This window comes from Amblyomma maculatum, chromosome 4 (assembly GCF_055883805.1).
Source record: "Amblyomma maculatum isolate TAMU_Amacu chromosome 4, ASM5588380v1, whole genome shotgun sequence".
Lineage (NCBI taxonomy): Eukaryota > Metazoa > Arthropoda > Arachnida > Ixodida > Ixodidae > Amblyomma > Amblyomma maculatum.
Window position 1 is genome coordinate 59419876 of NC_139347.1, and position 72089 is coordinate 59491964.

The 72089-nt window shown below is 43.1% G+C and overlaps 4 protein-coding genes across 4 annotated transcripts in view; all 4 read left to right on the forward strand.

Moving 5' to 3' along the window:
* LOC146191176 (alpha-galactosidase A-like) overlaps positions 1–3095 on the forward strand; it is a 10970-nt gene extending 7875 nt beyond the window's left edge. Inside the window, exons 5-7 of the mRNA XM_084599889.1 lie at positions 63–224; positions 349–546; positions 1614–3095. Coding sequence (XP_084456015.1) covers positions 63–224; positions 349–546; positions 1614–1889 — 636 coding nt within the window. The 3' untranslated portion in view covers positions 1890–3095. The remainder of the gene's footprint in view (positions 1–62; positions 225–348; positions 547–1613) is intronic.
* A 19042-nt stretch (positions 3096–22137) lies between these two features.
* On the forward strand, positions 22138–31372 carry LOC146191177 (alpha-galactosidase A-like). The gene is made up of 7 exons (XM_084599890.1): positions 22138–22374; positions 27070–27241; positions 27333–27507; positions 28264–28358; positions 28895–29056; positions 29193–29390; positions 31068–31372. The coding sequence occupies exons 1-7, from the start codon at positions 22178–22180 to the stop codon at positions 31347–31349; spliced, it is 1281 nt and encodes a 426-aa protein (XP_084456016.1). The 5' UTR covers positions 22138–22177; the 3' UTR covers positions 31350–31372.
* Positions 31373–31761: 389 nt separating this feature from the next.
* Positions 31762–53926, forward strand: LOC146191178 (alpha-N-acetylgalactosaminidase-like). The gene is made up of 7 exons (XM_084599891.1): positions 31762–32108; positions 35612–35786; positions 38041–38215; positions 38916–39010; positions 40649–40810; positions 41632–41829; positions 53253–53926. Exons 1-7 carry the CDS (start codon positions 31915–31917, stop codon positions 53532–53534), a joined length of 1281 nt encoding a protein of 426 aa, XP_084456017.1. The 5' UTR covers positions 31762–31914; the 3' UTR covers positions 53535–53926.
* A 7050-nt stretch (positions 53927–60976) lies between these two features.
* LOC146191179 (alpha-N-acetylgalactosaminidase-like) overlaps positions 60977–72089 on the forward strand; it is a 26103-nt gene continuing 14990 nt past the window's right edge. Inside the window, exons 1-4 of the mRNA XM_084601654.1 lie at positions 60977–61369; positions 62826–63000; positions 63903–64077; positions 69607–69701. Of these exons, the coding sequence (XP_084457780.1) occupies positions 61170–61369; positions 62826–63000; positions 63903–64077; positions 69607–69701 (645 nt within the window). The 5' untranslated portion in view covers positions 60977–61169. The remainder of the gene's footprint in view (positions 61370–62825; positions 63001–63902; positions 64078–69606; positions 69702–72089) is intronic.

Genomic DNA, 72089 nt, shown 5'->3' on the forward strand with positions numbered 1-72089 from the left:
GAAAAACTGCTGCGCCGCATCACGATTCTTCAATGCGCACTGTCTAATTCCCTCGGTTTCAGCCCAACTACAAAAACATATCCAAGAATTGCAATCTGTGGAGAAACTATTTTGACATCAACTACACCTGGGATCAAATTTCCAGTATAGTTAACTTCGAAGCAAGCGTGCAAGACCCTGTGACCGCTGTGACCGGACCAGGTGCATGGAATGACCCTGACATGGTATGCCAATTCCCTACAGAGCCATTATCGTTTTCGACATCGCCAACATGCAAAATATAACATGCTTACTTTACTTTTACATGAAATAAGCTCTAACGTTGCTCGTTTCGTCCTTGTTTTTCAGCTGGTTATTGGAAACTATGGCTTGACAATCGAGCAGCAGCGCGCACACTTGGCCTACTGGGCAATCATGGCAGCGCCGCTGATTATGTCGAACGACCTCAGAAACATTCCTGCCGAGTCAAAGGAGCTACTTCTAAACAAGTACATTATCGCCGTTGATCAAGACCCACTCGGACTGATGGGAAGACGCATATACAAGGTAACTATTCAGACGCAATTGTGGGTTATACAGGATTGAACTTTATTAACTTCGGTTTCACTGACATCAGAACGAGCAGTCACCACCATCAGCCTATAACTATATAGGCCACTGCAGAAAACTTGAAGAACACTTAGGTTCACCTGAGGAGTGCGACGTAACGGCGTTAAAGTGTCCGTACGATGGTTTGGGGTTCCGAAAGCGCACCTTTTCAAGGTCTTCGACACACTTGCCGCCATATCATACTCCTTTTTTGCTCAGTAGAACCAGCGTGACCCTGTGGCGTTGGGGTAGCGTATTCGGCTCAAGAACTGCTCCTGAACCGTTCGTACAGCGTACTTCGTTGCTGTAATTTTTGTCCACGCTAAGGTGTACTGCCTGTTTATACCGTTTGCATATACAGTCTAGGGACAAAAGTTTGCGGTGAGTTCGTGGGAAAGTATATGTATGTGTGACTGGGCAAACACAGTGAATTAAATGTGCTTAGTTACGAGGGGACATGCACGCCAAATTCAGAGAAAAAGTATCACAGGAAAAACTAGCGAAAAAACAAAGAAATTATTGTTTTTCCACGAATTCGCACAACGCAAATTTTGTCCCTGACTGTACACTGTAATGGTCTACTGTGATAAAGTTCTGCCTATATTAATTTACCCGTTTGCTGGATGTGGTAAGCTGCACTCAAGGGCACTCGGAATGAGCTCCGTAGGCTACATTTAAAGCAAAGCTGACACAATGAAACTGAAATTTACTTGGCCTGCTGAGAGGAATGCAGGCGTGTCTTGCTTCCCGGGTTTGGAAACGTTTCTTTGTTAAACCAAACGGTAGGGCTCTTTTTGTGAAACATAATGTTCCATCGAATGCTGCAGCTTCAATCTGAGCGCAACAAGAATGTATTTTTCGACTAAGCACTAAATCGGGCAAAAAATATTGAAATAAACCACGATTTCAGGGCTTTCTATAGAATTTTTTTGTGTTTTCTCCGTGATGCCACGATTGGTACCACACGCTGCGCAAATGCGGTTTATAGACGCTGTGTCAACGGGTGCATTTTTATGTTCCTTCAGGCGAAGAACCTGGACGTGTGGGCTCGCTGGGTGACTCCTCAGCTTTCAAACGGAAAGAAGTCACTGGCTGTGTTGGTGCACAGCACGAAGGTTCTGGGCGGTCCTGTCGCGGCGTCCATCAGCCTGCTCAGCCTCGGTCTTGACAGTCCCGCGGGCTATGTGCTTACTGATCTCATTCGCAACAATACCGTCATTGGAAAGGTTTATCCTGGTGACAGTATCAATGCGACGGTGGACCCCCTGGACGTTTGCTTTTTCAAGGCAACCGTCCTTTAGTGAAGCCCAGGGAGGAGCGTTATAGAGCAGCTGTTCGTCCCATAGTTTCAGTTTCTGACCTTGTTTTGAATACAAAACACATGACGCTATACTGCTGGTTATTTTCTCTTTGCGAAGAGTTGAAGACGCCAGAGAAAAATATTTACATACATACGACAGTTTCGGTCTGGTGAGGAGTGACTGCAAACGCGAGGTTCATTTTCATTTCTCGTTATTTTATGTATGTTAATTTTCGTGTGTTTTGTTGGCATATCTTACGGCATATGGCGCTTGGGAAATGTTCAATGCCATAATCAATAAGTACTACAAAATCTGGTGGTAGTTTTGCTTTCTGATGTTTCTTCATTACCCCAGGTAACATTAGAAAAAAAAACTGTTGTCAGCTCCTGTTGTTCGGTACTAGAGCGAGTACTTTGCTTCTACAGTTTGTTGCTGTCTAGTAATTTTGGTAAATGCAAGAACAGAATGAAAAGAAACGAAACGCTTATGCATCAAACAATTACGAGCAGCGTGACACAACCATCTTCGTGCAAGATAATGACATTTTGTTTTGCAACCAAGTTCAGGTTCCTTTTTGTAAATTCTGTCAGTAGACAATAGGCTGTCTTTGCACGTGGGGAAGGTAGCCGCGGCTTTATGTTCAAAAAGCAGATGGCGTATTTTTTCCATTATGAGCGCCCTTTAATTTCTGAAAAAGAGATTGAAAAAACAACAACAAAGTTGTGGTTTAGGTCGGCTTAACCATAGTTGAATTGGAAAAGCAACGGCGGAAGCTTCTTTTGCCTGCTAATTTAGTCCCCTATTACACCCTATCAGTGTAAGGCGCTACATTATTGGGTAAACTTAAGCTCACCCTTTAAGGGTGTGACGCGAGAGCGTAAGCTACCAGCCCACATATAAAGTCACGTTTCAATTAAGCCGGATGGGCGTGCCTGTATGCCGTAGGGGTAATGAGAATGCAAACAGTTCTGGCAGGCTGATTCTGATATCACCCTTCATATCCATATGAAAGCAGCGACCCGAGTTGGCAGCTTCTGCCCGTGGCATAGAGGTAACGTGAATTCAAATGTCATGGCAAGCTGATTTCTTTCTTTTTTTTTTTTTTTATGAGGAGATCGTAGCTACGCCTCTTCACGGCGTAGCTGCGACCACCCGATGTCTCGCTTTGGTTGTCGTAGTATTGCTTTTGCAATAAAAAAGTTTACATGTGGATCCAAGCATCCCTCCTTTGCGAGGAAGGCTGCAAGCATGCTTGCTCACTCGTCGTTAGTCGGGAGCCGTTGTAGTCTCGCGATAGTGAGGCGTCTGTAGTGCAATCTCGAGGTTCTCGTGTTGCTGTCTTTCGAAACTACAGGACAGTTGGCAGAAATAGAACGCCAAAAGCTGGCCGAAAGCGACGCCGATAACTATCAGTGTGTTGTCCCACGTGTATCTGGAATCGGTGGCCATTAGACAGAGCCCGGCAGGTTTCGCTGGCGTCGCGGGCGTGATTTACCTTGTTTGGTGTCAGCTGTTCGGCAGCCGTAACTAACGAAAGTCGGAATGAGTTTAAATAGGGCTGCCAAAGCTTGAACTTCAAGCGAACTGTAATCGCGTTTTCTTTTCATCTTTTTCACAGTTGCGACAGCGATCTTTAAAATGGGAGTAGTTGGTATCACGCGCGTCTGTCCGTCTTCTTTTCGTCTTGTGTCTTTTTGCGCTCTACCTTTATAATATGTACCAATACCAACTTGCCCAATTGTCTATCCTTCTTCAATGCAGACCTAGTGTCAATATCTTCTTCAATATTTACAGCTCACCAAGGCAGCGTAAGGCCAGATTTAGGATCCTGCTTCGGAAAGCAGAGCAAGTCTACGGGGAACATCCGTTCGTGATTATGAGCGATTGTATTGTAAGACACCCTGCATGGCGATACTGTGCGCATTGCCTGAAAAGGTGGCAGTCGTGGGAGGATATACAAGGCCTAGGCACCTGTCGGAAACGAATTGGAAACAGTGTTAATTTAGGTGCATCCCCCGACCTTACACTATCTAGCCACGTTCTCAGCCCACGGTGGAGCAGCTCGTACCTCAACTTCGGTAGCGCTCACTAAATAATCACGCTTAAACTAGGGGTGGTCCAGGCCTCAAGCGTCGTGCAAAGCCAGCGATAGTAGAATGGAATAAATTCTGTGATAACAGGATAGGCGAAAAGAAAAGCAAAATAACCAACCTCGACACGTGGATTGCACTAGAGACCGGCGTCTGGGTAACGATTAATTATCACGCTGGGGCTACCGCTCTGGAGTTAATGGATAGTCGTCTTCTCCGCATGTGGCAGGCAAAGGAACTAATGGAACGGAGACTTAGGGGCAGCGGTGGAATCGTCACCTAAGGCGTAAGTTACGTCGGTATAATAAGGTCGTTAAATATTACGCTTTCAAGCTATGCGAGTAAAACTGGGGTAATCGATGCGAACACATGGAGAATGATATGAGCATGCCCAAGACCTGGGGACTTCATCAGCTCCTGGAACCCGCGAGCTCGAATGCTCAAGCAGGCACTAATCTCAAGAAAATTAGAAGCTCATTTCCAAGAGATGACGAGAACTCCTTTCGGCAGTTACAAGACTTATACGTTGGAGATACAAACTGGAGATCTCTACCATATTACTTAGGGGACCCCAATGATGAGCTTGATGCCCCTATGAGTGAGGCAGAATTGAGAGTAGAAAGGCTTAGAACCAAATACGGCGCCGGGCCCAAACGGTGCCACTAACCAAATACTACATGACGAACCGGTAACCACACGAACTCAGCGGATGGAGGGGTGTTGGAAGAAAGAGAAAATACTTCATCAATGAAAAATAGCTGACATTATTCTCATGCCCAAGCCTGGTAAGCCGCTTCAGATAGATAATTTACGGCCACAACTCGAAGTGAAAATGCAAGTTGTTCGCCCGTACAAGGAGCGATTACATCTATTTACAGGCGAACGCTGGTAAATGCTAATGATGCGTCAATTTCAGCATGCGAATGTTGCCACTGCGCCGGATTTTTTTTTTCTCGGCGTCCGCGAAAGCTGACTTCTCTATATTATTGATTGCATAAATGATTGCGCAAGTTTTTCACGCGTTTCGTTTTTCTCATGGGTTCCCATCCGCCGAGAGTCCGTGCATTCGCTCGCATGCAGAGTTCGCTTGCACATCCGCACCGGTTGCACGACTGCGATTCCTCTGTTATGTTTTATTCAAGGCGATCTCTAGTCATTATTAAACTATGTATGTGAACCTACACAAAAAAAAAAATTAATTTGAAGTCATCATAAACTATAAATGTTGTTTTCTGAATTTTCTTTTATTTGATACTACGAATCCCATCAGGGATTGTAACAGGAAGGGCTGTGAGTATACGTACACTAAAGTTTAAAAGGATACATAATATTACATGGTGTAGAGTGTTATATACAAGCTTACAACAATCGAAAAAAAAAAAGGGTATGTCACATATATTGATTACATGATTACATATGATAACAACTAGTACAAAAGGAATACGGCAAGAAAAATTTCAGTCGCAGTCAGTGACGGAATCAGTATTAATTCTAATTAACAGTCAAGCCACAATCAAGGTTCAAAATACAAAATAGAAGAAAATCGACTATAATGAACTCACAACTTGAATCATGCAGAAACAGGCGAGAAAAAATAACATAAGAAAACAAGGAAGTATGAAAGTAAGGAACCAATTATTACTGCGTTGCGTATAGTTCATCTGAATAAAGGGAACTAAACTTAGGTAAGGACGAGCTGTTAGTAATTTTAGATTTTAGATTGTTCCATTCTCGTGTTGCACTTGGAAAAAGTGAGTATTTGGAGATATCAGCAATAAATGAAAATTCGCCTAATGTACACGTAAGGTAATAACGGGTTATTCTGTTCGAGGACATCGGCATGTACCTTATAATAGGCAGTTTTAGTTGATTGTGTATTACCTGGTATATGATTTTAAGTCTTGCAAGACATGCTCTGTTTTCCAAGGTTAGAAGTTCTACGCGTTTGAGAAATTCTGTTGGCGAGTCTGTAATGGAGTGTCTATTATACATAAATCTTAGTGCCTTTCTTTGTACCGCCTTCAGTTTTTTGATGAACTGTTTAGTAAACTGGAATCAAACGGCATTAGCTTACTCTAGTACCGGCCTGATAAGTGTGAAGTAGCATTCGAAACAAAAATGTGAAAAAAAAAAGATGTCAACTACAAAATAGCGAGCAAGAAAGGCTGGTAGAGCTGATGTGTCGAGTTTGGTAAAACAGTTAAAACAAAGCACTGTACAGCAAGTTGACGTCAGCCACACTCTAGCTGCCATAATTGTAATCAGAATCATCAGCCTGGCTTAGTCAGCCTCTGCAGCAACAGCTGAGGAGTTGCTGTCTTCCTCTCCAGCAGGTGTACACTTGGCAGGCCGTCTCGCACGGAGTTTACTCGGCTTCTGTTGAGCTGAATGAATAATAATAATAATAATAATAATAAAAAACAGGTCGCAGGGTTGTGTCACACAGTTTAAGCTCGCACGCGAAGAGCTTGGTGTCAGCGACCACAGCGCTGCTTCACGGCAGCGAGCTCTGTCCTGGCGCCGCCGAGGTGGCTTGGTTACTTTTTGACAAAAGCAGTAAGTATTACATGTCTGCAAATGTAAGATTACGTAACATAAATTACGTGTTTTATTTATTTTTTAGGAACAAAATCTTTCTGCGAAATTGAAGGCCGTAAATATCGAACGTGAGCCTACTTTTGCAACGTTTGTCGTCAGCTATGCAGAACAAAATATCGAACGCCGAAATTGGCATTTAATGGTCATTGCTTATTGCATTATTATAAAAAATTATCGTGGCGCATGATATTTCCGTCAAAATTTTGTCAAACTCCTCAAAATTATCATATATACGCAAAGGCCGTCTGTATCTGATGCATAAGGAATGCAAGAGAGACCATCTTAAAACTGTGAATGCTAGAAAGGCTATTCAACGAGATGTCGGATGTATATTTCTGGCGCTCGATATTCCGAATCACGCTGCCGACTTAGAAAATTCAAACGGTGTAGTCACCTTTGATATCGTGCAGTAAGTTTCGGAATGAAATATATTGCCCGTTTAAATAAACAATAACAAAGGAAATTTTAGTTAGTGACTTATTATTACGCTAGGTAACGTAAGTAAATGATATCCGCCGTGCTGTACAACCCGCCAGTATGGAGTGAAAAGTTGAATATCCAAGAATTTTACGATGCCATTCTGTAAACATTAAAACAATCTCTCCGTACGAGGCCCTTCTGTGAGCCATAAAAAAAAAAAGAAAAAGAAAGTGGTGTCTAGAATCGAAAAACTTTTCCAATGTACCCAATTCGAACATAGCATTGAAGAAGGGACATCACTCAGATGAATGCGTACTTGTTTCCACTTCTTTTGTATTATTGATTAATAAAAGTGCTCCGAGCATACGTTTCATTGTGCGCGACTTGAGCGCGCATTATTCAGCAATAGAGACGGCCTGTGCGGACCTGTGGGCCTGATATTGAAAGGCAGCACTAAAACCTATATCCACAAAGGACAGCTATTGGTAGAGGTCAGCCACCGGAATTTTCATTAGGATGCGCTATTTATAGACTGCAAAGATAATGATTCTCTGAAGTAAAATGATAGGGATCCGCTATTCGCCTTTCCTTTCAAATGCGCTACTTGGGGAACATGGGAGGACACTTGTGACGTCTGTCATTGACAGACGTCACAAGTGCTAATTTACAGCTTTTTAATCACGTATCGATGGGATGTTGTTTATGTGGAGATGAAATCATATATAGTGAAAGTGTATTGATGCATCCACGTGATCGTTTTTTCATTGCCCATTATCCCGAATCTGCACTTCTATCATATCTATCTCGGTTTCGCAGAGCGCGACCGATGTATCCTTACACATATTTCTTTGTCCTCAATATTTTTCTTCCAAGCAATAACTATTTTGTCAGACAAGGTTGCACTTTCGTTTGCACTGGCACTAAATTTCAAGATTGGGTGGCGTTAACTCAGTTATTGTTATATTCTAGTAGTTTTGTATTGACACCTCTTCCTGATTGTTGAATGTATTGTCTTTCGCACTACATTTTGATCTCCTATATGATGTCGTTCTCGAATGGATTGAATCGTTGACAGTGGGAAATTTCACACTCGTCCTACCTTCTATGCTTTTCGTTCTCGTTAACTTACATGCTTAAATGTTTCTGGAGGCCCTAAACACAAATAAATGCCCACAGCACTGGACATAGCTAGGCTAGAACCGTATTCGTAAACCGATTCTTCAAAGGACCAACTTCGGAAAGTTTTATTGCGTACCGTCATAGTCCTCTTCCGGTGAAAGATCCGTCGCACGTGGGCGTTTTTGACAGCGTGTGTACCTGAGCACTCAAAATGTCGACCCACCCACCCACGGGACGCCCACGCAGTGAAGGTACAAAAAAAAAAAAAAAAAAAAAAAAAGACAGCGAAATTAAGTTGAAAGGCGCAATGGGAAGGCGAACCAGTGTAAAAATGTGCTGCCAATACTTTTAACGCACATTTATTGCATCACATCGCTGATTTATGTGTGCATTATTTTTGTTTCTTTAACTTAATTTGCAGATACTGCGGGACGATGCTCGGGCCAGAGTAGAAAGGGCTCCGTGTAAAGCATGTGTGAAAATACAAGCAAATAACGTAAGCAGTGAATACGAAGTAAGCTGCACAGTTCGGGAAAATGAAGTTGCGCAAAATGAGTAAATGATCTATGTAGGAAATTACTGAATATTAAGAAGAAAAAGAATCTTCTGAAGCTGTAAAAGTTCAATTTCATCGCAGGCAGTAATATGATTCAAGTAGCAATCAACATGACACTGTAGTTCGCTGACAAAACCATTCGACCTATCTTAGAAATGCTTCGTGGTAAATGATTCTATTCGGAGAGTGTGCGTGGAGAGCAACTATACAAAAATACATTGTGTGAGCGACGACTATGATTAATAAATGTTTATGACTCTATCACTGAGACGTCAGCATACTTTGAGAAGGTAAATTAATTTTCCCAGAAATGCATTGCTGCAGCGATTTAATGGAATGCTTTCTCTGTAAGCTGAAACCCGTTTTGTACTCTTTTCAGTTTCATCAAAATGAAAGAAATATTTAGACGTGCGTGTTTGCCGACAATAAACGCAACTTCCTTTCTATGCTAAACCGCTCTTGCAAGGAGAAACCATTTCGTGCATAATATATGTATAATAGGAGTCCCATCCGTCAGAGGTATCTTTTACATGCACGGTAGATTTTGCGTATGAATTTAAGGTAGAACAATTGTGGTAATTGGTAGATTTCTAAACAACCTTTTGAAAGGCTGTAAATATTGACATACGCTCTAACCAAGTAAGCTTTTTGGTTACCGTACCGCATTGGTACTTCTACTTGTTAACTTCTTAGTGAAGGACATTTATGGAGTGAGGAAGTCAAACCGCTGAATGTTAATTGGTACTACGCATCAGTACCATTTTTCATCATTCTGCGCCGCCCCAAAGCCATTTTCCCATTCATATGCACGAATACTGTTTTGCAGAAGGATTTCATAATTATCATAAGATCATGAAGAAATCTCGATAAGAAATGATGAATTCCGATTTGCTGAAGACTGGTACTGCTTCATTCAACAGGAAATGAAGCTCGAGCAGATGTGCTGGTATGTACAAAATTGTCAAATCATAACGCAGCTGCTTTCATGGGAGCAGTGCGGTTGTGCCGATACGGTTTTCATTATTATCAGTAACGTCCTCAGGGCCCAGGTCGGGGGCAACGGAGGGGTTGGTTGGTTCACAGGAAAGGAAAAGGGCAGTATATGTGCTACCTTTTCTGGTGACCCCTGAACCACACTGGAAGGGAAGGAAGAAAGGGGGCAGTGAAAGTGGAAAGAAAGAACGAGGAGCCGTAGTGAAGGGCTACATAATAATTTCGACCACTTGGGGATCTTTAACGGGCACTGACATCGCACAACACATGGACGCCCATCCGTTTCACCTCCATCGAAACGCAGCCGCCGGTGGTCGGGATCGAACCCGGGTGAGGAGGTGTTACGCAGACCAAAATGGTATCTGGTAAGAATATAACGGATTGTAATGCTGAAATCACGGCTACCAGTGTAACGAGAGACACACCCGTTTGCGTTGGTTGTATACCGTAGTATATTCATTGTGAACTTCTTTCTTTTGACAGAAAGCGCGGGACGCCATTGTACTGTCCTTTGCAGCGCCGCATTGTACCGACCACTCTGCATGCATGCCATTTCAATTTTAAATTGTGTATACTGTGACATCACTACACGTTGACCAATCAGCGTGGCACAGTGTTACGCCAATGCTGCAATACCAAGACACGTGCTATTAAAAAAAAATTGCTGCAGTTGGGTGTCATAGCTTGGACTTATTTCCTCATTACCGTCTACACAGCAGCACAGCGTGCATAAATAAAATTCGCTGGAGACAAAGCTCTCTTAAGTGCGGTAAGGCGAAAGCCTTTCTGCGAATCTTCCTACTCAATTGACGCTTTTTCACTCATTCGCTTTTTTTTTTTTCTGTTTTTACTCTATTTTCATCTTTTTTTTGCTCTTTTTTTCTACTTTTTCCAACTTTTTTTCTCTTTTGCTTGCTTTTTCCCTTCTTTACAGTTTTCCTTATTTGCTCTTGACTGACTGTTTTCGAGGTTTTGACGTAACCACACGACCTAAAATTACAGCTTTGCAACGTTTCCGCACGTTTTTTTTTTTGCACAATTTTGACACATTCTGCAGAATTTCGACGTCCGTGGCTTTTTTTTTTTTTTTTTATTATTATTATTATTATTATTATTATTATTATTATTATTATTATAATAATTATTATTATTATTATTATTATTATTATTTATTATTAAGTTTTTGAGTTCACAATACTAATGCCTAAAATGTCAAAGCCGTGTTTCAAACGGGGCATTTAACACTATCACTCTAATACGCGAAGGGGGGGGGGGGCGTGAAAGGTCGCACTTGTGGTCTATTTTCGGCAGTGCTCAATGTAAACGCAACGACGAAATCTCGACATAAGGCGCCTGAAGGGTCTACCACAATCCATTGCAGAAAAAGGTCCGGAAAGCTGGGCAATTCCGATATATGTGGTCCCTTCTCTCATGACACAAGGATAAACAAGGACAAAATCAAAGAGCGAAGACAACGCAATTTGCTTTGCTATGGCATTGCGCCGCAGGTGTTTGAAAGTACTCTGCAAACACATCATGGAAGGCCGGTGCAAAGAAACGCGCCTGAGTGGAATGAACAAACTCGGTCTGTTGGAAGATGGAACTTTGTTTCGACTTGAAATAAACGAATTACACATCTCCCGTCTCATACGTACGGCTGCTGCGACCAGTAAAGAAAACACTCGTTGCCTTGACAGCGAGGTGTATAGGGAAACACAATTTCATGCGAAGGCGTCATTGTGGCAACGCACTTTTGTGACCCGAGCTTCAGTGGTGTGTACTGAGCAGATGTGATGGCGCGAGAGTTAACACGTGTCTCGTGCCTAACACGTTATCACAGAGAGTAATTTGCTTAGTGTGGAAAGTGCCGCCGTAGTCAGGCTTGCAACGAGAAATGCGAGTGCCCTGCTAGCAAAGAAAAGACAGGAGGCCTAAGTGAATCTCGGGCTACGAAGGATGTCGGCTGCTGCAGTACTCCTCTGACCGCTGGCACGTGCCGGTAAGATTAGTGGCGGCGCACGAGCCGGTGAAGCATGCACCTGAGGTCCGCTTTCAAGTGAAAGAGTGTGCCCTTCACTCAGGAAAGACGTGGGGACCACTATAAAGACTGCGTACGAAAAAAAAAAATGTGATAAAGACTGGACGCATGTTCCAGCGGAAGTATTTGTTCGGAACTGGTCAGGAGTTTGTCATTGCTGTCCTATAACTAGTACTGAATTGTCTCCGGTACCAGCCAGCAAGCGAAAAACCTCCTTTAACCCCCGAGAATGCGTGAACTATTTCATATCTGCAAAGTATTTTCTCAGTATGCTTTATAGTATACTGTCACGACTCGATAGAACGCCAAGGAGGGCCGAAAGATAACACGGTTTTAATAGTCGACTAGAACGATTCTTGCGCTCAAGCTTTCTTCTCTCCCAGGATCGCGCTTGTCGTCCCAGTCTTCATCTTTTGCGCCGTCTTCTATGCGGTATTTGGCCCCCTTCTCAGGAAGCATCGTCCCGATGAGAACAACAGGAAGTAGGAGGTTAAGGTCAGCCCGAGTGGTACGTCTTCATACGTACAACGTGGATGACGACAGTTTGGTGCTGGCGTCGCTTTGAGGTCGACACCCCGTCTGGCACCACCTCATAAGTGACGTCGGTTAAACGTCGCTGAACAGCATAGGGCCCGAAGTATCGCCACAATAGTTTTTCGGAGAGTCCACGGCGGCGAATAGGCTTCCAGACCCACACTTTGTCGCCAGGTTCGTACATGACATGTTGGTGTCTCTGATTGTAGCGTCGTGCATCATGCTCCTGTTGATTTTTGATCCGCACACGCGCTAGTTGGCGAGCTTCCTCTGCACGCTGAGCGAATTCCTCGGCGTCCTGATCGAGATCATCGGTGTCAGCATTCGGGAGCAACATTGCATCCAGCATAGTTGTTACTGGTCGCCCGTGAAGGAGGCTGAATGGTGTCATGCGAGTGGTGTCTTGGCGTGCCGTATTGTAGGTGAACGTGACGTAGGGAAGAATTTCGTCCCAATTTTTGCGGTTCACGTAAACGTACATGCAAAGCATGTCTGGGATGGTCTTATTGAGGCGTTCCGTCAACCCATTGGTTTGAGGGTGACAGGCTGTAGTTTTACGGTGACTGATACCACTGTGGTGAAGAACAGCCTACAAAAGTTCGGCCGTAAATGCAGTTCCTCGGTCAGTTATAATGAGTGCTGGAGCGCCATGCCTGAGGACAATGTTCTCAACGAAGAACCTAGCTGCTTCGGCGTCGGTACCCCTTGGCAGAGTCTATATATATATATATATATATATATATATATATATATATATATATATATATATATATATATATATATATATATATATATATATATATATATATTTATATATATATGATTGATTGATTGGAATAACTTTATTTTCCAGCAGATTAGGATGGGGAACTTAAGATTGCTTAGGTGCAGTAAGGCGAAACTCTTTTTATATACTTTTATTTTTTAAATTTGTATTTTCTGTATTTTTATTTGAGTTTCTTTATCTGATATTTAACTTTTATTTCTTCATTTTTGTACGGCTTTCGGTTATCGATTTCTCAATGTTTAGAACTTTAGACAATTTAGTCAATGTGGCTTGTTTTGTGACTACTGTTGGAGAATGCAACTAAGTAGTTCTGAGAATGCTTTGTGGACCACCGTAGCTAAAAATGTAGTTGAAGCTAATGAACGCACGCCATCGAGTCTACACTTAAAGAGAAGCTTAATTGTTTTTTTTTAGTTGTTTTGGAGCGATAAACGAAGTCAAACGAAAAAAAAAATAAAGGTCTTTAGCTGGAAGGGCGAAGAGAAGAGAAAAGAAGGACGGCAGGCATGCGCGTGAGCCCGTGCGCCCATCGTTCTTTTAGAACAAATCCTGGTCGAGGGACGCCGCATTAATATTCCTGTCACAACATCTCTCCATAAGGGCAGCCTCCGTCACCGCTCTGGAATCGAGCTTCATGACCGCCGCGACCGTGTCAGCGGGACTTCCTGGAAGCAACACCAGGGAAGGGCAGCAGCATCTGAACCTCCCGGCCGGCCTCCTGCTAGCCAAGTCAGGAGAGAGGAGCAGTGAAGGCAGTTATGTTGCAAAAAACCTTCTCCAAGGGGGAACTGCGGCTCCCCAGCATGCATCAAATGCCGCCTGGTTCAAACTTTCGCCCAACAGACATCGCAGTTCGCTCGCAATAGGCCGCCTGCAAGTACTCACGGCAGTCTTCGTCGCACTCGACGTGGCGTTCGTGCCTTGGCAGGAGCGTCAGACAGGCTTCGGTCTACAGCATCTAGCTATGGCGCACCTCACTCTGTCTAGCCTCTCCTGCTACATCAACATTTCCGTTGCTCAAGCTGGCGACCGCCTTCTTCCTCCCCATCTGGCAGCCGCCGCTGATGACGCCAGGGCAGTGCCACGAGTCTGCGCAGAGTTCAGCTGGCGACGAGTACCTGCTGCACCTGGGTGCGGGGAAGCGCTGCCCCCACGACAACAAGACATGGTTCCGCCGCGCTGCTGCGGTTTCCCTGTTTTTGTTCTCGTGCTGTTTTAATTCGTTCTTGTTTCTATTATTATTACGTTATAAATGCTGGTTTAAATTTCGCGTTACGCACGTGTCTGTGTCTCTTGGCAGTATTTGTTGCTCTATCCTCTCATACCTCTTATTTTACATTGATTGATATGCAGAGCTTTGCTGGGTATGTACGCCGTAACTCCCACATTGTCTGCCAGTCGCCCAAAGTAAACATTTTGTAAAACTGTGCGCTCCCGCAGCTACTTTACTTGCTACGAGAAACGCCATGCAGATTATTTTATAACAACGTGATGACACGGTGGCTTAGCGGTTAAGATGCTTGGCTACTGATCTTTCAAGGTCCCCAGGTGGTTGAAATTACTTCGCACACCTCTACTACGGCATGTCTTTCTCTCTTTACGCTTTCAATCGCAACTTCCTTCCTTCCTTTATGTTGCAGTTCAAGTCCGCCGACAAGTGGGACAGATATGCGCGTTTCCTCTTAACCAATATACAATTTTATTTTGCCTGGCATCTTAACGTCTACTGACCGCTCATATGTAAAGCCCAGAATATTTTTAGCGCACAACACATTAGTTCGTTTTGTTTTTCGCGTCCTTGTAAACGCACCCGCCATGGCTGAGGTTTGATTCTGCCTGAAGGCCAAAACAGTTAAGAATATTTTAGTGCGAATGCACTATTTCACCATCATTAACCTGGTCTTCGAGAAGTGCGTCACAGATACGGCGCCTTTTCTTTTTCCATGATAATTAGTGGGGTAAAATAAAATAAAAAGTAAAATAACAAAAATAAACAAAATAACACCTTGCTACGCGCCATGGTTGCCTGCATAGACGCACCGCGCGATTGCTACGGCACGTCAGACCACGCTAGGATGGCGAGTGAGCCGGGTCCTTCTACTGTCTCGGCCGAAAAAGCGCTCCGTATCCGGTGGTCTGAGTTGGAACGGGAGAGAAGAAGCCGTAAACGTGAACACGTTGCCTAATGTGCGTATATCCTAGAGCGTAACCAAATCGACACTGTGAGAAAAAAAAATACCGGCCAACAGCTAAACCGAATTAAACCGTGCTCTTGCACGTCTAACTCGGTTTACCTTAGTTGAAACCCTGTTAACTTTTTTTTATAGATTCTCTGTGAAGTATGGCCACGTAAATATGTGGCCGGCATACAAAAGACTGCATACCGTGATAAGTGTACCAACTGTAAGGGCAAGAGCGGACGTTAAACCCCACAAACCAAACCAAACCAGTGCCTTCAAAATCCAACGGACTCTCGGAATAGGGTGGCCGACTCCCAAGTTTTGATTCAATAAAGAATATTTTCATCATGTCGGATTACGCTCGGACGCCTGGGGCTCTTCACTATGCACTGATGGCACAGGGAACACTGCGCGTCTCTTGACCAAGCTTCCTTTCCAGTAGAGCCCTCGATGTCTCGTAGCCCGAGTTGTTTTAATACGTTAGTCCCTATAATCTACAATGGTTTCATGCGGCCGTCCTGCTTGCTTCATACATCGGGCCATCATCGAGTGGAACACGCTCGTTTAGTCACTTGACTACCGCGTACATAGCTCGTGCCTCGTGGTGCCTTCGTCGCCACCAGATGGAGCGACGTAGGACACAAGAGGAGGCGGCCAAACTCAACTCTGAAAACAATCCTGTACTTCCCTAAGGGGGCTGGGACAGGTAGGTCATCGCCGCTTGCGGCGGGGGCTAGCCTGTTACCGAATTCTTATCTGTTGTAGGCCGTCACTGCACCTGCCACCGCTTCGGTGGTGGACGACGGCTGTTGTTGCGGCGCCCGTCTTTCTCTCTCTCGCTTTTCTTTCTTCTCTGTTTTCTCTTCTGTCTGCACGAGGCAGCGGAGGTGGCTCAGCTACGGAGCCTGTAGCAGGCCCGTGCATTTTATTTTCTTTCTTCCTACAGCCACGACAACAACAACCGCGTACATAGCTCGTGCCTCGTGGTGCCTTCGTCGCCACCAGATGGGGCGACGAAGGACTCAAGAGGAGGCGCCCAAACGCCACTCTGGAAACAATCCTGTAGGTCAAGTTCAATATGACTCGATCGCATCGCGTGTGGGGAGCAGCTGTGCGAGCTTGTCTGCGCATTAATGGCCACCGCATGCAGTAATAAAAAAAATGTCGCCACCATCTGGTTGGCGCTGAAGTGTTAGCTTTCGTGCTTTTTAGTGATTACAACATTTGAGATTACAGCATGCTTTTAAACATGACTCTGTGCACGTTTGACATTTCTTTATTGATATTTTTGTCATCGTCTTAAACACACGATTGCACCATCTTCTTCAAACACTGCAATCATCACTCTCAAAACTTGGCACAGAATAAAGAGCCATCTATGCTTCGTCTGAGGAACCTAGATTTTGCCACTCATTAACTATCGGAGTTAGCATCCATCGCAACCTCATTTGGCATAGATCTCTTTGATACGAATCGTTTCGTGCTCCTCGCAAGAAACGACCAGTTGTCTACGACCAATGGTTCCCAGATACGTGCCCCCTCCCAACGCGAATTGTGACCATTTTGGAGGGCTACGGAGTAATTTCGACCACCTGGGGATCTTTAATGTGCGATGTCAGCGCACGTTAATGATCCCCAGGTGGTGGAAATTACTTCGTAGCCCTCCACTACGGCTCTTCTTTCTCTATCGACTTTCACTCCCGCCTTTCTCTCTTTCCTTACGGTGCGGTTCAGGTGTCCACAGAAACAAATGTGACAGATACTGCGCCTTTCCCTTCCTGTTACCCAAATCTTATTATTATTATTATTATTATTATTATTATTATTATTATTATTATTATTATTATTATTATTATTATTATTATTATTATTATTATTATTATTATTATTATTATTATTATTATTATTATTATTATTGGACCCCCAAATATCGAAGGTGCTGCTGTATCGTGTCATGGTGGGCGGTCAGGAGTTCACATCAAGGTCCCGATTTAGGCTAACATGCCCGTCGCCAAAATATGTCGTATCGTGTTGGTCATAGACAAGACAGCAACGCAGCAATCGACTGCTCTTCAGCCGTTCTGTATTTTTTAGTTTCTCGTTCTCCCTTACGCGTGCGCGCGTGATACAACACTTCGTCTTTATCACAGGTGTGACTACCACATCATAATAAGAGTTTATTTATAGTAGTAATTTTACGCCGAATCCAACTAATCGTCAGACGCCACTCCGGTCTGTTTAGCATAGTCCATTATAGGCACACAATTTTATCCGAATGACGTATACAAACGACACAGGATGTGAAGTTTTCCGGGAATATCTATAGCGGAACCGACTCTGCAGCGCAACAAAATACGACGACACAAGAAAAGGATGGAACTCCACGAGCGCTAACTTCCAACAAACTTTATTCATTTCAAAGAGAACATTTATACGGCAGAAAGGGACAGGTAATCAGTTTCGCACATCCTTATCCTGTTCCCAGAAATTCAAGCTCTTTATCACTAAGGAAGATGGAAGGTGTGCTAACACAAGCGTGACTTGAACTACGCATCTTCTCTGCTTGAATGATTCTACGTGTTATCCTATCCCTGCTTTCTGCTACCACAACACATTTATCCAGAAAAAAAAATGCATGTTTTTTTCCACGCACGAAAGAATATGATCGACGAGGTTCCCTCCTTTCGTGTTCTTGATATTGCGAGCATGATGCATAAGGCGCTCACTGAGGCATCTCTCTGTCTGCCCTATATATTTTTTGCCACATGATAAGGGAACCAGATACACGACCCCTTCATCGCACGCTACGTACGGTTTCTGGGGCTTAACTGTGCATCCACGTGGCTTGCTGTCGTTAGTTTTCCAAGTCTGCACAATGTAGCAAGTTTTTTAGGGATAGAGTACACCACGGTTGTATTCGCCCTTTGAGCAATTCTTCACAGGTTGTGTGACACCTTGCGTAGATATGGCAGTACAACAAGATGCCTCCGTTCCCCGACACCTGGACGAGAGTGACGTTGATTTACTCGTTTCAGCTTCCCGAGAAGCTATTTCGCAAGAGAGACTTGTACGTACTAGGGGCAACTATCTTTAGTAAGCCTCTTAGACAGCTATTCAAAATTTTCAGTCCCTATGTGCGTGCGTGATTTTCGCAGATTATTTTGAAAACAAAGATTGACGATGGCTCTTTTAACAAGTTTAGAATGTGAGGAGTGATATGGTAGCACAAGTCTATTACTTCGTGGCTGGAAGGCCCAGCAAATGTGATTGGAATTAAAAGTGAAGTTAATGTTTAAAAATCTCATGGAGGTATGTATGGGTACTTCACGTGTTACAAAAGCAGAATAAAACATTCTGTCATAATGATTTGAATACTATGAACATTTGACTCAATGTTTTGAGTTCTATATGAGCTTTTGACTGAAATGCGCCAGAGTCATAGTTAACAAAGATTAAGAAGCCATCAACATGTCTAAAAATCTGCCTTTGTCCAGGCCTTCTAGGTGGCTCACATCAGCCTCGTCCAGTTTTGTCAAGCACAGGTTACTTAATGTAGATGCTATGCATACCCCGATGCATATGCGTTCCTTCTGAAAGTAGAGTTGGTCATTCCATTTAATGAAAGTTGGCAGTAAGTGCATGGTTAAAGTTATAAAGAACTGCTAGCTGAAACGCCAGTCTCGTTCCGGAAGGCAGCACACCCGAAGTCATCAATGCACTCCTCTACACAGCAAAACACTTTGTCGTTCGGCAACGAGTAATAAAGATTCTTAACATCCACTGAGAAAGCACAACTGTCACCAGAACGCATTCGTACAAACTCAATTCAATTTCTTTAGAATTCTTGACGATATGAGGGTAGTCAATCTGTAAAAAGTTAAGATTGTTTTGCAGGTACTTGGAAAATGATGTGTGCCATGTTCCGGTTTTCGAAATAACCACTCTGAATAGTTTTTCGGGTTTTTGGTTTTAGCACTGAATTATACGTCTAAACAATCTTTTCCTGAAGAATACGTGTAAACAATATTAACATTTTACAATTGACGACCCTTTTATTGTCAAGAACTCCGAAGAAATCATATAATTTGTACGAACGCATTCTGGTGACAGTTTTGCTTTCTTAGTGGGTGTTAAGGATCTTAGTTACTCGTTGTCGAATGACGAATTGCATTGCTGTGTACCTCTCACGGATTATACCTCGCACAAAAGAGCTGAGTTGCAATGCTTCTTTGTACCATTCATGGCTGTGAGCGAAATTGCAGCAGGTCACGTTGTGTCTTCAAACCTCGTCGTCTCCTTTTTCTTTCATCGACTTGCACAGTTTTGTAATGCGTTATAATTACGGCTTTCATCACCAGAATATTTACCGTCATTTCATTGTTTTCCTGAAGCATCAGAACGAGAAATCAAAGGCGCTGTCATTCTCTTAGTGTTTCCAGCTCGTCTCAGATATTGTTGTTCTACTTGGTTATACGTGTGTAAAAAATTTCAATCGGGATCGTTCAGACTCCCATTCGATTCGATGAATGAATCATTTAGTACATTTACGAAGCCATCGATATATGTTATCAAGATTTCGAGCAGTTTTATAACGACTGACACCAAGAAACGCCGCAGTTTTCAGGTGACTGTTGGAAACGGTCCACTCCGACGTTGCACTCCGCACAGTATGTTACAACGATTTGAAGAAAATCTATTTGAAGGAAATGAAGAAAATAGTTAGTACTGTGATACAATTCGTGTGCGTGTCAGCGTTAATATTGGCCCTGCAGACTGGCTGACACGACACGCGTTTCGACATATGCAAATGCAAAAAGGCATACGTGCGCAGCACGAGATCGGTGCCCGCATTAAAGTCAACAGGTGGTCTGAATTAATCCGGAGCGCTCCATCGTGGCATTCCTCGTAACCTGAGTTGCTTCGGAAATTGGGCCGTACATCAGGCACATACGTAGTCGGTAAAGTTCAGACGTGATAAGGAAATCCTGCTGATGGCTGCTCTCGGAGCTCAGGGCTAGTTTATTTATGCTTGAACATTGAAGGTTTCAATTAGTTATATTGTTTGCATCGGCGACGTTGGCGTCGTGAAGCTACAGTTGAAGTCGTGCAGAGAATAAAAACTGGCCATGCTTATAGCATCTATCAACATCCGCCCCTGTAAAGAGGCGAACAAATCAGCTTCGCTTGTCGCTGCTTTTGACCACTCGGCCATCGCAACAGTGCGACCCCTCACCTATGCTCAAGACATCGTCATCTTCACCTTTTTTTTTTAATCCGTGCTCGAGTTGGTCCGTAGGTAATACAAAGCGTCGACTTGCATTTGCGAGCTCTGGTGCGAACAAGTTGCCGGTTCAGTTCGGGGTGACGGCAATATAAAATATGGCGGTGGTCTTTATGATGATGTAGTGGTCGCCAGCACATTTACATAGGGTTGGACAAAGAAAACAGATGGGCCTTAATAAAGGAATGTTACGTAATAAAGATACAAATATACTAGCAAAAGAAAACAGAGCAAGAAAAAAACAAACGAGACCAAAAGAGACAGCGAGCGAGCACTGCTTCATTTTGCGGGGCATTAAACCGAGCCTGAAAAGCTACAAAAACTTTTTGGTTGCCACAATAGAATTTATGTTCGGTTTTTGACAGTGAGCTTGTAGTGACAACAGAATTTTGTGTAGCTACAATGGAAAGGTACCACCGAACACGAAGATTACAGATTACGAAGCGATTATAGTAGCACTTGGAACGAGCAAGTCAAACCAAAAAGCAATATGTTTGAACCACCACAGCAGGATAGCAAAGAGCCTAAATTGTGATCGATGCGAATGAACTCAGTTAGTCAATGCAAAGCACTCATGAAGTTGGCGCCCAACATCTAACGCATTCCACTTGGCATCCTTCGCATTGACTGCCCGTGAAATGTTTCTCCCCCTGTTATTACTAAAACAGTTAACTCTCCTATGTGTTTGAAGTGCCCAATTATAGAGTTGGGACAATGACTCCGTGGTCTGTTTCCATGCTGCAGATCAGTGTTTAGTCTTTTAACAGATGTAGCTAAAATCCGTTCAAGTCACGTACGTACTGCCGCTCCTCTCCTAGCGCTGGGCTTTTTTTTTTTTTTTTTTTTTTTTTTTTGAGGGGCTTCACAAGTAGAGAATATTCGTGGGACTATTACATTTCTGCTCCATTGGTTTATTCAACTTTTCAATTGATAAGCGACCCGTTTTTAAGCTAGTTTACGTGTCTTTTATTCAGTCTTTAAATATACATAGTTTTCGTATACCTACAGTTGAAAGTTACATAGCAAGAAATCAGCTGCTTGTCGCGAAGTTGCATTTTTGGGCTGTAGTGTATTAGGCTGTCTTTCGTGGTGCCATTCTGTTCAAAAACAACCCTTGGCTGAACTGTTTACCACTGCTCCGCGAACTGTGAACATTCTGATGAGGACACACATCACCATGTGTCGATATGATGTAAGTTTATGTGATTCTTACATAACTCTATAGCCACATATGATGTCGACGTGTTTTCTTTGTATATATGCCGAATAAAAGCAAGCGCCGCTTTCTGCCGTACACACGTAGAACGTCTACAATGTGTTCGATTTGTGTGCCTGAATACACACATTAATTCCTCTGAGCTGAGGATGGGTTAAGAAAAGTGTATTCGGAGTAACTAATTGGCGCTGATATTGGCTCTAAACGCTAGATTTTGCTGAAAAGTTTAACCTCTGCAATGACACGTCGTCACTTTTTAGCGCAAAGCAGAGCATTTTATCGGAGTTTATGGATGACAATACCTCCTTTTATCTCGTCGAGCCTCTGTTCGCAGCCCTAATCTAAAACCGAGCTCTTTGCACGCATTTATTGCTTCTCTGTTCATTGACGATAATATAATTTGTCGTCATATCGGCATATCGCCAGCAGCCATGGACCGAGCCTCCTGCATTCCGCACTCTACAGCGTGTCGATAAATGCGCTTTGACTTCAAAGGCTTTACAATGTTCTTGTGGAGAAAATGGTGCATTATTTTAACCCTCGTTTCTGTGACAGAGCTGGCAGTGGAATCACTGGAAAATGGTTTAGCCCGCACTCCTCCCATGGGATGGATCACCTGGACCAGGTTCATGTGCAACCAGTGCGCTCTAGGCCGCTACGAGAACTGTCTGACGTGAGTTCTGCCGTGTTCCATCAAACCTCTCACGGCTTAGTTCACGATCAACAATGCGATGTCGATATATACTTTCCTAACAGTAGTGCAATGCTGTAATGCAAAAGAAATCAAGCGTGCTCTTTTGAGCCAGATGGGTTTGCTGCCAATACTGAGAGAGAGTGAGAGAAAGAGAGAGAAAGAGATTTATTCACTTCCGCTTCGGGAGACCGAAAATCTTCTTTAATTGTGAATTGTGCTAAGAAGTATAATAGTATAATACTAGATAAAGACAAAAAAAAATGTACCCAGGCATTTCACGCCGAACGATCCGATTACTAGGCCAAGAGAAATCCTATTATATAATCGAAAAACCGTCGGATACTCAACTGCAATGGGGATCGATCCGCGTACCTCCCACATACGAAGCGGACGATATAGGAGCTCAATAAAAGCATTTATTGCACCTTGAGCAAAATAACCCGGCAGCAGTAGCGCGCGTGGCATTTTTGAATCGAACTTATATTGCTTACAAAGCACTCATTAGCATGCTTGTTGTTTTTGCTTACCGGAGAAGGTGCTGCTTGGAAAGTCTTGGAATTAAATGTCGTAATTTTCAAGAAGAATTTCCTGCTAACACATGAGTTTTGTTTTTAAATGACTGCTGAACTTAACTCGCGTGCAGAGAAAGCCCCACCCAGTCGTGCTTGTGGGAATTTAGTTACATAATGAATTTTGTGTAAAGCGCGGCTCCAAATTTCTCGGATGCTATAGTGTCCGGCGGAACAGAGCACATGCGAACGGAGCCGAAAGCCGGGCATGACACAGAGACACGCACTATCTTCGATAAGTGCAGTGCAAGAAACTAATTAAGCACTGATTCTTAAGCTCAAGTTAAGCTTGCGTTGCATTCACGACCTAGGAAGCAAATTTATTTATTTTCTCATTGTTCGGCATAGTTATGGAACAAACCTAAATCTGCATCAGTTAGGAAGTAATTGCGACCCAGTATCCACCTCAGCGCAAACATGCAAGAGAACCGTATATATAGAACATATTCAGCAATTCCGTGATTAAAAAAATTGTTCTGATTCAGAACGCTAGTAAATAATTGCTCCTGTTTGTAATCTGTTCCACCTCAGTGGCGTCACTAGGGGGATGCGGACCGCACCGGGTGCACTGCTAGAAGGGGGGGGGGGGGAGGAGAGGGGTTACTTCAGGCGAGAGGGAGGGAGGAAGGAAGTTCCAGGGCGAAACGCCACTCGAATTTGTCTGTAAATGGGAGAAAATATTCCCAGAGCACTGTGTAATATACAGGGCAGAAGTGCGAACGCCCAAGCGTTGCTGGCGCACACGGTGCATCACGTTTGCTCTCATTACCATTATCAACTGAATGCATCATAATTATCATTGATAATGTCATCATAGTGATTATCATTAATTGAAACTTCGTTGTCGTGATGCTGTCATTCTGTCGTTGTAATTATGATATACGTTTCACGATTCCGGACATGGCGCAGCTGGTTAAAGCGCTGGGCTGGGGATCCAAGGGATGGAGATTGAATCCCCGGTGGAGGCAGTATTTTTTATTTATATTTAACTATCATTGCCACGGTATACAGGGAGAAGTACGATGTGCGTTTCACAATCCCGGGCGTGCAATTAATACCATGTTAAAGAAAGATCCCGGGTGTGGCGCAGTTGGTCAGGCAATAAAGAAAAAAAAAGTGTGGCGCTTAAAGCTCTCGGCTGGGGATCAAAGGGATGGAGGTTTGATTTCCGGTGGAGAGAAGATTTAGTTATTTTTATTTATCTTCCTCGCGGTAGACAAGGAGAATTGTGATGAGCGTGTGGGGTTGATGACGTCATTTTATTGATATCTATAGTGGGACAGGACGCCGGATGCCGTGAGTATGAGGCCTTAAAGGCTGTCGCTTCAAAATGTGTGGTATGCCTGTCGTTAAGAAGAAGAGTACCAAGTCTTTGATCTAAAAAGAAATGAGTAGGCAGACTCTTTAAGGAAGTCGCGATGCTTTACGTCTTGCTAAGAGAAAATATACGCAAGACGATTCACATGCTGCATTAGGCGGGTCTTAACTCTTCCCTGGCCCTGCTGTCGCCCAACTCCGAATAGCCGGATGCGGGTGCATTTTTTGTGCGTGTTCAGAACACTAAATAGTTCGTATGCTGTACTAGTGGAACCAGCGAGAAGAGCATGAACCACAAGACGGCACATCTACTAATTCTCACTCTTTTCCCTGATCCCGCTATGCCAGATGTATACAAGATAGCCTATATTGTCACCCCGTAGTTATTTGAGCACGCATATTGGTCCCAGATTTTCTCGTCGGTCAAAGTTTGTATTTCTCGTGGTTTATAAGTGCCTTTTTGTTGTTACGGTCGCGACCCGGAAATCCTTCCATCGAGAACCACTTGCTTTGGCTATTTATTCACAAGTGCACTGTTCCCTAGAAACAAAAAAAAAAAAAAAAAATACGACACACCCTTCTTTTTTGGTTGTTGTTTCGTTAATAAATATATAATTACGTTCCTCAAATGTGATGTTTTGCTGAATTTTAAGTAATAGGTACGGTCGTTATGCATAGGTCTTAAAAAATAAAAAAAATCATTGGATCTGCTTGTACCGGGTCGTGAAGTGCACATAACGAACCAAGCCATGCGAACAAATGAAGTGGCAGTGTGTCGCACAGGAGAGGGGGGGGGGGGGGGGGGGGGTCATGGCGCTGACCCTAGTGACGCTACTGCTCCACCTATAAAGGTCGTTTTTTAATATTCGTTGAATAACTCAACTATGTGCTTCAATAGAGCCACCTGGAATTATTTGGACTGTTAGTCAGAACAGCTTTTCCATCCCCGTACGGTTTTATCAATAACACCGAAATAGGTTCTGTAATTGCTGAAGAATTCCTTTAGGAGCAAAAATAATTTTCATAAAAAATGCCAGGAAACCTGAGATCAAAATGTCGACATAAAATGGGGTGCATGCAGAAATTCTCGGTAGTGAAATTTCCAGTATTACCAAGCCGTATCGCTTTCGATTTGGATAATTAATGCTGCCAAACTTTCTTAACATTTTGAACAATCCCAAAGATTTCTTCACAGGCTTCCATAATAAGAGCCCCAACCTCTTCTGGACACATCATTTATGGCTATACATGCTGCAGAGCGTACCGGTGCGGACAAAAGTGAACAGAGAACGCTATTTCATTCAAAAATGTTTTGCGCTTTGTATAATTGAAACTGGCAGTAATGATATATGCGAACCGGTAGTAGACGCCAGTGCCCTTTCACTTGGTCAATTATTGTTTTCTTATCTCCGGCACAGAAGGCGTGATTTTAATTTGGAGGGCAAAGCATCCTCCGTTAACTTGTCTGCACCTGTACCTCTAGTGAACGGCAGTCTTTTGAAGGGCGCAAGCGCCAATGACTGATGTCAACATTCTCTTACGCTCCAGCTGTCTTCGCTTCCTTTCTCACTTTCTTGAACTCCACGGTGCCGTCCTGCTCAGTTTGCGCCTCCTGTTTCGTGTTGCATTGATTGCTTTGCAATGGGGCGTGCTTTACCACGAACGATAACGTAACTATTCTGTGCAAGCAGATCGTGCCTCGTTTTCCAAGCGTACTTCGCCATCCTCAAGTGTGGCGCGTGTTCTCAACAAGGCGCCGCAAAATGGCTTAAGCCCCCTTTCAACGAAAGGCCCTGCAATGACAGAATTCGCGAAACTCTGCTCATTTGCGCACTACAGCGGCCGCTACAGGGATCGCAAAACCTCTACGGGCGAAATCATAGGTCAGTCGGTCGTGTAACGGGTGAACATCAGTTGTTGCGTAGCGAGAAGCGGATAGAGGCAGCCGAAGCAGAGCGCTTTTCACAGAGCATTGCACGTATGCATATTGTTGTAAGGAAATGAAAGGTGCAGTAGCTGTCTTAGTTTTAGTGGGCATTTCCACCGCTCTGTGAGGGCAAATTTGAAGAAAGCTTTTTTTATCATTATTTTTTTAATGCTGCAGCACTACTATGCATTTTCGCAAAATCCTGATGTCTGTAGCAGATTTGAAATTTGACCTTTCCGAGGGACTTCGGTGTCTACAGAAACCGGTGTGACAGATACTGCGCCTTTCCATTCCTACAAACCAATTACAGAACGCCGGTGAACTTTGATTTGCTTAACGCAGCGCTGGTTGTGTTCGACAAAACGCGTGTGATGTACCAACGCCATCGCTAGTAACAGCATTACTTTCAAAAGATTGTATCCGCCAAGCACATGCAATGTGTGGCCTGGCAGCATGGCTACCTGAATAATACAGCAAAATGACGTTCAATAATTGAAATACAGCAAACACAATTCTGTAAAAACACCCTGCTGCTGCACGATATTACGTGATTATAACTGAGTTAATCCGTCTGTATGTTCTTTTTTTTTTTTTTGTGCTGTAAGCGCTATAAGACAACATAAAGGAACATAGCCAGAAAAGAAGAAGGTGCTTAGCTCGAAACTTGACTATGGAAACTTTTCCTCGCTAGCAAAAAAAAAAAAAAAAAACGACTACTTTTTTTAACCTTTTCTGGATTAGCTCTTGCGGAATATGAAACTTCGGCTAACGCTGGTTTGATTTTGATTTGTACGCGTTATTGTGGCAATCACCTACATGGTGTGTAATGCCGCTTTGTTGACGTTCGTGTTCTCATTTCAGCCAGAGCCTCATCTCTGAAATGGCCGAACGAATGATGTACGATGGCTACAAGGATGCCGGCTACGAGTATTTGATCATAGACGACTGCTGGAGCTTCTACTACCGAAGCCAAGGAAAGCTGGTTGGGGACCCGCGGCGGTTTCCGAGGGGCATGAAGTTTCTTGCTGACGAGGTGCGAAAGAAATAATGTACATGGTTGTCAGATGTGATATTCACGGAAGGTTTCTTTCGCGGCAATTTATTTCTTGCTTCCTGGCACCCAGGTTCATTACAGAGGACTTAAGTTTGGCATCTACACCGGCATCGGCACGCAAACTTGCGCTGGGTTCCCTGGAAGTTTCGGCTACTACAAAACGGATGCCGAGACATTCGCTGAGTGGGGCGTGGATTACATTAAGGTGGACGGCTGTTCTGCAGATCCAAAGGAAATGGATAACCGTAGGTTTTCGGTAATTGTCAACACCAAGATCTTGAGGGGGGACGGCGAGGTCTGTTAATGCTCTTATACTCATCACCGAGTCTTATAACGTAGTGTTTGAAGCACCGTGATTGCGGGTAATTGTACTGTGCAGAGTTCATGAATGCTCATGTTTGGGACACTTTTTGGTTTACCTTTCCTTCGGCTCCGAACATTTTTTTTTGCCGTAGGAAGTTGTCATTGATTATAAAAGCTGTACAACATGCCTCTTTCAGTTGATAGTGAAAGCTTTGTTTGTCTCTGTCCGTGTTTCTTCCCCGCAGCTCGTTTTTCGCGAGGTATAAAACGCTGAGTGTTCACCAACTCGCCCAGGTTTTGGTTAAACTTCTACGAAGATTTCTTTGATAGAGCATAAGCACCAAACTATTAAAGCTTCAAATACTATGCCATCTCTGACTCATCGGGAACTACAGAGCCCACCTGACATTATACAGTAGACTTAGCATACAGTTGGAGCTTTTACAGGAAGTATAAATGTACCGCTGTGAAGGTTTGGTAAGAGAATAACAGATCGACAGTTGGCGTTTTAAATGTATTTGTGAAAGTTTAAGATTTTTCGTTCTCTCCTGCTTAGCCTTCATACTTCCTCAAATGTTCAACTGAGGAGGCTGAATCTTGAAATCCCCAGTGAGAGCCGTGTTGAAGTTACCGGCATAAAAATGCAAGTAGAGACTAGCAGCGGGTTATTTTATGGCATGTAAAATAAAACACTGCAGTGTACACGGAGCTGGGTCAAGCTATCCGGTCCACTCGGCGAGACATGGTGTACGCTTGTGAGTGGCCCCTTTACCAGCAGAAGGCTGGGATCATGGTGAGCGACATAGCTTGTCACTTGCATGACTTGTGCTAGAAAGCAGTAATATTCTTTGAGTGTAAATGCAACCACGTTTTAAATTGTTAACCATCACGTTTGAGCCGTTTTGGACTTTCATAACGTGGAATCACCATCCGTGGAAATGCCTCACTAAATCGGCAGGAAAAGATACGATACCGCGGAACATCCCCAGCAGCATTTGGGTGCAAATTATTAAAACTAACGAGTTAGAAAGAAAAATATGTTCATGCATAGTGCCTGTTCACAGCAACAAGCTGCACGGTCGTAATTTGATAGAGGTTAAGACGAAGTTAGTGAGCAAGTTATATGGTATTATAAGTAAATCATGCCGCTCTAGCGGTTGTGAGTTACTGCGAGATGCGCAGATTCGCAATGTACATGTTAATGATATAAGTTACCTCACTAGCGTTTAGTCGATGGAGCTCGAAGTGTCGTTTTACTTTGGTCTGTCATGTTTCAGTTGAAAACAGCTGTGTAGCAACAAATTAATTTGAATTTATTGCCCTCTTCAGCCCAATTACAAGAACATATCGAAAACATGTAACACTTGGAGGAACTACGACGACATTGGATATTCATGGGACAGCATTTATGGCGCTGTTGAATATGAAGCCGCCAACCAAGACATACTGGCAGAGGTGTCCGGACCGGGTGCTTGGACGGATCCTGATGCGGCATGTTCTTGATTTAATCACGATCAATAAGCGTTGTGGCCAGTTTTCACTGCATGATTTGTTGGTGCCGTTCTAAGCATGCACGTAATAAGATACGCTGAACATGGGCCTTCTAATTCTTATCATCCCATTTCAGATTGTGGTTGGAAACTACGGCTTGACCATCGAACAGCAGCGTCTCCAAATGGCTTTCTGGGCTATAATGGCCGCTCCCATGATAATGTCAAACGATCTCAGAAGCATCGGCAAAGAATTCAAAGAACTACTTCTTAACAAGTACATTATCGCCGTGAACCAAGATCCTCTTGGAATGATGGGAAAGCGCCTGTCTAAGGTAGAGTGAAGTCTCTACTGTCATGTAGTGAGAGACGGCTAATCTGTTTTTCTCTTGAGGTTGAAAGTTTGTCTTGACTGTTGTATTATTCCATCTGCTTATTATTGAGGAACGCAGATGAATGTAATGAAAATTGAGCTCTATCTGTAAGCATTTGGTTAAAGCTACTTTTTCTAACAAACTATCCAGTGGTTGTAGAAAATAACAGCTTATCTTTCTCAGTGAATGCACCTGCAAGACTATGACCACTAGTGGCTGATTATTTTATACTTCAATCTTTTTGCGCTCTAAGTTGTCTGATCCGCTGGTTTCATTTTATCTGGTAGACTCTCTTTTTCCTGTCTGCATGCCTGGTTGTGTTCTAATTGTGCACTGGATGACATGCTGATGCCCTCTCTTTAGGTAGTATTTTAGAACTCTCCAGATCTGTCACATATATTCTCCAAATATGCGACAGTTCCTGACTTCTGTTACACCGGCGGCACGGCAATATGCCTTAAGGTGCATACAATGAACAGAATTGGCTCTTTGAAACGATGCTATCCTTTTTTAGTAGCAGTACAAATAGACGAACAAACAAACAAGCAAGCAAATGAAGCGATAAATAGCAGTCCAGTCTAAATAAATGCACTGTACTGTACTAATCGTCATCGCTTCAGCCACCGACATGCACCGGTCCTGTTGGTGAGCCTGAAGACGAAGTTTGCCGCAGTCTTGGTGGTTGGATATGCCTAGCGCTCCGCTGCAAGATTCTCCAGAGCAGCTCAATCCATCTGGGCTCTCTGAATAAACGCAATACCAGAGCACAAAAAATATAATTCAGTGTACTTAGCCAAACAATACTATGAGTCTACGCTGGAATAACACACAGCAGAGAGTTGGCAGGGAGGTAGCATTCTTAATGATAGAGATAAAGTCGAACAAAGGTTGAATAAGAGCTTCAGTACGCTAAGCAATGTTTCGACGAAGAGAATTACAAGTCTTCTCACCGAAATATACGGGAGAACAGCACAAAAGCGGGACAAGGACAAGACGAGCGCAGTCGTGATGACTAATGCATCAGCAATCCTTCGGTGTCACTAAATGACAAGGAAATAGCATACGTCACCTCCCATGTGAGATAGATTTGATTTTTATGGTTACCTTTTTCACTTTCTTTTTATGTTTCATTGTGTGACTTCTCTGTATATAATTCTCTTACCGCCCTTCAATATACCTACTTGATAGTCAGCGCTTGTCTCGTTCTTGTACCGCCACTGCTGCTCTGTTCCCCAGTTTGAATGCCTACCAACTATCCCATATTTCAGCTTTACTCTGGCCGAAACGTTGGCTAGCAGACCTGGCCTACCCCTCATCTTTTGTTCACATTTGTAGCATGTTTTGCTGTAATACGCAGCAATAAGCACTGAAAAAAAAAATTAATAGGCAACCATGTTTTATTTATTTTTTAATTTTGTGCAGGATTCTTCATTTAAAAGCAACTGTAGTTGCATTCAGCTGCCTAAAATACTCTGGACAATGCTGGAGCGCTTCAAGTAATTTGAGCCAGACCATATAGGATAGGCTCGTGAATATCATTTCGCTTTTACATCACCTGGACGTTATGAGTAACTTGAATATTTGTTCCAAGGGCTACCTCTACAGGTGACTTCACGATTTGCCTTTAATTCTCGGCAGACAAACAACACAGACGTGTGGACCCGCTGGGTAAGTCCCAAGCTACCCGACGGCAGGATGTCTATGGCTGTCGTGGTGCACAACGCCAACGCGTTCGGTGGACCAATGAGAGTGGTGCTCGGCCTATCGGACCTCGGATTGGACAGCGATGCTGGTTATGAGGTCACCGACCTGGTTCACGACAACACCTTTGTTGGAGTATACTATCCGCACCAAAGTATCGTAGTGACTGTGCCGCCCTTGGACCTCTTCTTCTTCAAGGCCACTGTTAACCAAGCTTGAATTAAACGTTATTTTGCTCATAAGATGAGTTAAACAGTCACTTCATTTTTTACGGCTGAGCACTGCTGGTAGGATGACCTGTTTTGGGAAAATGTGGGAAGTATATTACTATAAAATAAAATCACTAACTCAACGCGAATATAAGTATCTTTACTTATTAGATGGCTGCTTACGATCGTAGTGTTTGCCACATATTCTGCAGCAGAGCTTCTTGCGCACGACTTTTGTCTCCGTTTACGTTGTACCGATTCGCTTTCAGGCCAGCGCTGAAAGAGGTCAAAATATATCCCAATTCTCGCACGGTTCACGCTCGTAATATTCCATCGATGCAGAGAAGCCATATCAGTGAGTCAGTTGAGTTATTGTGATCCAGTTGTCAATCTATTCTTTCTTTACATGGAATTACGCAGGAGTGACTCCCAACTCATGATAAACACCATACACAAAAATTGACGCGCAGATAAAAGAATCACGTGGCGCATCAATAGAGTCGGTGCAGATTAGAGGTTTCCTCACACACCGAATACTTTTTTTGCTGTGCAGCGTGTCCCGATACGTCTAGAGCATGTTCTCAATTTCGAATCTTCACCCGTATTTGATTAATTCAGTGTTCGAAATGTTTTTATTGATGAGCACGTTGCTGGCGGTAGGAGAGTGCCTTGACAACGGTCTCGCGTTGTACCCACCGATGGGATGGCGAACGTGGCAAAGATTTCGATGCAACACCGATCTTCTGGAGCACTACGACGAGTGCATCAGGTGAGATGCGCTGCTCCTGTACACATGCACAGGTGTGCTGCTTGTCGCTCAATGGACTTTCTTCAGACTTCAAAATTGAACACCTTTACCACAGTTTAATGGTGCCATGTACAGGTGTTTACACCAAGGCAGGTGTTTACACCTATCGAAGCTCACAAAAATTTATAGTGGACACGCAAGCTAAGCCTTTAAGTATATGACACAGTAATATTAATGGTTCCCGTCAGACTGTTTACCTTTACTGATCCCCGTTTGCTAGATACACTTTGCTACTCAATCCCTAATCCCTTCAATTGTGCCTCTATTACTTTGAGCATGTTCACCAAAATGTGGTCAGTAAGCTCTCAATTTTGTAAAAGGCCACCTGACCTAGATGCATGTAAATCCCCGCTTTACCCAAGTTGTAAGGAGTATCGCGTTACGTTGTTCGCCCATGAGTCCTGGAAGGTTCGATTCTTATCTTACCCTTCCATCTCAAATTAGAAGCGAGAGCTGGCAGCGGTAGTCACGTTGACACGTACAATTCTGCACCACCCAATATTGGTCCTATCATCTGAATGTACTTTTATATATGAAGGAAAGAAGCCAACAGTCGGCGAGGCCAAGGAAAGCTTTGGGGATTATGTTTTAGGTCTTTTTTTTAATTTTTACTTGGATAATCGCAGAAATGAGTAATGTAATCTGCTTAGGGGAAAGATAATTAAACACAAAGTAGAAGAAAAAACAACGTGCCGATGGTGGGGACCGAACCCACGACCTCCGAATATCGCGTCCGGTGCTCTTCCAACTTAGCTACATCGGCCGGTGTCCCCCGTGCTACTTTCTCGGGTATTAATGTTGTCTGTATACTAACCTTAAGAGTGTTCACCAGCGCCACCCTCAACCATAGCGGCGGACGTGGAACGTCCTGTGTTACCGCCAGCGTCACGTAGAACGTGATCAAGAGCGAGGGCGAAAGCTGTGCTAGAACCCTCTTACGCTACCTATGGCTTCAAGACTGCCAGAACCGAGACCCCCGTAAGCTACAAGCAGATAAATGAAGGGGAAATGAGGGTGCTCGTTATAATACATGAAGGAAAGAAGCCAACAGTCGGCGAGGCCAAGGAAAGCTTTGGGGATTATGTTTTATGTCTTTTTTGTTAAATTTTTACTTGGATAATCGCAGAAATGAGTAATGTAATCTGCTTAGGGGAAAGATAATTAAACACAAAGTAGAAGAAAAAACAACGTGCCGATGGTGGGGACCGAACCCACGACGGGGGACAGCGGCCGATGTAGCTCAGTTGGAAGAGCACCGGACGCGATATTCGGAGGTCGTGGGTTCGGTCCCCACCATATATATATATATATATATATATATATATATATATATATATATATATATATATATATATATATATATATATATATATATATATATATATATATATATCCGTCGGAATGCTTATAATGGCTTTTCCTTGTTTTGTTGCTTTTCTGTCTACTGCTGTATTACTCTGTAAGCGGGGTGCTAACCTTTGTCAAGCCATCGCAGGCTTTTTGCTAGCACCCTGTAACATCACGAGCATTGTGTAATAAGCTTTGATGCTAAATAAAATTATTTGTATTTGCATATTATGTGGTCCCACGACATCACACAACCGTCGGGGAATCACCAGAGTTATAGGCTCGGGATATTTCGGCTCATAACTTCGACAACGACGATTTGTCTGCAGAACGGGGCCTATAACGGTGTCGTGTTAGACATAAACAAGCAAGGTTCCCGTCGTCGTGAATGTGTGTTCCTGTTGCTGATTGAGTGTAGCTTTGAAGCTGTAAACAATAAAGGTGTCCGAATATTTGTAAGTTTGTACAGCGAATAGCTTGGCCTCCTTTTCGATCATCCGGCAGGGAAATAAATAAATTCTAAAGCTTTCTGATACTTTCAAATAATTCGAAGGAAGTTCGAATAAAGTCGGCGATATTTTTGGTTAACGCTCCTGCTCAAAGCAAAACCTGGCGTTGGCGCTGAGTGATAAATCGCAGTCATACCTCTTGCAGGTGGTAGTCGGCATGCGACGTGGCCTGACATTGATTTATCAGCAGGTTGTGCCATGCAACGAAACCGCTTAGGATGACAACTGGTAACCCCTGTGACATTAGAGGGTCAAATCAGAATCAAACCCGGAGTCCTTGGCTACCTTTATGGTACCTCGTTCGCGCTCATGTGTGTATAGTCTCTGCACGCTTAATAACCAACTCTGTAATTTGTGTCTAAATATCTCACATATTTTTAATTACACGAAAGCGTCTTTAAGAATATGAATACACTCTACCTTGATGAGAGACCTCGGAGACAATGGCTCATGTTCAGCTCTCCTGTGCCATTTACCAAGACGTGACGTCAGTTTATTCTCCTTCGTGACCAAAATCAGTAGATAATACAACCTGACGGTCATATTGATCTTATATATACTCATTTGATGTCGCGAAACCGTAATGGAGACCATCAATGCATCTTTTAACCCATATGGCTGTAATTCAGTAGCCTTAGCATAGCGTTGCATCGCCGGTGCTACTACATTGCTGTTTATAACGATTGCTGGTTTAGTACATTTATTCGAAAAAGTAATAAAAATTTGTTAAATTACTAGCTGTATTCATTCGATTATTATTTTCATAAGATGCGGTTTCAGAAAAAAAAAAAAGCACTATTCGCACATACTATCTATTTGAAAGACATACAATCTTAGCGCGGCTGTTATCTTTTTCTCCTGTTTGGCTGCGTCGTAGTGCAGACAGCTCAAGTACAGTTCCCAAACCAAAAACAAATAAATAAGCAGGCACAACATTCGTGAAAGTCAAACTGCGAGACATCCCCCCGTTCGTTCCGATGGCATATGCGCCGTCAATTCTGATGTCGGTTAGAATTTAGAGTTGTTATTGCGCATAGCTTTCATCAGCAAATTTAGTCTTACAAACATACATCTTCTCGTTTGGAAGGCTGTACACTTGTTTTACGTCCCTAAATCTCCTGGCTTTCAGCACGAAAAAAAAAAAAAAAAACCCTCAGTGAAGACACTGGCGGTAAATTGAGTTTGCAGTTTGTACTTTTGTCAAGTCGATCTTCGCCTCTGATCTTGTCAGCTCCTGTGCTCGGCAGAGGAACTATCGGAGAGGAACGAAATACGAAGGGGCGAGCTCAGACCAGAAGAGATAACTGAAAGATTGCAGTAGGGACACGAATGACGCTTGCCTAATTAGTCGCAAGTGCAAAAAACAATTAAGAGAGAGACTGGGGATAACGCCTAACGCGGATGACTTCAGTCAAACCACAACTTATATTTCGTCTTCGATAGGAAGCACTTGCATGCGTGCTGAGGTGCTCGGATAAATATACTGTAAGGTTTAAAACTGCAGTTCCTGTGTGAAATTGCATCTGAAGCTCATTTGTCGGCTAAATATTGCAGGCACGTTCATTGTGGCACTTACTGAAAATCGCTTCGTTGACATTGACTCTCCAGCGAATACCTGGTCAAAGACATGGCTGAACGCATGCTTAGGGACGGCTACCGCCAGGCTGGCTACGAGTACCTCATTGTAGACGACTGCTGGAGCTCCATGTCTAGGGACACTTCAGGCAACCTAGTGCCCGACCCCCATCGTTTTCCAAGTGGAATGAAGGCTGTTGTCGACTATGTAAGACGTATTAGATTTCTTTTTACTCGGATCAAGTTTTTCCTTCGAGATACATGAAGGCGCAGCAGGGCTCTCGTTAGGCTCAGCGTTCCGAATTTCGATAAGGCTTTTTGCGCTAAGCAAGTGTAATATCTGACGTGCATATCAAGCAAGGCTTTGGAGTGAGCTCTCTGCTTCTACATCTGCTATAAACATGTTCATGTATAGAAATAGTCAGTGTTATAGAACTTTAATTCTTTTGTGTAGCTTCGTACGTGAAAAAAAAAAATATATATATATATATTTTGCGGACTACAGTTCTTAGCACGATGTAAGGACTCAAGACTGGAGAAGCAAGTTCAAATAGGTCCATAATATTTAATGCAACCTTTTGTGTTCGGCTGTTTCTGTACACAGACGATATTTGCAGAGCTTCTGTGTAATGGCGTTGTAGTTCAGGCGCTCTGTAATCAATAAGCAGTAAGCTTGAATTCAACAACTGGAAAGGAAAATCGGCGCTGAGGCATCCTTTTAACCCTGCTCATTACTACGTCTTAGCCATGAAGAGAGGTTTGCTCAGACCCACTGGCTGGCTGTTCTCGGTAATTAATCTAGCCATGGTTTCTGCGCAACTTATTCGGATATTTCTCTGTGGTGGAGACTTGGTCAAGTCTTAACTAGGCCTGGCTAACTTCCTTGATACCTGAGGCGAGGAATAAATGAGAAAAAAATGCATACACGCAGATCTTAATGCGGAACTAAGCGTTCGCATAACGAACGACACCTTAGTTAACGAATATCCGCTTTTTTTTTTTTTTTTTTTCAGAATATTCAAGCCAAGACAAATATACAATTCGCTAGCACTCATCGTGCCGTAAATGACCCGTGAATCCATTCCTTCGCCAAGCCGTTCAGAGCTGCTCTACACTGCAGTGTGGTGTTTCTTCCACGCGTTCACTATAAGCGCAGTGATGTGATGTTGATGTTCCTTGGCCTATATTTTCTTTTCAGTTCCACAAGCAATCTGGTGCGATATTCGTACCAGGAGGTGAATATGTAATTACTGTTCTCCAACTTTGTATTTTCCTGTGATGTCTATTAATATACGGAGTTAACAGTCTTGGCTGGCTAGTTTTGGCTGAGGGATCCAATGTTTCAAGGTTTAGTTGTCTTTGTGTAACCTTGCATTACACAACCCGTAAATGAACTGAGTGATTTACCGAACCCTGAGAGCGAAAGCAACAGTGAACAACAAGAACGGCTAATAATCAGAAACAAAATGTCACGTCAGCTGCATCAAGACTTCCTCTGGCGGCTTTGCTAATTTACACTATGGAGAAAATGGGCAGGAAACGCAATGCATCGAGTCAAAAACAATCTGATGATGTCTGTTAGCTAATTACTGCAATGAGGCGCCAATAAAACGACATGGTTCAGCAAGTTTGGGATTATGGGCGATCAGATCTTATGGAGTGAATTAACTGAAATGAGTTACACATAGCTGATAGTTTTAGAACGACCTGGCTATCAGGAACATACCGTTTTTATAGATAATCTTCAACAGCTTAACTTTCATTCCAAAGCCGGTGGCTTAGTCTGTCCAACCTCATGATTTAGGACCGTAGGTGCTCTTACCTCAACCATCAACAAGCCCAGACACCTAATATAATTCCTAGCTGTTTCCCATTATGAAAGAGTGTCCGATAAATCACCAGTGTATAACCAGTGTAAAAACTGTATAACCGGCCTTCAAGAGTTGCCTCGTTCTTCTATGTTCCGATTGATAGACTATGTCAAAAGCGCATCATCGCTTACGGGCCGGTCCTTTATAAAAAGAAATACGCATCTGCAAAAGAAAACACTGTACGCCTTAGTTGAATAATGTATATTTCAATTTAATCTCTTCATGAAAAAGTTACAATCTGTGAGCTAGATCGTAACCAGTTTATATTAATTGACCAATAAAATTGCTGTGAACTCTGCTAAATAAAGAAAAACTTGGCTAAGGCTAACCACCAATTCAAATTATTTGTCTCACAACTTGACCCCAGTAAAGTGGTAATTAGAAGTTTACAAAGCTTCTGCTGTCTACTAGATTACAGTTCTTGTTCGAAAACCAAGTTGTGAGATGACATTTGGTAAGGTACTCCGCTCACTAAAGCTAGATTGTACGCAGACAAGGGAGTGTGCTTTTGGGGGGATGACTGTGTTTCCCTTTTTTAATGACTTCCAACATGCTATTGGCTGGTTCCATCACCATTGTCTTTGAATTCAGGTACATTCTAGGGGCTTAAAGTTTGGTATAAATGCTGGCATCGGTGCGAAAACCTGCAACGGATACCCGGGAAGTCTCAACAATTTCGACCGCGACGCGAAGACCTTTGCAGACTGGGGCGTTGACTTTGTCAACGCGGACGGCTGCAATGTTGAGCCAGTACAGATGAACCAGTGTGAGTATTCCTCTGTCCGAATTGCGGTTAACGAGGCTTCAGGCAAGGTATATACTTAGACTGTGATTGCAATGAGTAATACGTATGTGACACAATGTTTAACGAACGTAAAAAAAAAAAAAAATAAAAAAATAAAGCACGTTTTCGTTTTAAAGTACTAAAAAGCGAGAACTTGAACCTCGTTGTCACATCTGCTTGTTTTTCTTCGCTATCATGTTTTCTAATCGTTACCGGTGCAGACGTAATGTGCAGCAATGCTGAAATAGTACGAAACTATCTAATAATGTAATAGTAAAATAGAAGTCACGAACCTACAAAGACACCGTACAAATTCCAATGCCCTTCAAATCTTTCAGTGCTGCAAATGACTTTTGTTAGCTAGACATAATATAGCGGCGTAAGAAACAACAAAACGCATTGGCATTAGACGTAACTATAACAAATACATCCTTTTCGCTGCCCCCGTTAATGTTCCTGACTGGTTCCTGCAATGAAGTTTTGCGCTGGCTTAAGATGTGCAAGCACGTTAAATAAAAGGATAGCATTGCTTTTAGCTTGCCATGTATGCCATTTTTATTACAGGGTGTAAGCGGATTCTGTATCCCGCAGTCTAGTATTTTTAATAAATCATCATCTTAAATTGCATTTGGCTAATGAGCTGAGAGATACATTGCTTCTTTATTTTTATTTTGTTTCGCAGTGTATCCTGAGTTTGGAAAAGCACTGAACGCTACTGGGAGGCCAATGCTTTATTCGTGCGAATGGCCCTCGTACCAGTCACAGTCGGGCATAACGGTAGGTCCGACAGCTTATGCATAGGCCTGGCCAGACTAGGATCGTAGCTGTGGGAATAACTAGATATAGCAGATCATTTTGCAGTATACATTGCTGGAGCTTATGTCTTCAAGCAGCCTGGGAGTCACTGTGGGTTTTTATAACAACGTCGTTACTCAAGTTATTGAGCGCGGTAGAGGGCCAGGGGGTATTCTCCTTTATTCCTAAGAAAATCTGCCGAGCTCGCCTAATTTAATCCCAGTATGCAGAAAGAAGAAAAGTGAGAGTGCTTCCGCGGTATTGCTACATACGCAAAAAAGTAAGGGAAAAATATTGCCCTGCAGTGTATGCCTTCAGACAATAAAAAACAGGATGAATAAAAAAAAAAGTGGCTGAGCACAAAGTATGACCAGTCAACCCTTAAATAGATTCGGCTCCATTTTGTCTTGCTTCTTTGTTGATCTAAAGGGGTGCTAAAAGATTTCGAAAACGGCCGTTTTATATTGTCATTTTTTTTTCAACGCCATGTTCTCTTATCCCTATATTATGCTTTCATTAACAGTTTCCTTAATTATTGCATATCATCATGGGGTAAAACCTATCCATGCCATTTATCATGTATTTCTCATCTTCAATATCAAACGCTTTGAATTATAACTTTTGACCCATACACACCCCCTGCTTCACCCTTTTACTCGGACCTAAACATTCTTCCCTTAAATGTCTCCTTAATCTAAGGTTATGTCTTCTAATTTACCGCGCTCGCAATGATAACTGTCAGCTTCTCTGTTTTTCGGAATCTTTCCTCGCTAATAGTAATAAAACTCTATTCTCTGAGCAAAGCAATATGCTACTACCAAACGTAAACAAAAATTACGAAAAACAAACTACGTTTTTCTCCGCCATAAAAACTTGGAATTAATTACCGTTAGCAGTTAAATGAGCACTTTCGCAACCTGCTTTCTACAGCCTACTAAAAAGAACATATCTTGTTAAACAATTAAGCTTCATACCTTAAGGTTGCCTTAATCGCATTTTCAGTTCCCCACTCCGACAGCAAACGGTCAATATATTAGTCATTGTGAATATTCTTATCTGTCTCCGCTTCCGTTGCTATTATCTTTGCATCCATTCATTGCCCATTCTGTGTCTGATATATTTCGTGTTTTTACTTAATGCTCTTGTGCTTTGCCTGTTGTATGCCTTTGCTTGCTTTTCTTTCTTTTTTTGTTTGAAAACTTATGTCCGCTAACTGTTGTGTAACTTATTCATTGCCGAAGTTTTACTAATAGGTTTCAATTTGATTACACCTTTTTACAGATCCTCAGCCACATTTGTGTATTTATGCTCATGTATTCCTGATTGGAGGTCCCCCAGACAGTCTTACTTTGGGACCTCCTACTGTACAAACTTTTTTATTCTCTTATGATTGATTTTTATTTCGTTTTAATAAATCTTCAAACCTTCTAAAAAAAAAGTAGAGTAGTGAGCTATACCATCTCTCAGCTTCATCAGAGGGCAGACAAAGAACTATGGGAACTGCAAAAATGGTCAATTTTGCGCTTTATACCGAAAACAAATCATTATAAAAGACTCGAAAAAGACTGTCACATGCATATTTTATTCCAAGCGTTTTTTTTTTTTTTCGAACCATTACAGCCCGACTACCAGAAGATAGCAGAAACGTGCAACACATGGCAAAACGTTCCGGACCTGACCTATAATTGGAGCCAGATATACAGTGCAGTGCAGCATGAGGCCAAGCTGCACGACGTACTCGTTAACGTGACGGGTCCGGGAGCCTGGACTGATTACGGAACAGTAATATGTCATCTCCTTTTTCTTTTTGTCAAATGTGCAACTGTTATCCCCGTTGAAATGGTGGATCTGATCTATTTGCTCGATGGCTTTTAAGAACGAGAGTCGATAAACAGTGCTTCGCATGCCGGTTTGAGAAAAATGGGGTTTGATGCTGATTGGAAGGAAGAAACTTCAGGAGCTATAGATAATGCGTCTGTTTATAACGTATTTTATTCTGTGTTAACCATCAGGTAACTCTATAGGGGTCACGGCGCGATCTAGTTAAAGCTGGACCTGAAGGAAGGAGGTACAAGGAAATAGAACAAGTCTGGTATTAAGATCGCAGAGAACTGAGTGGAACTAGGGTAATGCAAAGTCCTTATCTGCCGCTGGCAAGTTTCATCTGGTAAAATACGTTTTTTGTTTTAAACGTAAACACATAGCACTCTAAGACAACTTTATCAGAAATACAATTTGGTATTTAGCTGAACTTATATTTTTTTATCAATTGCAAATTTATTTACATATTGCCAATTTGCCAAAGGTTTTGATGCTTATACAATTAGGGAACTTGGTGCGAAATCTCAAACGGGAGTTGATATAAAGAGTATTCTATAAAAATGTCATATAAGTGACGCTTAGATACTAACTAAAATCCAGAATTTAGTCCATCTCTTGTGGCGTTCGTTTTTAACGTTAATTATCTCCTAGCTTTACTCCCTTTTATTCAGACCATGCTTCGAATTCCAGTGCAATAAGCGCTCGCTGGCTGTTTACTTATTTGTGGCCGACCAGCTATATGGTGCCCGCTTTAGCTTCCATGACAAATGCCGTCCACACAGGTGGTAGTGGGAAACTACGGCCTTGCGGAGTCGCTTCAGCGGTCGCAGATAGCCTACTGGGCCGTGGCGCCTTCCCCCGTGATCGTGTCGGTAGACCTGCGCAGCGTGGGAGAAGTGGCGCGCGCGCTGATCCTGAGCCCCTACGTCATAAGCGTCAACCAGGATCCACTGCGTAACAAGGCCAACCGGATGCCCCAGGTGAGCTTTCTTTCTTTCTTTCTTTCTTTCTTTCTTTCTTTCTTTCTTTCTTTCTTTCTTTCTTTCTTTCTTTCTTTCTTTCTTTCTTTCTTTCTTTCTTTCTTTCTTTCTTTCTTTCTTTCTTTCTTTCTTTCTTTCTTTCTTTCTTTCTTTCTTTCTTTCTTTCTTTCTTTCTTTCTTTCTTTCTTTCTTTCTTTCTTTCTTTCTTTCTTTCTTTCTTTCTTTCTTTCTTTCTTTCTAAGCCCTAATCAGACGCACTATGTACCATTCCTACAAACTATGTACCCCCCGCCCCCCCCCCCCCCCCCCCCCCCCCCCCCACATTTATTGATAGGCATTTTTGATCGCGAAAGAGAAGCGTTAAGGCATTTTTCTTGTTCTGTTGTTTGCAGCCTCATTACCTTTAAAAACAGAGTTTGATAATCTCTTACTGCGTGTGCATAGTAAACGATAATATTACTAAGCTTACAGTCTGTGAATTGTTTTTTCCCGCATCTGATTTCTTTCTTCCATTTTGTAATTACATTTTATTTTCATCTCTAAAGGATTTTTAGTACTATCTTACACTATTCTTGGAATACGCGATAAAGTGCTAATTAGTTACCTTAAAATCAATCCATTGTTTTTTTTTTTCTACTCCTCATTAAGGCGTATTAGCCGGCGCCACCATGTGCACAGAGTGGTAAAGAAGTGCGTATTAGGTAAAAAACAAAAAACAAAAATGAATTAGCGCTATCGTATCTACCTTGTTTGTGGGGCTGTGTGGAACTACTACCACGCAAGTGTTCCTACTGGACGGAGAAGCTTCGTTCCACCTCGTGATTCGTTTTCTCGGCCATGGCATGTTTCTGAATCTGCAGCCGTGAGGGATGTTTCCGGGTTTTTGTTGAGAAATAAGATTATTTTTAACGCTAGCTATTTTGTTTGTGTGTGCCCACGGGCGTTCTCTTTCAAGCAATCACGTCTCTTACACCAAGCATTAATGCCAATCTGGAGTAAACCTAAAATGGTGCAGTTGGACTGCAGTTGGCGGAGGAAAAGAAAAAAAAAGGAAAATGGATAGGATAGCAAAGCGAAATGCGTATAATAGTGAGAACAGACAGGGTAGCTGATGTACACGTACTATACTCACATGTATACCCAAAACAACCATGCACAGTCACGAAACGTCTACTCTTCCCAGTTTAGTGACGCAGGGCCGCTGCTTTGAAGTTATGTGGCACGATTTAAAGTCCAATGTTTGCAGACTTCAGTGCAGATCTTCAGCAAAATTACCTCTTCTCAAGCCCGAAGCCCATGTTTCGTCAGCACAGAGCTGCCGTTTAAGGAATATTATTAATATATTAGCCGCATCCCTCCCTCTCATTAGAACTATTTTCCTAAGAGTTGGTACTTTCAACTGCGGGTGACTGAATGTAAGATGAGAGCTGGAAAAGAACGTCCTATATTCTCCTCCCTCCACCGAACGAGAAAGAAGCTGCATTGATGATTGCATTACTCCCTTTTCCGCCCTTCGGACGGCGCCCGCTCTTAATCTCATCAAACGTCACGTGGTCACAAATAGCGCTGCGTATCTAGGTCCTTTTCACATTGCATTCTTAGATAACAGCTCAATGCAGAAGTTTTCAGTTGCAACACACAGCGGGCCATGATTTCACCTACGCTCATATAAAGAGAGAAAGCCGCGTGTTACACAATGAAGGTACGGCATCTAGGGCGGACGTGGACGCGTGTTCACAACAGATTATAAGACAGCAATCATATTTATCTATTACTTCACTGATAAGTTTTTGGCGGTGCGCATTCCCAGAATGAGGGCTTCACAGTCGTTGAGGTAAGATCAAGGAAGTTTCCTGAAGGTATACGGTTAGGTGAACTAATGCAGCGCGCGTTAATTCCTCCGTGAATGTTGCGTCTGCTCTTTCTATCGTAAGCACAACTTTTTTTTTTCCATACCCACTCCTCAGCAGTCAGCAATCGTTCCAACCACTGGGGCCTAATTTGCATTCTTCTGGCCTGTTTTTCTGTACCACGCTTTGTTTGTTTGCGCTGGTTTCTGAACTTAGGAATGCTGGCATTTAGCTGAAACCTTTTTTTTTTTTATTTCCTCCAGTTTGCAGCCAACAACAATAAGGTCAGCTGGCTTGCAGTTATTTTTAAGCTAGTTAATTTTTTTACTAGTTATGGTTTGGAAAATCAGGGTTCCTAGTAGAGCGAGAAAAATTTATATATTTTTTTATTTACATTCTTTGTATTCACTATGATACTTGGCAGCCTAAATAGTAAAAATTATGTGGTTACACAATACAGACAACACAATAGCATACATTATGTAATAGAGCCTATATGAATTTTTAGCTGCGCTATTTTATGGTTGTATTTGACGCATATTAATTCCGTGAAATGAAGGCGTCGATAAATGTACAAGAAAAAAATAAAAGCAAGTTGCATATTGGTTATTCATTACGTTTTCTAGTGAACAAGTATGAGAGCAATTGTCGTCACACCATTATTACGCAATATATGGGGATGAAAGACGCTTTAAGCCTAATTACTTATCAATTCATCATTTACCGAATGCAAACCACTTGCTAACAAAGAAGTGAAGTGCTGCTAAAGACAATACGCGAGCGAACGAAAATAATTCTGCATGAAAAATCGTCTTCCAGGTTCTCTCGAAACATGACAGGCGGGGCCAGATATTGCGCAGATAACACGCATGACCCAAATTGGTTAATGAGGACACTGTATCTGATAATTTTGCAACAGGATAACAACTTATTTGTTTTCGAACCACAGTTCGAAGCAACGTTGTTTTCGAATAGCATTCGCTTCACCTAATTTCCTCTGATTGACATCGCTAGTGAAAGCGCCTTTAGATGCAAGTAAGCAGTAATGAAGGAATTGAATATAGACTGCTGAAAAACGCAGGGGAGAGGTGCGAAGCCATATTTTACGCGATAGCGCATTCATCTCGTTCGGTTGAAAACGCGTCGCCGATGCCGTAACCATGAGTTATGAAAAAAAAAAAAAATAGAAAGCCTGTCGGCAAGATTATGCTCGTGATTTCATATCACGATTGTGACGCAGTGTGGTCGAAATTTCTGGAGTCCTCCACTACGGCGTCTCTCATAGCCTTAGTCGCTTTGGGACGTTAAACCCTACAAACCAACCAACCATCTTCTTTTGTGTAACGTTCAGGATGGTGACTTACCGCTTCTCTTCCCATTCAGCATCCACTGCCAGTCAGATTTGAGGATAGTTTATGAAATTGATTCGAACCAATTATATATTTGCCTCCAAACGTATCTAAGTGTACGTATCCACGAAAAAGTGAGACAAAAACAAAGCAAACACTTTCAACACGCTGCCAAACTCTGTGCCAGTCAGTGAATGTAAAACATTTGCGGAATGAAAAGACAGCGTTAAAGGCTCTACATCGGGTGTACTCAAGGCGTGGACCCCGTAATTCTCATAATTCATCATCATCATCATTTTGTTTCTTCTATGCTCAACGTGAGATTCCCGAAATCAGATGAGCAATAGTGTGTTAATTAGTAGTTACTTCTGTTTAGTTAAAAACTGGTCAAACAGAAGCAAACACTCGATCTCTAACATTTATTATGAACTACGTATGTTCCCGATGACGTGCATGGGCTCAGTGCTGTTGTGTCCATCTTGTTTTATCCATGTGTATTCAATGGAAGCATTCAGAAGCAGCCAGTGTTTCGGTAGCCGGATTTCCTAGCATATGCGCCGTCTCCCCGTAAGACATCTGTAATCGCCTTGACTTAATATGGCAAATCTCCTTGCGTCTGCTAATTAGCTCCTTAAGTTTCGTTAACGAATGCTCGCGTTGACAGTTAATGCTACGCTCATTTCACAAGTCCTTACATGCTTGTTTTTGTATCGGTAAAACCTCGACGATGCCTTCAGTAGTGATAGCTTCCTACGCGGTTATTGGGATAAATATTTGCAGCAGGGTTTTGTACCCGCTATTAGTTAAGAGCAATGAAGATCTATGGGCCTAGGAAGTTTGAAGATTGAAGTGAAATCTGTTTGAGGGCCGCATTGGTACTTCTACGGGAGCTTCTTATACGCATTTTGTTTTTAATATGCTAGATGACTTTCGCTCCACTTCACTACAAGAGGTCTCCTTCAAAACCTCCAATAAGCAGTCGCCACAGTCTCACATCCTCGCCTGCAATTAGCCTCACTGCTATGGCAGCGTGATAGTTGCGTTATGTTCCAATCGAGCGTATGTGAGTTAAGCAGCAATCAGCTTGCTTGGGGGTATGCCGCGGCTTTTAGGTTTTCTCTTCCCACCACACGAAGTCGGCGACAATCGCACCAACCATGCGCACTTGTGCTGTCCCTGCCAAGTTTGTTAGAAGTCCTGCCAAGGTATGTTAGACGCTCCAGGCCGGATGTGTGACCTTGCTCGAGCCGCTGCGTCGGGCCGCGCTCTGAGGGCAAACTACACTACTTTCCTGGCTGCGCTTGACGTGAACAACAGCCGCTGCGCCGGAACACGCTTCCTGCCTCCTCCGCTCCGTCTGCGCTTTCTTGCATGGCAATGGCTCTCACTCGGTGTTACGCGAGCGGCCTCAGACTTCAGGTTTCTGTGATTTTCGTGTCGTAATCGATGCACCTAACGTCGAATCTCAATACTACAATGCAGTTATGGCTGTAACAATTATCATTCGTTCAAGTTTTATGATTAATTCATTTTGAACTACAACTTCCCAGTCGGAAAAAACTATAGAACATTTTCCGATGTTACGACAGAATTTCTGTGCGTTTTCTGACGGGAAACTTGTTATGACAAGAGAACATTCTGTAGTAACATCAGAAATTTCTGTAGCTACAACAGAAAAGTGCTGCAGAACTACAGACAACAGAAATATACTACAGAAAACTACACAACTACAGAAAAGTACTACAGAACTACAGAAAAATCTGATGGTTACGACAGAACTACAGGATATTTTGTCGTATTTTTGACACAGTTCTGTAGTTTTTTTCGACTGGGCTACAACAAAAAGAACTACAACCAACTCGCCCAACTCAGCATCCTACTGCTTTAATGATTAAAGGACATCAAACTTGTGACTCGACCGGCAAGAAAACTGATGAGTTGCAAAATAAATTACGGTGCGCTAGGATTAGGACCCAACTGAAGTTGCGCTGAATCGTACCACCCATACTCGTGAACTGGCGTCCCCGGCCAAGCTCAAACTAGTTCCGAATGAAGTAATCATTCATTTCAAGCTGAAGCGAACGCAGACTTCCTCGGACTCACTCACTGCGCCATTTACTCGGTCTAACATGGTTTAAATTGAGCCATGTACTGTACGGGAGTGTTAATGCCAGTGAACGCTCCTATCAAAGAGTGAGACCACGGGCATTCGCACCTAATTTCCGCCTCTTAATGACTCTCGCCTTGCATGTGACTTCGACTATGTTTTGTTAGCGTAATAGAGTTTTTATTTAGATTTGTATTGCCAACATTAACCATTTTATATTGTCTAACGTGATTTTTATTGTTATGGAGCCAGTTTAGCGAGCGTAAAAGGCATTAGTACTTGCGTGTGGGCTAGTTGGTCAGACGACACTGAAGACCTCTGGAGCTGCATAGCCTTATTCTCTTGTGTGTGTGTGTTGTGTTTGTGTTTCACTATGCAGCGCCAGAGGTCTTCAGTATAGCGAGCGTAGTATGTCTTACCTTATGGTATATCATTTATTTTATGTACAGCCTTTGTCAAAAGTATAGAGCCCGGGGGGGTCTGCTTCCGAGCAGTGTAGTGGCGCTGATTTAGCATTAGTGGAGGTCCTTCCCATTGAAGTGGGTTGGGCAAAAAATCTTCTTACCATCAAGATAATAGGAAACACTGGAGATCCATTACAAGCCGCACGAAGTGGCTCAGAACCAGACCCCTTGGGCTCTACACTTTTGGCAACCTCCCCACTACCTCCCCACTAACTACGATGCAACAAAATTCTGATGGAAGGCAATATATGCTAGCACAAAGCGGTGTTTTCGGTTTGTGGGCAGGTTGGAAACGCTTTGTTATCATTACCAACTCTACTCAATGCCTCTTACCAACCTCATTTTTAATAACCTGTGATTGCTCAGGGTGGTAATAATTAGTGACGTGCCCTCTCATATGGTCCTAGTGCCAGAACATTCTAAAATTCCTCATCCCCACCACGCGAGGGCCAAGCGCTCGGGCGCTTCGCACACCAATGAAGTGCTGAATTAACAAAAAGGAGCCGCTACAGACGCTAATAATTAGGGGAATTTGCAAGGGAAGTATGCAAAAAGATTAATTTCCGTCGTCAATGGCTACTCTTGTGAATATTTGTTCGCGTACACTTCACCGGCATGCACTCCGCTAGCCACTTAATCACTATTCCCTTAAATTTTTTCTCTCTAACGTCACACGTACTCATTATAGCTACACTGGTAAGTTACCATTATTATAAGAAAGACCACAAGACATCAATTACTGTTTTAACCAAGCCAATAAAAAATGGAGGAGGGGAAGGTGAGGTGATTAAACTCCGCCTACAAAGATATGACGTGACTACGTACCCCCTCCCCCCCCCCCCCCCCCCAACCCCTCTCAAAGAAAGTAGAACCCGGCATTACAACAAAACACAAAGTAATAATCACAATAGCCTCTGGCAGTAGAGACAGGCGGCAGTTCACTAACCATGATCCGAACGTCCTCTTAGCTGGAAGTGACGTTTTGATAGGCCCGAGGTTGATGTAGGAAGTTTAAAAAGGAGTCTTTGAGACAGACTGAACACACATCTGCTGCATCCGCTTTGTACACTGTTGTCCGAAAAGGCAAGGTATAGCTGCCAACGCATCGGTGTAGGAAATGACGTTTCAATCTGAAACCTTACCATCTGTTTTCTGGAAAGACTGCAAGGAAAATTGCGCAGTGAGGAAAAACACTCAAAATAACCTCACTTTTATGACTAGTGGGTGCGAAAGGAACCGACAAATTTCTCATAATCGTTTGTTAAGCACAGATCTGAGGAAATGATGGTTTGACATTTGAAAAACAAAACCTAAAACCAAGCTGATGGACAAACTAAAAAAAAAAAAAAAAGATGAAGGCCAGTTCCATTTGCCTCTATTGAGAGAAACAGAGAAACGGATGGTGTCGGTGTATAGGTTCACAATGAGAGCGCAATACAAAAGTCGACAAAATTCTATATATGTATCGCCCGTATTTTCTCCTTCCTCCATGCAGCACTTGCATTGCATAGATGAACTTGCAAAGCAAGACGATTTTTCGAACTTCTCATGTAAACACAGACCCCAACATTATCCCCGTACTGTAAGTCTTCTGTGTTCAACCTAATGCTTCCAAAAGAGTTTTGGCTTTGCACCCCAGTGTCATAGACAAAAAGCCTAAGGTTTATAGAGATTAAGGGCCACATCTGAGCTCATAAAAATGTTCAGTTGCATGCAAAATCTTTAGTACACTACTTTTGTCAGATGAGAAAAGGGCCAAATCATGAGCTTAAGGTGAAATTTTAATTTCACATAGCGAAAGTGGCTTGAAATTCACAAAAGGCACGCAAGATAGACATCCTGTCTAGTGGCCTTTCCTCGTTGCATGCGTGTGTGTCAAGGAAATTCGATGTGCGAGCGGACATACTAGGACTGAGCGGTTCCTAGTATGCCTAGAAGGGCTCGTGGGATCCAGCTTGGTTATGTAAGCTACAAGCTTGTTAGTGTTGTCTTACTTTCATGCATGTAGAAAGAAGTGCCTGCTTGGCAGAAATGTATAGCGTGTCGGACTCTGTACTTAAGAGTTCTGAGTTATATTTTTACCTCAAAGTAAAGATTCTTGTAAAATCAAATCACTTACTTCGGATACTTAAATGTGAAAATGACGTTTGTGACACGTTGCGAAACTTTGATCATAATTTATGTAACGTTTCAGTCACTTTTCGATTCCGCTGTGCTATGTGTGAAGTAAAATGTTTCGGCATATCTGGGTCTTCTCGACATGCTGCCGGGGATACAGTCGCTGTAACTTCTTCTCTTGCATTTCTGAAAGTGTGCGTAGAAGTAAACATGACTTCTGGAAAATTGTGCGATTACTTTTAATAAATAATGACTGTGAGATTGATGCAAATACACAAAAAGCACCTTACCTCTACGGGTTGATCCAAGCCACCTTGCAGCTACAGGCGACTGCAATAGTTCTTGCTGAATGGCTGATTTTGTTTTCAATATATTGCATGAGAAACTGCTTCTACTACTTCGTGCTGGGTTTCAAATGAATGAAAGAACCAGTGTGTCATCTCAGAATATAAAGACCGAGTGGCTCTGTTCGAAGTCATACAGTGCAGCCCTAAGTTTCAAAGGGGCCAATTATGCATTTAGCCCTCACAGCATTCGAAACGTTAGGAGTGCAAATCGAGCCACACAGCTCTACCTGGAAGCAAACATGGTGGGCCAGCTCATGCTGCTGAAAATTATTGTACGTGGTGGCGTGTCCCTTCTGCTGGAGACTCGCAGGTTGTGCGCTATAGCGACCACATTTTTGTAAACAGGCAGCCCGGGCACCCCGCAGAGCTCACGTCTTGTCTCACGAGACCTCATTAGAGAAACGTTGCCTTGAATCCTTATTAGTCGGCTGTGGTCGTCTGGGGAGTTTTACAAAACCACTTGCATGCAATTAGGCACTTTTTTGAAGAGGGAACGTCACACGCCATCTAATTTAAACGTAATGGATTTAGTCTGGAAAGCTTATCCTCTCTAAGCCCTAACAGGAAGTTAGGAATTGGTGCTTTAACCATTACCACATCGATGCCCTTCGACATCTCTCTTCCCCTGTTGCGCTTAATGCATGTCGTATAGTGAAGTTACCTATGCTGCATCACAGGCTTTCGAAGTTTGCTTGTTAAAAGAGCTCTGCGAACTAATACCTGTAAGAGAAAGCCGCCTCATTTTTGTTTGTTCCCGGTTGTTCACTTTCTAGAAGAACGGAAGATTAGCTAATTCTCTGTCTTTTTTTTTTTTTTTTTTTTTGCTACAAGAAAATTACTTTTGATGCAGAGTCAAGTGAGGATTGGAAAAAAAAAAACAGCAAAAAAAGAATTGTCGGTTAATTTTAGAGCATCAGCTTTATTCAGTGCAAAAGTAAAAAAAACGATACAGTACGTAGCAATGACCTCCAGCTCGATCTAGGACTTACCCTGCCTAGGAACAAGTCATATATGCTGATGTCCATGCTAAGACACATGAATGACTGACCTCTTTACTAAACACGCGTCGTAATTATTTACACCGAACTAATCATAAAAAAAATTGAATATTATATTAAGAAGTCGTTGAGAAGGTCTCGGTGAGTAGAATTCAATCTCAAATCCTAAACGACGCGAAAACCATGTTTAATCGAGTTAACGCTCAGCTGTCTAGGTTCAGCGATGATTAAACCACTGCCAATTTTTTTAACGCGCACACAGCTACCAAAAAGTAAAATCAAACTGCTCTTCATGCTTTATTATTCCCTTTCGTTTTCCTATGAATGACGACCTTGCGCCGGCGCTTGTTGGCGACGTATGATCTGCTGTTACGGCCCAGCATTGGCACGAACAATTACGTATCATTTTCCTGGGCCTGCCTCTTTTATAAGCGTTCCTTTCGATTCCTAGCTCAATGGTCTACAGCTTGGTGAGAGTGTTCATAAACTTACCTCTATTTTTGTTGCTCATTGGCGTAATCAACCAAGAAAGCTTCGGTTAGAGTGGGTTGAAACGAATCGGCTGAAATAATGCCGTAGAGAGTGTTTTGGGTAGTGGTATCGTCTCATATATCGTACAGAGTTCCACAAGCAAGCTGTCTACACACACACACACGCACATGCACACGCACACGCACACACACACCGCACGCACGCACACACACATATATATATTATTGGCTCATTATTATAGAATTGAAAGGAGCCAACAGTCTACGAGTCCACAGCCAACGTTGAGGATATTTGTTTTTTGTTTTGTTCTTGGTATTTGAAAAGAATTGGTCTTATGATGATTTTAAGGGTAAAGAATAATAAATTCAAAGCGGAAGAAACAAGCTCCGCGCCGATGGTGGGTGAATTTAATAATGTCTATCCCTAAAATCATCAAAGGACTGATTCTTCTCAAATTGCCTAGGAAGCGAAGACTGTTGCCTCCTTTTAATTCTATACATACATACATACATACATACATACATACATACATACATACATACATACATACATACATACATACATACATACATACATACATACATACATACATACATACATACATACATACATACATACATACATACATACATACATACATACATACATACATACATACATACATACATACATACATACATACATACATACATACATACATACATACATACATACATACATACATACATACATACATACATACATACATACATACATACATACATACATACATACATACATACATACATACATACATACATACATACATACATACATACATACATACATACATACATACATACATACATACATACATACATACATGTATAGCCGAGAGTTAAAAATAAAACATTTGAGGTAGGCCAGGGAAACCAGTTGCAAAGATCTGCCTGTCAGCCGCCTTGCTCATGACAGGCAAACTTTATTTTTGCAATTAATATTTAGTAATTAAGACAATTTTTCTAAACTGCTAAATATTGACTTGAGAAAATAAATGTGATATTCAAAATCGAACCACACGTTTTGTAATAGATCATTGCATGGTTGGTTCGTGACAGTGTGCACAATTCATGACTTAACATAGTCACTATTCAAGAAATCATGGCTCCGTGACCCACAGATTCATTAATGCCTGTTAGTAATAAGAATGGCGTCATAAATATGCATAAACCTCTCAATAGCCCTCGCAGAGAAATGCAGCACACACACAGTGCACAGAGCACAGAAACACAGCACTGCAGTTTCTCATCGCCTTCGCCGTGTCGCTTCTCAGCGTGCGTGCTTGTATACGTGTGCGTGCTGCGTGCGAGTATGTGCGCACTTGTATGCGTGTCAAGATTCCCCGCACACTTTGCTCCCGCCACCAGCGCATCATTAGTTCTCAAGGGTGGCGGATCTTGCTGGCTGATGCTTAAACGTAACTTCAAAACCACTGCATCCAGAACAAACACATCAATAACTCGTCCTTAATCGTCTGCCTCTCAGTGTGTCTGGGCTGATCATAGCGTTTCAGAAAAGCATTAGTTAATATCTTCTTTTCTCTATTCGCTTTGCCTTTTCATCTGACGCAAACCAGAGGCATTTGCATCCCTGTCCGACCACCGAATCATTCCGGTCTGTAAAGTTTTGTCTTCTTATCTACTTCTTTTCTCTGCACAGAAAAACAATCTCGACGTGTGGACCCGTTGGGTGAAGCCCTGCCTCCCCAACGGAAACTGCTCCATGGTGATACTGGCACACAATCCGAGCATTCAGGGAGGTCCCCTCGCCATGGACATCTACATGGAGGGACTGGGCCTTCACAACCCGCGGGGATACGTGTTGCAAGACGTGTTAAACAACAACACCCTCATTGGCCTCTTCTACCCTGGCCAGACGCTCACTGTCGCAGTACCACCTCTAGATGCCATCCTTTTCAAGGCGACCATCACCGACCGCTAACTGAGAGGTCGAACGCAATGCAGCGTTGCTTCAAGAAGATGGCTCGGACGTACTACAAATGTTTCAGTATTGTTCCCTAGACACATAAACATTTGGCTGGAAGTGGAGCTACCTCTGAAGAAGATTCTCCCTGCCACCCCTTTCCTGCTTCTCTAAAGGAGAATGGCACTGTAAGACTTACCTACAGTTCGACCCAGAGCAACTGAGCACGGCGACAAAGCGACAAATTGTTGAGTGTCGGTTTTTTTATCGCTACTCAAAATAATCGTGTCAAGGTAATGCGATGCGTTTTCGTGTCTTCCTTTGTAAAACTGTTCAGGCTGCATTCTGTGAACAGAATTAACCGTTTTCCCGCTGTTCTGCTGCGTACCTTTGGATTATTAAAAAGTTGGATTGGCTTAGTGTGTTTATTACGCGCAAACTCTCGTGACGATCATTTTCAGGTTTCTTTCAGGAATGGCCACCACTTACTCCACTCACTAAGCTCTCCTTCACAGTTCCATCATCGTTTACCGCATTTCACGGACGCACTATGCGTCTATGCAGTCAGTGTTTTTTTTTTTTTTTTTTTTAAGAAGTGCCTCTGCGCCCGACTACATTACGAATAAATCGCAGCGACGTCCTTGAGCAGCGACCGTCTCGGACACAACGCTACAAAAAAAAAAATAGAAACAACCACTAAATCCCGCGACTATATGAAAGAGATGCACCTCGCGTCTTTCTCAACGGGGCGCATAACGTCACGGCCGCTGTTGCCGAAGGCCCTCTTTTCACACCGCGTACCACAAGACGCGACTCGCTTTCGCCTTCCGCTCAGCGTACACACACCGTCCTAGAATTCCCGGCTCGTGTTCGTCGAGCGGCGTGCAGTGCAGGCTAATTAACCTGCTGCCGGGAAACACCGATAATTACAGCCCACGCGATCTCGGAGGCCAAGAAAGCGCAAATTATGGGCGTCCGCAGCGTTTTAAGAGCAGCGAGGGGGACTGTGCCAAGGGGACGGCCGATCGGCTTGGCGGTCGCGTGTGGCTGCCACTATGAGTGCAACCTAAGAAGATGCAATCAGCGATAGAACTCGCAAGCGGCAGCCACGGGGAGACCCTGTCAGCGCTCTTTTGGACGCAAGCTCAGCAGCCATCGCCCCACGCGCTGGGCGTCGCACGCGGATCACTGGGGCTCTCAGGCCACGCGCGCAGGATATCGCCAGAGCGGAACGCAGGTGAGGCGTGAACGTTTTGCATTTTCAGCTGCTTTGCGGGACGCCTTTTTTGGAGGATAGGTATGATGTAGCGGGATTATAAGAAACTTCGAAAGGAGCCGAGATGAAACAAACCAACAATATGTAGAGACTTTACAGCTGTGATCTATTTGCAACAGCGCAATCACGTGACAATATGATAAAAATATTGTTCCCCTGTGTGTATCACTGGAGTGTAAACACTTATCTTCACTAAGCGGATAATCTAGGTGCGTTTTTCTTTCGTTGAGGGAGGAATTCGACGCTGTTATGGAATGCCCACACCTTGAATAAAGAAGGGGTGTTGTTGGTCTCACGGAAAGATACACTGCGCCCTCTTGAATGTGTTCAAATTTTGTATCGCAGTCTTCGTAGAATAATATCTTGTTTTGCTGTTGTTTATCTGTACGTAAATTTGACAATGGCTTTCAATATGGCTCTGCAAGTATTTTGACTGCCTCATCATTAAATCTCTTTTCGGTTGCACAAACCGTAAATACTTACACCTTTTGGATCAACTCCGAGCATACAAGAGTGAGTCCCTAGTCGCTAGATAACTCTACCAGCATATCCATCGACAGCTACCCTATAGATTGATCTATAATGTTATGGGCAGGATATGTTTTTAATATGCTGTCAACAAAGAACACCGCTCTCAAGGTATTGAAGTCGATAAGCTGTGCATGATTTTACTTGTGCATTTCTGAGTTGCTGATAGAGCATAAATTGTTTGAGCCAAAAACAAAATTATGTAATAAAGACAGGGCATGATTGTCTAGCATTACAGGTATTGAAGAGGTAGAATCGAATAGACACTTTGCACAGAAAAATAAAAAGAGCACGTAGCGCAGTGATCGACGAGTAGTTGAAAACAAGCGCAACGTTCTTAAAGCTTTCTAAGAAACTTGAGAAGCTGAGCAAGCGAGTGTCACTGTCGCCCTCTTGTGTTTTTTTTTTTATCCATTCGTGTCGTGTTAGTGTTACTCAAACAGCAACAGCGCCACCCTAACCAGCCGTCAGATTTACGATATCTTAAGTATTCTACGAGAACATAAAATTTATGAGGGCCAAGTCCACAAGCGGGCTGTCAAATGACAGTAAAAACTTCCGGGCGCGAAGCCTGAATTACAAGCGTTGTGTCGAAATAGATCCGTTTATGTTCAAATTTTTATGACACCAATTGGTATGAAGCTCTTGATTTTTATTGCAATAAGGTACACGTTTTGGTACTGACAGCACTCAACTTCATTCGTTTTTAGTTTGTAGTCTGATAGCTAAGAAGTGTGGGAACTTTTTACCCGACATTCGATGTAAGTGTCCTATACATGCACATGCCATCAAATATGATTCTTGCTAGGACAGAACATAGCGTAGAATCAGTTATGAGGATCGTGCTAGATGCCAATACTTCGCGGGTTCAGTTACCACCTAAGGATATATTCCTTAAAAAAAAAAGGAAAAGAAAAGGTGTCCGTTTTCCTTAGTTTATGGGCTAAGAAAATATTCAAAATAAATGAACAGAACGCATATTAATCGTCTTTATAAACACAATACCCTTCGTCGCGTGCACATAAAATTCCAAAGTGACAAACTTACCACAAACTGCTGCTGAGGTTTGACTGATTTAGGCTTTCAGTTTGCCGGAGGGGCTCCATTATAGTGCAGTCTGGTATAAAGTAAACAATGAAGTATCCAATTATAGAAAATATGCCTAATCAGACCAAATCTTTGTGAATACGGACGCGAACTTCTAGAAGCACTTCTGCACTGCTTTTAGGCCTCCCAGTCGGAAAAAAATTACAGAAAAACTTCTGTTGCTACGACAGAATTTCTGTGCGGCTTTTGACGGGAAACCTGTTGTGACAACAGAACGTTCTGTAGTAACATCGGAAATTTTTGTAGTTATAACAAAAAAGTGCTACAGAATTACAGACAGCAGAAATATACTACAAAAAAAAAAACTACAGAACTACCGAAAAGTACTACAGAACTAAAGAAAAATCTGACGTTTACGACAGAACTACAGAATAAATTGTCGTAATTTCGACACGGTTCTGTAGTTTTTTTCGACTGGGAGAGTTTGCAAAAACAAGCAAGTGACATATACAGCTTAACTTTATGCGAGCTGGGTACACCATACTGGTTATTGCTACTGCTCGAAAATTGCTGGGCGGTTTCAGCGAATGCCCGTCGTGCTCGGTCGGAATGAAACCCAACTAATAATTTTTAATGGAACAGTAAGAGAGTCTAAGTTAGCCGTGAACGCCTTGTTTTTTTATAGCGTTTCAATTCAATTGTAATTAAAATATCCGAGGCAAAACCTTCGTGCTTCATAAAAGTTTACAATGGCGGTGGTTCTCCCGTCACCCTTTTAACACGAGTCCGGAAATTAAAGAGTGTAAGCCATGAGGAGTGTCATTCTTTGAGGAGAAAGCGAAAAGGATAAAAAAATAAATACCATGAAGTTTGAAAGGCGGAAGTACAGGCAATGCGAACGCGATACTGAGCACGTGGCTAGTCGCAGCCCGCGGCAGGCACTCGACGACTCTAGCATAGAGGAGCCGCGCTTCATAGCGCTTCCGCGGTGACGACCTCTGTGGTTATCAGCGGGCGGTTGTCAAGCCTGTCGAGTACGGCGGACAGCGTTTTGTCTTTGCACGCCAAATTGGGGGCATGTACGAAGTACACGCTCGAACAGCTCGGCAGAGGCCGCCGATGACGAATGAATACAATTTCGCGAGTGTGACGCCGAGTAAAAAAAGACAAAGTCGGGTGTTCATGCCTTGGCGAACCAGACGGAAGGCGGACTGGCCATAGAGTTTCTTATACTAACTAGAGGGAAAGCAGAGGGCGCTGCACTTCAGCCACCATGGGCGCGCTAAGAATCATGGGCCGGTGTGCTACTTGTTGCGGGACAGTCGGTTTTTCTCGGGTACGTGGAGTGGCGTTACTATGACGTTTTGTTTCATCATCATCATCATCATCTCGAGGTGCGTACCTAGACGGCAAAAGCCATAGTAGCGAAGGCGCAAAAGCAGGCGTCGCCAATAAAAGGTTTCTGTTTCCCGAAATGCCACTAAAAACTTCCTTAAGTAGTTGCGCAACGATAAATATTTCCAAAATGTTTTTTTTTCCTTTTAAAGTGTGCCTATTAAGTGCGAAATATTGATATTTGTGCTGCTCAAGACTAAGCCAATAGGAGAAAGAGCCATCGCTTATATTGGATAAATCTCATACTTGACATGCTGTTTCTCTCCCTTTTTGAAATTTATAGTCACAGTATTGAATGATAGGACATTATTTACGGTAGAACAACGTTTATCTTTGCATTAGTTTAGGCAAAAAAGTGTAGTTCTGCACTCGGTAGCTCTCCGGCCCATGATGCTTTGAGCGCCCATGGTGGGTGAACTGGTCGTCTGGAAACTCCATGTAAACTCCCATAGATGACAGCAGAGCTTTCCCTCTAGGTAAGAGTAAGAAACTCTATGGGACTGGCAATGAGTATAAGAAAAAAAAAAACTACGCAAAAATGGCGTGAAAAGGGATGCATTCGAAATGATGCAAAATGACTCCAGAAGGTGCATTCAGTGGCACTGTTATCATCGTGTTCGTTTCCTGCAGTACATTTGTCTGCTTTTTTTTTTTCTCGCTGCGTTTGCATCGTTCCTACATCAATGATTAACAATGCAGCCCAGAACACAATAGCGTAAATTGGAACTCACGCGCGGAATGTAAAGGGAAGCACGTAAAATCTGACGACTTTTATACGGTTGGCACAAGATTGAAAATAGGCATTTTAAGTGAGCTAACCCTGTTTGCCACGTCCGGTGCTGAAATAAGAACGGATGTACCTATACGCTGTTTTTCGAGGGGAAATTGAGCGGTTTCGTCAGCGCTTTTTCCGAAGACGCTGTGGTAGGTGCGTACTTAATGATGCGACGAAATAGCAGTTTCGCCACTTAATGATTCTCTGGTCAAGCGTTGAAATCGCTAGCTGAATTGCTACGGAGGCGGCCCACTTGTCTGCAGCACCAAAACGTCAAAAATAAAGATAAAGACGTAATGTAGTCGAAACATGCATCAGGAATCTACAGCGGTGGGCATCTACAGTCGCCTTGACATGTAAAAAACTCATTAACGATAGCCCTGATATGTCTTACGCACGGAACACATGAGAGCCTTTAGTAACTTCTCTTTAGAAGTGTCAGGTGACAGGTCCTTGATGAGCATGTGACAAAGCAACCTATTTCTTTTTCCTTTATCGTCTCATTAAAGAACTCCCTCTGCTCAGTGTTCTCCCGCAAGCAATCCTTCCAGAACGTGTGCATTTATTTGGAAACTCGAAAGAAGGTTTTGCCTTGACTTCTTCCGCGAGGGTGCTGCATAGTTGTAAGATCTATATGTCAGACTATAAACATGCAACGCAAGTTTTATTTATTTATCTCGTCTGTTGCGTTACTAGGACTTAAAAGTGTGGGAAAAATAACATGATAAGAACAGGGAGGAGAGTGGCATGACGCTGAATCTGGTTGGCAGGAAGATAAAAAAAAAAGGAAAAATGAAGACAGAACAACGTAAAGCAGACGTGTCAATGCATTTTGTTTATATGTCTTGCGAGCTATAAAGAGCTACCGCATCGAGCAAAATAATCATTGTTATTTGCTGAACGCACAACTAATTCAAAAATGCTCTGCAATGCACGCTTTATCCTCACGCAATGTCTTTGTCAAAACTTAGAGCCCCAGGGGTCTGCTTCAAAGCTGTCTAGTGGCGCCCATTTAGCGTTCAGGGAAGTGAGGGTAGGACACAAAAGCTTTTTAAGTTCAGGAAATGTACACTGGTATGTATTACAAGCAGCACGGTGCGGCTCAGAAGCAAACCTCTTGGACTCTAAACTTTTGACAAAAAGGAAAAATGAAGACAGAACAACGTAAAGCAGACGTGTCAATGCATTTTGTTTATATGTCTTGCGAGCTATAAAGAGCTACCGCATCGAGCAAAATAATCATTGTTATTTGCTGAACGCACAACTAATTCAAAAATGCTCTGCAATGCACGCTTTATCCTCACGCAATGTCTTTGTCAAAACTTAGAGCCCCAGGGGTCTGCTTCAAAGCTGTCTAGTGGCGCCCATTTAGCGTACAGGGAAGTGAGGGTAGGACACAAAAGCTTTTTAAGTTCAGGAAATGTACACTGGTATGTATTACAAGCAGCACGGTGCGGCTCAGAAGCAAACCTCTTGGACTCTAAACTTTTGACAAAAACTGTACGTTTTACCTACCTTTTGACTTGTGGTGAAAAAAATCAAAACAAAAAGAAAACCACTAGCACTTTAGATTAGCTTAATAACTGAATCCTTAAAAAGAAAAAGAGACGTCAAAGCAATGGGGGTAGCACTGAAAAATAAAAGAGCTAATAATAATCTTGGGTTTGAGTTTCGCCGGTTGATATAGAGGAACCATTCCAGGGCATTCCTCTAAGAACATGAGATGTTACGTCTCGGTTAAGTGCACATTCAGAACATAGAGCCAGTCTTCCGGAGAAAGGAATTCGAACATGCAGTCATGCAAAAAGAAAAATACATACTTCCTCAGAAAGAGGAAAAGTTGCCGTAAACGAAAATCAAAGTAGCCGTCGGCAGAAATAAGCGACTTAAATATATATCTTCTACGCTGGCTTATAGCTTGATATTTGATGGGTGTTTTCATTCACCATATTTCGCATGAGACATCAGCCTCGGCGCTCGTTCCTTCCCTCTGCTTACGTAAGAGGCGTGCTCGTCAAGGTCTAATACGGCCGGCTTCCGGAAACGCGTTCATGCAGAGCCCAGCCCAGCCTTCCACCGCCCCGGTGTCAAGACAGGGCTCCTTTTATATTGCCTTTGACAGTCGCCCAACCGTCTCGCGGGCCGCCAATCTTTCCGCCGCACTGACGGATGGCGGCCGCGCAAAATTGTTACGCTCGCCCTCCTGATCCTCGTGGTATGGAAACTCCGCCACCGTTCCTTTCTCTCTGCTTCTTTTATCTCCGTCCATACTTCCTCTCCATTCTTAAGCGCGCCAGACCCTGTGGCGCAACACTTTACCGGCATTCGCAAGCTCTTGGACGTCTCTCCTGAATGCTTCCAGCTCGTGTGTACGTGTAAACACCCCCTTCTCTCTCCCTCCCACTCCTCTCCCATTTATTCATTCGGCGTGCCCACTTTTCCTCTCTTTGCGGGAGGCTTTCGATTTCTTCCTTGCCCCAGGGCGGGCGTCTGTGTTCTTGGCAGACTTTAACGCGCCGCAGATCCGACCGACGTTGCACCGAACGCACTTTCTGTTTCGCGAGTGTGCTGTGCCTTGCTTTCGCTGCTCCGTCGTCATCAAAGTTGCGTCCGCGCGCGCAGCGTCCAGTAGATGAGTGGGCCGCCAGCTGTGTTCACCGACATCGCCGCTGCGATGCGGCTTCTACTCATACCCCTCCTGCTGCTAGGAGCTTGGTCGCCTGCTTTGGGTCTGGAGAACGGGGTGGCCAGGACGCCACCCATGGGGTGGCTGGCCTGGGAGCGATTTCTCTGCAACACTGACTGCGCCCGTGAACCAGACAAGTGCATCAGGTCAGGAAACACTCGCTGGGCTGCTCCTTTCAGTCGTGCCTATTACGTTGTTAAAATCCGAGGTGCTTACTAGCGCACATCGTCGAGGCCAAGACGCTTTAGCAAATGGCGAAGGCCGAAGAGGAAAACATTGGAATCTAATCGTAACGAAATCTTGGCCCTTGAGTGGAGAAAGCGTTGGCAGCATTTTAATAGCTAACACCCTCTTTAATACGTGCCTTAAGACTTGATCCTGATAGTCATTTATTAACAACTCGTGCTTCCGATTATACGACCGGTATAAGTAGGATCTTAAATTTCTGTGAAAATTAATCAACACTGTTCACAGCCTTACATTATGTAGCATTTAAGTTTGTTTCTAAAATCATCCATTTGCCTGGTTACCGTTGGAAGCTGCTTCCCATGACGTCAGCGTTGACAGCTCAAAATTAATATTTTTCGCCACCTCTGTTGTCAAAGGCAGCCGTTGCCATGTGCAAAGAGGGTCATGAAGAAATCTTTAAAATACAATCTCGCCATGGGTTCAAAACTTAAGCGTGAAATTTCTTAACTAATTGCCAATGTTTTCTCTTATGGTATTCTTTCGAAACTGTTTTTAGAAATTCGCGTGAATTTTAATTTTGGACACACTGTAGACAATGTTTAGTACGCGGTTGGACAGTTTCAGATATGTGTCTGCTCATCTCCTTTGCACGCTCGTATACTTTTAACAAAGAGTGAACTTATTCTGGTAGTCCATATAGCGCAAATGTTGAAGGGTTGTAAGAAGTTTCTCGTTTTACTTGTTTGAAAGTGAATCTAGTGTTAAGGAATGCATCAGTGGTGAATGATTTGCTTTTCTTGAAAACGTGAGACTATGCACTAAATGTTCCACCTCAGGCCGCCATCCCCAATCGCCATGGAGTTTCGTGGCTGACCCCGAGGTCATGCACTCGACTCTTGTAACGCGGAGGCTGCAATTTAAATAAATCTCAGAGGGTCTAAAATAATCTGCAGCCTTCCTCATCTTTCCGTGTAAAGTTTCGCCCGACTGTCTAACCAATCGATCCATCAATCCATCCATCCTTAGGCAGTCAGTTAATCAGCCAATCAGTCTAGTGAAATTAGGCCAACTCAGGTCAGTTAGTTGGTCGGTCGGTTGGTCAAGCAGAAAAGCGAGCTGTCAGTGAATCAGTCAGCCAGCCAGTCTATCGATTGAATGAATACTTGTGCTATTAGGCGCATATAAAACCTCCATTGAAAGCCACATCGCCTTTAAAATAATGCTTTTCGAGACATAACACAATTCCTTTATCTTAACATTTCGGTTTCATCTGGCATACGCAAAATGAAACCAATGCCTTAAGATTATCACAAAGCTCCTTCCTTCAATTTCTTGATTCTCCAAATCCGATGAGCTAAATGAGAGCTCCGGGTCGCTGCTCTCGCTTCATATGTCTGATGGTTGGTGGTACAGTGAGCGGCTATTCAAGGAGATGGCCGAGGCTCTGGTGTCTGAGGGTTATCGGAACGTGGGTTACGAGTATGTGAATATCGATGACTGCTGGATGACCTCGGAGCGCGACGCCGCTGGGAGACTGCAGGCCGATCCCGCACGCTTCCCCAACGGTATAAAGCACCTGGCCGACTTCGTGAGTACTTGCAAACCGCTTTACGATCTTTCGCTTGGCGCTAGATTAACGGGCGTTCAGAGTATTACATAAGAGGGCGTAAAAACGAAGTGGAAGATGTTTCCAATGTGCCTGTGATATTGCATGTTGCCTGTGAAGGTGCAAAAACTATGTGATGCCTTTGTAATGTATCAAAGGAACAGGAAGCTTCACCTCTGATCCAGCCCTGGCTGTTTTGTGTATACTCTCGATGCTCGATGGTGAAAGGTAATTAGACCTCACCATTCAGTGTTACTTAATGCTTTGAGTAGACTTGCCCATTTGTACAGACTATTAGCTGCCTTTTACCAACCTCTTCAGGCATAATGGGATAAGCATCTCCTTCGAAAGCCTTCGATTGTACATCTTAATGTATGCAGGTCTTGTGGTATCGCAATGTGAATCAGTTAACGAGTTCAAGCTCTAATGGTGCAGTGCTATACAAAGAAATCGAACAATGTTGGATGCATTTGCGATGCAATCTTGATATAACGAAACTAAAATAATTACGAAATAAAACTGGCATTACAACGCTCAGATGAAACTCTTACGGCGCTCGCAGTTTAAGAGCGAACACAGTCTAAGAAAAGCATAAGAAAAGCCTAAGGATTAGCATTTAGGGGAGGCGATAAAGCGCAATTCATTCTGATTTGCGAAAAGCACTCACCGAACCTTCGAACCAGCGCTCAACTTGAAAAATGTCCGATTTCAGCTAACGTAACTCCTCTCAGTTAATATTCACGCATTAGGTGTCCTTGTCGCGTTTTGTTGAACTCTGATGTGCCGCATTTAAGCAGGAATCGCAAAGCTTACAGTGCATCTGTTAGTTCGTAATGCTTGGATTTTCCAATCGTTGCAATTCTCGGTTCATATGCGCATTTCAGATGCATGCACGGGGCCTGAAGCTGGGAATCTACGGTGATGTCGGAACCAAGACATGTGCGGGATACCCGGGAAGTTTCAACAGCCTTTACACAGACGCCCAGACGTTCGCCGCCTGGGAAGTGGATATGGTCAAGATGGATGGCTGCTACGCCGGGATCCGAGACTTCGAGAGACGTAAACGGTGTCTTTTCTCAGTCGCAGCTAAAACGAAACGTCTGAAGACGTTCAATGCTTTTATTACTGGAACTCTGTGGCTATGAATATAACGCTAATTATGACATCAATTTTGGTCAGGTTTGTCTAGCAGCAAGGGCAATATCGGTGTCCAATGTTCGACGGACTCACAGCATGGACTTGTCCTCAGCTTTTTAATAATCGGTTTACAGGAAAGGAAGGGAGCAGTATCTGTCACACCTTCTCTGTGGACACCTGGCATCTCTTTAAGGAAAGAGAGGGAAGTGGGAGAGGAAGTGGAAAAAGAAAAAAAAAAGGAGTTGTAGTGGAAAGCTACGGAGTAATTTCGACCACTTGGGGATCTTTAACGTGCATTGATATCGCACACACACGGACGCCTCTTCTTTTCGCCTCCATCGAAACGCAGCCGCCCGCGGTCGGGATCGAACACGGGTACTCCGGCACAGTAGTCGGGCTTCTTAACCAATGCGCCACCGCCGCGAGGCTCAGTTTTTTACTCGTAAAATGCGTGGAACAATAACATGTATTTTCAAACCGTATTCATACATTCGTAATATTGTACCAATGCCCTCCAATGTACACTATCGAGAGCACGTAAAAGTAAGTAGATATAATAACTATATAGTATGCCGTTCATAGAGTGCATATGCAAATTAGGGGAGTTGTCGAAGTTCTCTCGGTGGTCTTTCGAGTTGAGGCACTTTTCTTTCTAGGATGTTTCGCCTCGGTTTTGAACGAACGAAAGAAAGGTGTAGGCTTTCTTCACGACTCCCCCCCCCCCCCCCTCCCCCCCTCCCATGTCGCAGAACAAAAACGCTTCCGTGGTGGGTATAAAACTACTGAAGCACGAACACCGCAGAGGCTGCTACTGCGCGCTTTGAAATCTCAGCGAGACGTTTTTGGGTCAACGAAAGGGCGCCGCATATTCTTCATATTCTTCTGTCGGTACGCACGCTGGTGGTGTACTATGTGGGCCTATGTTAATAGCTTCAAGAGCATTCTCAGTGTCCTTGTTACAAGGCTCCGGCACAAATGACGAGGCTTGAATGTCGTGGCAGAATTCTGAAGGGTCGAGTATGTGGGTGGCCCTGTTCGCCTTTCTCCTGTTCGCTCTCTATGGGGAGCTACCGCGCGCAGTAATGTTTTCTTGTCTATCCTGTAACCTTTTTTATTTGTTATGTAAACAAACGCCCACTATTTGACCGTTTTGTCGAAGTGTAGCAGTAGCGAAGTATATTTGGCCCGTGACCACGTGAGTGACGCACCAAAATATACAATTTTTAATACCGCAGGCAAAAAACTATCTTAGCCCTGCTTAAGTGAAAATAAATTATAGGCAGAGGTGGAAGTACCACATTTTTTTTTTTCAGCTCATCGTGTCTTGGATGCCTGTCGGTCATTAGCCTTTTAACTGCTAAGCGCCAGATGCATGATGGCTTTAACGTTCCATTTAAAATTCGCCTGCTTATCACGCCGCAACAGTTAGAATTAAGATTTAAAAGAAGGAGGACAAACATCATAGGTTCCCGTATTCTTGAGTTGCATTCCGCTAATTGCGCTGTATATCACCGAGCATGAGCACATATAAGGCATAGCTTCAACCTTTTTCTGAAACACCGCACTGCTATTGGGCTGAAACGCGAACCTTTGAAATCATTTTCTTGCGCCCAACCCATGAGTGTTGTTGCTAGAGGAGCGCTGCTTGCACTACGCAGACAGTGCATAGCGCGCGTACTTGAGTATATACCGTGGATAGTGTAATATTTTACAGAGGGAGCGTAATGCAAATGCAAAGATTTAATTTTCATTTAGAAATGTTGGTCACTTCATACTAGTTCCCTACTGTTTTGATAACAAGGATGCATATTTTGTGCGGGGTTAGTCGAATAACACATAATATACATAAAACCGAGTGTGAACAGTGCCGCTGGAAACGGAATGAAATACGAAACGTACAGGACAGAGGTGAATCGATTACTAACAGAATATTTGCATTAATACTCGCTACTAGTGCAAATCTTCATAAAAAAACGAGCCAACATGGCGCTAGGTCACGGTGCCATAAAGTACAGCGATAAACATTCCATAGCTCTAAAAAAACAGCAACGCTAATCTTCAGTAAGGAGTCATAGCACAAGGTCGGGTAAAGCCGTTACTCCCTAATTATACGCATAGGAAAGAAGACGGAAACGAAAAAAAAAAAAACAAAAAAAAAACTTCAGTCATAATTCAGGACATGGGACGAGTGATAACATCATTTATAAATTATGGCCTTCAAATCCTGCCGCGCCGTCTATTCTTAGAGGTCACATAGAAGCGATACAAACCCGTCACACGACCTGACGGCGTCGCGAGGTTAAATCCTTCATCTCACGCAAACTGGATGCTTAATTCTTTTTTTTAATCATTTTTTTTTTGTGGCTCTTGACTAAGGGCCCACTTACGTTAGCTTTGTTCTTGTCTTAATTGAATAAAGTTTATTCACTCACTCATCACGATAGAATAGTAAGCTGCGTTGGTGCCGGCCTTGTTTTGGGGGCAGACGTCGAAGCAAACAAATAAAAACGGCGGACCTTATTCGAACCGCATGTCAATAATTCAAAAATGCTTCAAAAGCTGGGAACGTATTCGACTCGCTTAGAAAAACTTTGAAGGTACACCATTTGAACTTGCCGGCCAGATCAATAGGAAGATACTCGATTGCTGTTCGAATGTTCGCACGCCTTGCAGTTAGGCGGTAATAGGTTTTTCTGCTGCTGATTTTATTATGTGGAGTTACACTCTACGGTTCTCAACTATCCTTTCTTGAGGCGCAAAGCCCAGTCATCTGCAGCGTATTTAAGGCTGTAATTACTTTGTACTGAAATCCGCCCAATCTCGCCATAGTACCCTTCGCTAGGAAAAAAAAAACAACAACAGAAGCGTCAGTTAGAGGTCGAAGGGCTCTCGATGACACAAAATGCTGCAGGCTTTCAAATCGTGGCGCTAATGTCACCTCCCTCCCCCATTTCCGACAGGAATTTCTCTTTACAGGCATGTGAGCACGCCCACTCTTCTCTCACCATATGTTAAAAAAAAAAAAAATGGCTTTCATCTTCTCTTCCGCATACTTGGCTTTGCTCCATCCAAAATGCACATTAGGCAGTGGCCTTCTGTAAAGAATTTATGTATTTTCCGTTTTACAATTATGCTTATTTCGAGCTCCCCAAAATGATATAAAGTTAAAGTGTTGGGCGTAGCGACCTCTCAAAACCACAGGCCATAACGGTCACCGTTTCGTAATTGCGCAAGTGGAAGATAATGAAAGCCTTTGCATTCATTCAAAGCACAAGCATATCCAATGGGCGGAAATACGCATCCAAACACATAATTTCCGGTCATTTACTGTGAAGTCATTAATTTTTAAGGACAATCATTCATAGCGGCTCACGGCAAACACAGTCGCCTTCAGCAATGAAAAGTTACAGAAATGTTTCCTTCGTCTTTGGAAGTACACCATGGGCTTCATCGGCCGCATTGGTCCATCTTCAGGTCGAGCGCAACCGCTCTCACGCTGATGGATCAGAGCGTAATTCTGAACAGTTCGCCTCCTGGCCCAACCTCACGGATGCAGCATTTTTCTCGGGATATTATGCCTCACATTTCAGGATCGTCACTCGTGTAGACATTAAGAGGCTTTGCGAGAGTTCGCGAGTCTGCGTAGTATCTTTGTGTCGACCGCTATTTGCACATTTTTTTTTTTTCCCGCGTAAGAAGCGTTCTACTAAGGAAAAAGATGAAGCGCTTACAAGCTTTCAGCACTTACAGCTCACGGAGGCAGATGCCAGCATTTTGTAAAATTTTTAAATGTTTTCAATGCAAAATCGGCACGTGCCTTCGCAGTGCTTTCCGAAAGCTGCAAGAAAGCTATTCTGTTGTATGCACTGCCGAAAATTCTAGCAGTGGGTCAGCATACGCGCACGTTGTAAAGCGCTTAACCCGACAGATGGCGCTAAGAACGGCAATGCGGAGACACGTAAGCATACACGGCGGAGCTGGCGTTGTTTTTGTCCACTTCGCTGCCACGTGCCCGCGTCCTTCTGTAAACGCTGAAATGTTCCCGGGTAGTGCGGGTCGAGGTGGCGACGTGTGCACTTATTGGCTTGGCGACAAGAGCACGAAAGCGTGGCAAGGCGCCGCGAAGGTCGAATGTGATTTGCCGGAGCGTAGAGCATGTAGGCGCCGGGGTGAAGCTGTTCCGGAATGCTTACAACCGTCGGTGCACTGGTGCGTAGGCGCCTAATGCGTGTTGGTAGGCTTTACTCGACTCGTGCTGGCTAACACACGTTGCGCATACGTCAAACCCATTGATATCTGAGGGAGCAAAAAAAAAAAAAAACAAAAAACAATGAAGTGACAAAGCGGCAGGTGTTTTATGTCTAGGTTTTAGTTGGAAGATCAAGATCAAGGATTTCTTTGAAGATTTACTGAATATTTATTCGTCACTCCCAGTATTGGGCCCCGCCGCAGGTGGTACGGGTTGTTAGGGAGCTCGACTGCTGGGCTCAAAGGTGCGAGATCGAATCTCGGCCGCGGCTGCCGCTTTTCGGTGGAGGCGGAAAGCAAGGCACTCGTGTGCTGTGCGACGTCAGTGCACGTTAAAGAACCCCAGGTGGTCGAAATTTCCCAAGCCCTCCACTACGGAGCCGCTCATGCCTGAGTCGTTTTGAGGCGTTAAACCTCATAAAGCAAACAAAACCATACCAAATAGTGCCTCTTCACTGAAAGGGTGATTGTTTAAAAACAATGTTTCATCCATGAAGATATACGACTTGCTCTTTTTTGATATTTACAGATATGTGTAAACACTGTGGGAGATACGCTTGAAGCAGTGCCGACATCATGCTCGTTATAAAGATAATGATCAGAATATTAATTGATGGAAATAACTATAACTCAAAAGTTTGAATCGATATGTCTAGTACGCATTTAACTACCTAAATTTCTTCACATACACATTCACAGACCGCACCGAGATATCTCTCGCACGCTCTGAATTAAAATCTGCAAAGGGCAAGAAAAACAACTAGGTACAATATCTGCGCCGTTGAATCGGAAAGAAAAGCTGCAGTGTGGTGGTTAAGTGTGTCGGCTGTAATCCGCAAGAAAGCGGACATATAGGTCGGGCACTTTGAAGGAATCCGCCTGAAAGGACATAAAAAGCTTATAAACGCCGATTTCGCAGTATCGACCAACTCCTAAAATTCATTACTCAAGCCGAAAATTCTTAATGACTGCTCAGAGCATACTAAATTTTCCTTTGTATTGTTTTATATTTCAATAATATAAAGATCTTTATAATATAAACAAACATAAAGACAACAACTTTTTGTTGTTGTTTTTGTTGTTTCTCCAAAAGCTAAATTTTTGTTACGGTGTTGTGGTTTTATGCTATATACTTTACCATCTCGAAGCTTTTGTGATTGTAACTCTTTCTTGTTTTTCATACTTTCTCATGTCTTTTGCCAGTTTATTCGGAATTCAACAACGCGATCAACCAGACCGGGCGGCCAATGGTGTACTCTTGCAGTTGGCCCGCCTATGAGGTCCAGTACGGAATGAACGTGAGTTGGCATAGAGAAACCTCTGGAACCGGTGTCGGCTCCGTTGCTATATTCATGGAATTGAAATGTGTGGTGTTGAACATTAAAGCAGGGGCTTTAGCGAGATATACAATAATTGCTTATTTGAAGCTGTGTCTTGTGAAGACAGCTTTGCTAAACTCGCATAAATTAGGGCCCAAGGAATCGAAAGTTTGCACCATGATGCAACTGAAGTTGAAGTTGAAAGTTTATTTTCAAATCAAAAAACAACATACATGAATATACAGCGAGAGGTCCCATGGTACAAGACCGCAGATGGGACCTCTCATGGTAATAAATTTCGATAGGCAACTTAAAGAATAATATTATTGTAAGGAAAATTGTGGTATGAAGCAACACTGAAAATAAATAACGAACTGCGTAGTAAAAAGTGCATTGTCGACAGATTTAAATACCAAAATAAAATACAAAAAACGTACAAAAATACGAATTCCGCGACACAAAAGATAAATAACATAGAAATCACAAATTAAGAAGAAATATTTTTAATTTGAACTTGAACAAAGAAAGTTTGCTTAATGTCGAAATTAAAATAATTCCAAAATGATATGGACGGAAGTTGAAGGCATTGTTTCCCGTAATTAGTACTGACCTTAGGTAGTAGAAAATTATGACGTAGAGCGAACCGTGTAACGGTGTTGTTTTTGATCGTGTCGGGAGGAAAAATGCTAAGCGGGAGCGGATAGTTTTCTATAGTGGAGCTGATGGATTGCTAAAGAACAATCACTCCGACAGGCCCGCTTTCAAACACAGCTAAGTGAAGCTGATTGTGACATCAGCACCCAACACTTAATGGCACATGACCCCTCCTCCTCCTTCTCCCCCTCAGGTTTGCAACGACGGGATGGCATACAAGGTTTCCGGGTAAATAATCAAATGATTTTTCGGTCAAACGGAATAATATTACTTGGAACCATATAATAGATGCCAGAAAATTTGCGATCTAATTTATTCATGCTGGTTCATTGCTGCCAAGGTTCGCAGGCGGCAAGCATACGTGAGCTCGAAAGGATCGGGTAGAGGGGCCGTCAAGATAAGTGAAGTTGTACACACAGGACTACGCTACGCTGTCATGGTCTGCTAAGGGCAACCTAGTCGGTAGAAAACAGTCTTCTGTTCTCGCTTGTCCGAAAATTAGATTTTCAAGCGTGAAACCAAATAAGTTCAATGAGCGCTAGAGGTGCCTGGTCGGCCCGCCCGACCCTCGGAGTTAATGCGTTATGCTCGTGCTTTGCCGGCTCCGCCACCGTCTAGAGCACCTATGGACAGTTATCATTCTAAAAAGCAAGCTCAACATATATGTAGGCCTCACCGTAGACCTCAGTTAAGAAAATCTTTAATGCATGAAACTAGGAAAGCATGGTTATTTAAGCCGTTTGTTATAATTTCCTGGTTGCGAAATTATATTTCTCGGAATCAGTCTTCATCGTTATCATTAAACAATGAAGATGTGTCTGTGATGCCTTGTCATCCATTGGGCATTTCCATGTTCCCGTTGCTTTATTAAACTTTCACAGTAATAGCCAGCAGGGCGGAAGTCTCTTTGACGTCCGGGTATCCCTTTCTCCAATCTCTCTCTCAGCGCTACCTAAGCGAGGAGGTCCCGCATTGTGACCAGAATAATTACCCCTTTTATCTTCTTATATTAGGGTATGCTGTCAAAAAATAATTGGTTCACAGGAAGGGAAGGGTGCATTATTTTTCACACTTGTTTCTTTGTATATCTGAACCGCGCCGTAAGGGAAGGGAGGAGAGAACCTCTCGTCACATAAGGCTAGTATTTTATACTCAATGTCTGTAAATGCAAAAAACAGCCGAGTTGCATTTACAGATATTGATGAGTACAAAACACCAGCCTTATGTGACGAGAGGTTCTAGTTGACGCTCACACACCAGCCAACCTGCTTGAAAACTTTGGACTGCTTTCGAATCGGATAAGCCCTCTCAGTCTCAAACGTGGGGTATCGGAGTTCGCTATGTAAAGCGCTGGGTCCCTACTACATAAATACCGGGGGTCCATCCATTTCCCAATTCATCTGGCGCGAAATCAGCATGACGCCAGAATCAGACGAAAGCAACAAGAAAAAGGTCGATCACCAAATAAATGGAAGTTGAGTTACGGTCCCCAGTCTCAGATCGCATCTAACATTTTGTCAGCGTCATTTTCAGATAACAATGTTGAGAAATTAAGTTGCGTGACTTGTAGTATGCCTAAAGAAATGCATAGTGTATGCTTGGCAGCTTAACAATGTTACCTGAAACAAGGGGGGGCATGCATGGTACGTGTGATTTATGCCTTAAATGATTCGCATCTACTTATACCATTGGGGAAAACTACAGGCTTGATGC

Excerpts from the sequence above, each read along its gene's own strand:
- LOC146191178 (XM_084599891.1), top strand. The coding sequence starts at position 31,915 with ATGTTCTCAATTTCGAATCTTCACCCGTATTTGATTAATTCAGTGTTC. Across the intron at positions 35,787-38,040 it reads TGAAGGCTGTTGTCGACTAT|GTACATTCTAGGGGCTTAAA; the intron begins GTAAGACGTATT and ends CTTTGAATTCAG. Across the intron at positions 38,216-38,915 it reads GCCAGTACAGATGAACCAGT|TGTATCCTGAGTTTGGAAAA; the intron begins GTGAGTATTCCT and ends TTTGTTTCGCAG.
- LOC146191177 (XM_084599890.1), top strand. The coding sequence starts at position 22,178 with ATGCGCTTTGACTTCAAAGGCTTTACAATGTTCTTGTGGAGAAAATGG. Across the intron at positions 27,508-28,263 it reads TCCAAAGGAAATGGATAACC|TGTACACGGAGCTGGGTCAA; the intron begins GTAGGTTTTCGG and ends AAAACACTGCAG. Across the intron at positions 29,057-29,192 it reads CTTGGACGGATCCTGATGCG|ATTGTGGTTGGAAACTACGG; the intron begins GCATGTTCTTGA and ends ATCCCATTTCAG.